This window comes from Rhinatrema bivittatum, chromosome 16, assembly GCF_901001135.1.
Source record: "Rhinatrema bivittatum chromosome 16, aRhiBiv1.1, whole genome shotgun sequence".
NCBI classification, from domain to species: Eukaryota; Metazoa; Chordata; class Amphibia; order Gymnophiona; family Rhinatrematidae; genus Rhinatrema; species Rhinatrema bivittatum.
The window spans coordinates 9,863,911-9,929,530 of record NC_042630.1 but is presented as its reverse complement, the minus strand read 5'-3'; the positions used below and the strand labels follow the sequence as shown (position 1 = coordinate 9,929,530).

At 51.9% G+C, this 65,620-nt stretch overlaps 5 protein-coding genes across 6 annotated transcripts; 2 read left to right on the top strand and 3 right to left on the bottom strand.

Annotated features, from left to right (window-relative positions):
• Nucleotides 1-4,728: 4,728 nt before the first annotated feature.
• KLHL33 (kelch like family member 33) lies at nucleotides 4,729-7,710 on the bottom strand. The gene is made up of 3 exons (XM_029581778.1): nucleotides 7,009-7,710; nucleotides 5,485-5,661; nucleotides 4,729-5,396 (listed from the first exon to the last, which is right to left on the bottom strand). The coding sequence occupies exons 1-3, from the start codon at nucleotides 7,701-7,703 to the stop codon at nucleotides 4,862-4,864; spliced, it is 1,407 nt and encodes a 468-aa protein (XP_029437638.1). The 5' UTR covers nucleotides 7,704-7,710; the 3' UTR covers nucleotides 4,729-4,861.
• A 21,186-nt stretch (nucleotides 7,711-28,896) lies between these two features.
• On the top strand, nucleotides 28,897-45,283 carry LOC115078581 (solute carrier family 12 member 3-like). The gene is made up of 26 exons (XM_029581508.1): nucleotides 28,897-29,251; nucleotides 29,746-29,898; nucleotides 30,318-30,393; nucleotides 30,979-31,074; nucleotides 31,309-31,448; nucleotides 31,579-31,689; nucleotides 33,077-33,188; nucleotides 34,652-34,782; nucleotides 35,173-35,257; nucleotides 35,614-35,771; nucleotides 36,001-36,108; nucleotides 36,671-36,794; nucleotides 37,271-37,372; nucleotides 38,599-38,754; nucleotides 39,222-39,321; nucleotides 39,577-39,688; nucleotides 39,775-39,897; nucleotides 40,079-40,185; nucleotides 40,566-40,648; nucleotides 41,126-41,209; nucleotides 41,453-41,545; nucleotides 41,983-42,094; nucleotides 43,611-43,697; nucleotides 44,622-44,757; nucleotides 44,906-44,973; nucleotides 45,074-45,283. Exons 1-26 carry the CDS (start codon nucleotides 28,985-28,987, stop codon nucleotides 45,213-45,215), a joined length of 3,066 nt encoding a protein of 1,021 aa, XP_029437368.1. The 5' UTR covers nucleotides 28,897-28,984; the 3' UTR covers nucleotides 45,216-45,283.
• A 2,538-nt stretch (nucleotides 45,284-47,821) lies between these two features.
• Nucleotides 47,822-51,829, bottom strand: LOC115077954 (DNA-(apurinic or apyrimidinic site) lyase-like). Of its 2 annotated transcripts, none has more exons than XM_029580414.1 (5): nucleotides 51,692-51,829; nucleotides 50,941-51,072; nucleotides 50,572-50,756; nucleotides 49,900-50,092; nucleotides 47,822-48,371 (listed from the first exon to the last, which is right to left on the bottom strand). In XM_029580414.1, the coding sequence occupies exons 2-5, from the start codon at nucleotides 51,011-51,013 to the stop codon at nucleotides 47,857-47,859; spliced, it is 966 nt and encodes a 321-aa protein (XP_029436274.1). In that variant the 5' UTR covers nucleotides 51,014-51,072; nucleotides 51,692-51,829; the 3' UTR covers nucleotides 47,822-47,856. The 2 variants fall into 2 exon arrangements, with proteins under 2 accessions (XP_029436274.1, XP_029436273.1); XM_029580413.1 differs by having other exon boundaries at nucleotides 51,656-51,810.
• Nucleotides 51,830-51,842: 13 nt separating this feature from the next.
• Nucleotides 51,843-56,115, top strand: OSGEP (O-sialoglycoprotein endopeptidase). The gene is made up of 11 exons (XM_029580412.1): nucleotides 51,843-52,049; nucleotides 52,124-52,243; nucleotides 52,698-52,873; nucleotides 52,964-53,059; nucleotides 53,179-53,228; nucleotides 53,404-53,482; nucleotides 53,692-53,757; nucleotides 54,174-54,264; nucleotides 54,693-54,768; nucleotides 55,263-55,361; nucleotides 55,891-56,115. Exons 1-11 carry the CDS (start codon nucleotides 51,935-51,937, stop codon nucleotides 55,928-55,930), a joined length of 1,008 nt encoding a protein of 335 aa, XP_029436272.1. The 5' UTR covers nucleotides 51,843-51,934; the 3' UTR covers nucleotides 55,931-56,115.
• A 554-nt stretch (nucleotides 56,116-56,669) lies between these two features.
• PIP4P1 (phosphatidylinositol-4,5-bisphosphate 4-phosphatase 1) lies at nucleotides 56,670-63,332 on the bottom strand. The gene is made up of 7 exons (XM_029580415.1): nucleotides 62,967-63,332; nucleotides 62,244-62,434; nucleotides 61,372-61,478; nucleotides 61,171-61,276; nucleotides 59,934-59,986; nucleotides 59,104-59,194; nucleotides 56,670-58,482 (listed from the first exon to the last, which is right to left on the bottom strand). The coding sequence occupies exons 1-7, from the start codon at nucleotides 63,133-63,135 to the stop codon at nucleotides 58,342-58,344; spliced, it is 858 nt and encodes a 285-aa protein (XP_029436275.1). The 5' UTR covers nucleotides 63,136-63,332; the 3' UTR covers nucleotides 56,670-58,341.
• Nucleotides 63,333-65,620: the final 2,288 nt, after the last annotated feature.

Here is a 65,620-nt window from a genome sequence, read left to right as displayed (position 1 = left end):
TAGTAATTGTTATTATCTACCATTACTTCCTCTGTATGATCTGATTGTATTTGTCCTATCCTCCTATTGCTCAAATAAACTTACTTTCCTAAGTACCTGGTGCCGTGATGTACTGAATCCAAGTTTGTGTGTGGCTATTTGTGTCAGGGATAAGCTTCTTGGTTCAAGCCCCCAGGTATAATCCCTGTAATTGTGAGTGGCCATTTGTGTAGGGGATAAGCTCCTGGGTTCAAGCCCCCAGGTATAAGCCCAGTAATTGTGCGTATTTACATTGGGTAAGCCCCCAAGGTAGCCTTGTGGGCATGCAGGCGACAAGCCCCTCAGGTAGCCCCCCAGTGTAGACCTCAGTGAGATTAGCTCCCCGGGTCAGAGCCAACAAGTTCCTAGCAGGATCCCAAACAGTAAGAAGATCCCATGCTGCTATCATGCAGTTATATGTAATGGTTATTCCTTACGTCTACTTGGTTAATAATAGTTTGTTGACGTCTCTTCCATCAGTTGCAGGCCATGAACGGATGTTTTTGTAGCCGGCATCCAATGAAGACTTGTTTGAGTGACGCTATGCATGATGAAGGCCCAAGAAACAGTGCCATATGGGCAAGGGGAACGAGACTCCCCAGAGCCTTTGACCCTGAAATAGCGGTTAAGTGCTTTACGGCATTGCATATGAGCATGCGGATCCAGCTGCTAGAGATATTTGCGCCCACATATTCCAGCTCTGTCCTCCTCCTTCTCACCGATTTCCCACTTCATCAACCAGACACTTGGATGAACAACAGCAGGGCCTTGGCTTTCGTAACCCGACTAGGGGTTGTCTTGTCCCAGTTTGCTCCGTATCCTCTTACTGGATTCCAAGACGAGGCTGTGCTAGCTCAAACGCAAGCAGCGGTATGTTTGCAGGGGTAAAAAAAAATTCTTTTTGTTTTTTGGTTCATTCTCGCGAGCTTTCCTCCCCCCCCCCCCCCCCCCCCCCCACAAATTTCGATTCGTTTGTTTGAATCAAAGGAAAAAAACCAAACAAACAAGCAAAAAAGAAACAGGGTCTCCCGACCCCCATCACCCGTCCCTCCCACCTGGAAAAATGCCAAAGCCAGGATCCCCCCCCCCCCCCCCACCGTCCCCCACTTAACCCGGTCCGGTGAAGATCTGCTGGAAAGGCCTAGGCCCAGGCCAAAGCAGGTTGGCTGCGACCTCGGCTTAGGCTCTACGCAAAGCCAAGGCTTGGGAGCCTGATCCCGATGCCTCGGCCTAGGCCCCATCAGAAATTTTAAATGAATTAAATGAATAAGACTTCATTCAGGGGCCCCCCTCAGTTTGTTTCCTGGCCCCTGAATGAAACAAATCGCCCTTTACTCGTTGCATTTTGCAAATTCGTTTAGAACGAATGCACATTCGTATCATAAGAACATAAGAACATGCCACACTGGGTCAGACCAAGGGTCCATCAAGTCCAGCATCCTGTGTCCAACAGTGGCCAATCCAAGTCACAAGTACCCAAACATTTAAAGGATCCCAAATTACTATTCCTTATTGATTAATAGTAGTTTTTGGACATCTTTAGGAACTTATCCAAACCTTTTTTAAACCCAGCTACACTAACTGCACTAACCACATCCTCTGGCAATGAATTCCAGAGCTTAATTATGCTTTGAGTGAAAAATAAATTTCTCCAATTTGTTTTGAATGAGCTACTTGCTAACTTCATGGAATGCCCCCTAGTCCTATTGTGTGAGAGAGTAAATAATTGATTTACATTTACCTGTTCAAGTCCTTTCATGATTTTGTAGACCGCTATCATATCCCACCTTAGCTGTCTCTTCTCCAAGCTGAACAGCCCTAACCTCTTTAGCCTTTCCTCATAGGGGAGCTGTTCCATCCCCTTTATCATTGTGGTCGCCCTTCTCTGTACTTTCTCCAGTGCAACTATATCTTTTTTGAGATGCAGCAACCAGAATTGCACACAGTATTCAAGGTACGTTCTCACCATGAAGTGATACAGAGGCATTATGACATCCACAGTTTTATTCACCATTCCCTTCCTAATAATTCCTAGTATTGTTTGCTTTGTTGAACACCACAGCACACTGAGCCGATGATTTTAATGTGTTATCCACTATGACACCTAGATCTCTTTCTTGGGTTGTAGCACCTAATATGGAACCCAACATTGTGTAATTATAGCATGGGTTATTTTTCCCTATATGCATCACCTTGCACTTATCCACATTAAATTTCATCTGCCATTTGGATGCCCAATTTTCCAGTCTCACAAGGTCTTCCTGCAATTTATCACAATCTGCTTCTGTTTTAACTACTCTGAACAATTTTGTGTCGTCTGCAAATTTGATTACCTCACTCGTCGTATTTCTTTCCAGATCATTTATAAATATATTGAAAAGTAAGGGTCCCAATACAGATCCCTGAGGCACTCCACTGTCCACTCCCTTCCACTGAGAAAATTGCCCATTTAATCCTACTCTCTGTTTCCTGTCTTTTAGCCAGTTTGCAATCCACGAAAGGACATCGCCACCTATCCCATGACTTTTTACTTTTCCTAGAAGCCTCTCATGAGGGACTTTGTCAAACGCCTTCTGAAAATCCAAGTATACTATATCTACCGGTTCACCTTTATCCACGTTTATTAACCCCTTCAAAAAAGTGAAGCAGATTTGTGAGGCAAGACTTGCCCTGGGTAAAGCCATGCTGACTTTGTTCCATTAAACCATGTCTTTCTATATGTTCTGTGATTTTGATGCTTAGAACACTTTCCACTATTTTTCCTGGCACTGAAGTCAGGCTCAATGGTCTGTAGTTTCCTGGATCACCCCTGGAGCCCTTTTTAAATATCGGGGTTACATTAGCTATCCTCCAGTCTTCAGGTACATCGGATGGCTTTAATGATAGGTTACAAATGAAGTGTAATAGGTCTGTTTCGTCCTGCCTAATTTGTGCTTCAAATATTTACCTATAACATAGGGGCTTACTGGAAGCTGATTTCCCTTCCTGCCATTTGAATCTGCTTGGTTGATGCTTGCTTGCAGTATCGTGTGCAAATTATATCAGAAAAAATAAGTTTAGGGGCGTCTGCCTGCCCTCCCTGAAACTCACCCTGTCCCTGTGTGCCCCCCCCCCCCCCCGTCCCACCCCCATACAAAAGCTGCTGCAGCCGCCGTTGCTTGGATGGGGTCCAAAACGGTACAGGTGCGGTGGTGGAAGCAGAGCAGCAGAGTGTCGGAAGGCCACTGCAGAGATTGGGCCGCTAAAAGCGCTGGCTGATGGGTTTTTTTTGTTTTTTTTTGGGATGGCTCCTGACGATTTCCCACCCAGTCCCAAAATGATACAAGATGCACACAATGAACAAACTCAAGTCTTTACTCAACAGAGGCTGTGCTCAGATGTATTAGCAGAGCACTCTGTGTGTGTGTCTGTGGGGGTGGGTGAGGGTGAGGGTGTGTGTGGTTGGGGGTATGTGTGTGTGTGTGTGTGGCTGAGGTGGGGATTGTCAGAGCTGGAATAGCAGGGGGCACTGCAGAGCAGGAGGGAGGTGCATTGGCAGAGCTGTGTGTGAGGGTCTCAGCACTGGAATAGCAGGGGGCACTGCAGAGCAGGAGTGAGGTGCATTAGCAGAGCTGTGTGTGAGGGTCTCAGTACTGGAATAGCAGGGGGTGCTGCAGGGCAGGAGGGAGGTGCATTGGCAGAGCTGTGTGTGAGGGTCTCAGTACTGGAATAGCAGGGGGCACTGCAGAGCAGGAGGGAGGTGCATTGGCAGAGCTCTGTGTGGTGGTCTCAGTACTGGAATAGCAGGAGGTGCTGCAGGGCAGGAGTGAGGTGCATTGGCAGAGCTGTGTGTGAGGGTCTCAGTACTGGAATAGCAGGGGGTGCTGCAGAGCAGGAGGGAGGTGCATTGGCAGAGCTCTGTGTGGTGGTCTCAGTACTGGAATAGCAGGAGGTGCTGCAGGGCAGGAGTGAGGTGCATTGGCAGAGCTGTGTGTGAGGGTCTCAGTACTGGAATAGCAGGGGGTGCTGCAGGGCAGGAGTGAGGTGCATTAGCAGAGCTGTGTGTGAGGGTCTCAGTACTGGAGTAGCAGGGGGTGCTGCAGGGCAGGAGTGAGGTGCATTGGCAGAGCTGTGTGTGAGGGTCTCAGTACTGGAATAGCAGGGGGTGCTGCAGGGCAGGAGTGAGGTGCATTGGCAGAGCTGTGTGTGAGGGTCTCAGTACTGGAATAGCAGGGGGCACTGCAGAGCAGGAGGGAGGTGCATTGGCAGAGCTGTGTGTGAGGGTCTCAGTACTGGAATAGCAGGGGGTGCTGCAGGGCAGGAGTGAGGTGCATTGGCAGAGCTGTGTGTGAGGGTCTCAGTACTGGAATAGCAGGGGGTGCTGCAGGGCAGGAGTAAGGTGCATTGGCAGAGCTGTGTGTGAGGGTCTCAGTACTGGAATAGCAGGGGGTGCTGCAGGGCAGGAGTGAGGTGCATTGGCAGAGCTGTGTGTGAGGGTCTCAGTACTGGAATAGCAGGGGGTGCTGCAGGGCAGGAGTGAGGTGCATTGGCAGAGCTGTGTGTGAGGGTCTCAGTACTGGAATAACAGGGGGTGCTGCAGGGCAGGAGTGAGGTGCATTGGCAGAGCTGTGTGTGAGGGTCTCAGTACTGGAATAGCAGGGGGTGCTGCAGGGCAGGAGTGAGGTGCATCCACAGAGCTGTGTGTGAGGGTCTCAGTACTGGAATAGCAGGGGGCACTGCAGAGCAGGAGTGAGGTGCATTGGCAGAGCTGTGTGTGAGGGTCTCAGCACTGGAATAGCAGGGGGTGCTGTGGGGCAGTAGGGCAGGAGGGAGGTGCACTGGCAGAGCTGTAGTGAGGCTCCTCTTACACCTCAGGTGTCCCCTCTCTCAGGTGTGCAGGCACAGAAAGCACGCAGGCCTTGGTGTCGGTGTACGCCTTGGGCATGGTGCCCAGATTAACCCAGCGGTCAGTCTTGGGGTTGTAGCAGTGCACCAGGTGGGTGTCCTTGTAGGTGTCGTAGGAGTAGCCCCCGAGCACGTACAGCTCCCCCTGAAAGGCGACAGAGGTGGCCACCACATGGGCGTGGCTGAGGGGTACAATATCAGTCCACGAGTCCTCGGTGGGACTGTACACTTCACAGGCGTTCTGGTCCATATAACCTCGCTCCCCATGGCCAAGGCCCCCGGCCACATACAGCCGGTCCCCCAGGGCCTCCATCACGTGGCCCCCCCGGACGTGAGTCATGGGAGCGAGTGCCGTGGAGCCAGCCACCGGATCGTAATAGAAGAAATCCCGGAGAACATGGTATATCCCTGTGCAGCCTCCGGAGACGTAGATCCCACCACTCCAGATGGCCACGGCGTGCCCGCAGAGGGGGACGGGCAAGGGGTGCACGAATCTAAAGAGAGAAGAGAAGAAGGAGCACTCAGTCCCTCAAGCGCAGTCCCTTCGGTTCCTTGCACTCTCTCCCCAGCCCCCTCTCTCACCTCCAGGTGTTCTTTGCAGGGTCGTAGCACTCCACGATGTCCAGGCACTGGGTGTTGCTGTTGTCCGCGTTTCCCCCCAGGACATAGATCAGCCCCCGCAAGCACACGGCCTGGAAGTAGTTGTGTCTCTCCTGCATATCTGCCAGCTTCTCCCAGGTGCCCCGCAGGGGGTCGTACCTGCGTGGGGGGGGGGGGGGGGGGAGAGAGAGATGGAAGCCGTCAGAGTGCAGAGGAAGGAGGGGAGGAGGGAGCAGGGACTTAGGGAGGGGAAGGGGAAACAAGGGAGATCCCTGAACAGCAAGTCCCTGAACTCCCCCCCCCCTCCCCCGCCTTGCGTTCACACTTACAATGTGTGGGGTGGGGGATGCTGTAACCACATGGATCAGATTTTTCTAATATTTTACTTCCAAAAATGCATAAAAAGTTCCAAAAACAAAAACGAGGGATACAATGTATCCAATCTCTAAAAGTTGTTCTATCTAATTAATTTAAAATCTGAATCGTTGTTAACGGTTTGACTTCCAAATACCTTGAGAATAAATAACTTCTGGATTCTGGTACATGGGGAGGTTTATGAATTCCAAAACTTATTTCTATTATTATTATTATTTTTACAGAGAACTTAAAAACAGAACTGAAGCTTCAGTTTGATCTCTATAACTTATGTGTAGGTACGGTAAAAGGCTGTAAAACTGGATGCAAGAGACTGGGCAACTCTAAAATGGTGTAAGCCTCTTTAAGATAGCATAAGCCTGGATAAAGTAGACTAGACCTGTGTATGGTAGTGTAGACCTATGTAAGGTAGACTAGGCCTGCCTAAGGTAGCATAAGCCTGTCTAAGGTAGTGTAGGCCTGTGTAAGGTAGACTAGATCTATCTAAAGTAGGTTGGGCCTGTGTAAGATAGACTAGGCCTGCCTAAAGTAGGCTGGGCATGTGTAAAGTAGACTAGGCCTGTCTAAGGTAGGTTGGGCCTGTGAAAGGTAGTCTAACCCTGTCTAAGGTAGTGTAGGCCTGTGAAAGGGAGACTAGGTCTATCTAAGGTAGGTTGTTGGGCTTTTGAAAGGGAGACTATGCCCCTCTAAGGTAGGTTGGGCATGTGTAAATAGACTAGGCCTGCCTAAGGTAGCATAAGCCTGTCTAAAGTAATGTATGCCTATCTAAGGTAATGTAGGCCTGTGTAAGGTAAACTAGGTCTATCTAAGGTAGGGTGAGCCAGTGAAAGGGAGACTAGGCCTGTCTAAGACTACATAGACCTGTGTAAGGTAGAGTAGGTCTGTCTAAGGAAGTAGGCCTCTGAAGGAGACTAGACTTGACATAGAGGGAATAGGCATATTCTGAACTTCAGTTTAGGATCTATTCTGCAAAATTCCATAATTTTCTACATAAATGCTTGAACCCCTGGACCTCAAGAGAGGTGGGGAAGGCAAAACATTTGGCTCTGTACCATGGAGATGTGTAAGCATACAAACCCCAGAAGGTGACATCAGCCAGTCTTGTCCCTCCCCCAACAAGCCTCTCCTCACCTCACCACACTCTTCAGTACATCCTCCTTCCCATAGAAATGGTTCCCACCAAAGACATAGAGCACATTGTCAAGTACGGCCACTGCATGACGGAAACGTGGCACATCCGGGAGGCTGCTCAGAGCCCTCCACTCTATGTGCTTGACCAGGCCGATGCCACTAATGAACCGGTGGGTAAACCACACATCCCTGCTAGGCACACGGCTGGAGAAGTTCCTGGTAAGGCTATCTCCTCCCACAATGACCAACGCCTGGCCTGGTGTGCGGACTCTGCAGGGAAGTTGGCTAAGGACAGATGGGCCCTTAGGCACGCTCAACAGGGAGGCCTCAAGAACCTTGTAACACTTCTCAGAAGGTGCCATGAGGTCCGCAGCGATGACCTGCCGAAGTTCTCGGTTGGTCATGAGGGGGAAGCGGACGCACTTCATGACTCTGGCGGCTTGGGGCAGCCGTGTCTCCCTGTCCTCGTCAACCCAGCGGAGGACAGCTTGGAAAACCTCCATCTCCATAGTGGTGTAGAGGGCATCATGGCTCAGGAGGGCCACCAACTGGTCCGCCCCGAGGTCCTGGAACTTGGGCACCTGGACCACCTCCTTGATGTTCCGGAGGATAAAGTCCTCGGCCTCCCGCCTTAGCTCGGGCAGGCTGTAGGCTTCGGCCAGCGCCAGGACATCCAAACAATGTTCCGGACTCATCTCCTCCCGGAAGAAACTGGTAGCAGAGCTGCAGGATGCCAGCAAGCTGGTACGGCAGGGCCGCCTGGGTGACCTCAAAAACGTTGTCCCAGCCAAGGAGAAGGGAACCCGAGTAGATGAAAGGGGTGAACAGGGGCAAGTCCACGGAGGAGAAGGTGCTGAGGGAGACCGTGTCCTGGTGGGCCTCCTTCATGCCGCTGGTGAACATCCCACGGAAGAAATCGCTGCCTGCGGCCAGAGCCACCCGATGCACTATAACGAAGACAGAGGTCAAGAGTTAACGAGAGGGTTTAAAGAACCTGCTCTCATCAGGTTCAGGTGCGACCTTAATCATAGTACTGATGCATTACTGCGAGATCTCACTGCACATTACGATTTAGTGTGCTATGCAGCCACCTCTGGGGTGGGAAATCTGGCTACGGCTTTTGGTGCCTTCCAATGGGATTAGCAGTATACGGGGCTGGGGGGTGGAGGCACGGGCTTTGCAGGCACTGACGTGCCAATGGCGAACCTTGAAGTTCGTAGAGGAGGACGAAGTTATTGTGCAGTGAGTTGGGTGTGCAGCAAACTTCCACTTTGGATCGAGACAGCTCAGCTGGAGAACATTAGATGACAGATTGTAACTCTGGTGAAATAGCCTGAATACTACTGGGAGGAGAGAGACCTACCACAACCCCACCCAGCCTCCTCCAGCATTTCCAGCCCCTAAATCAGGGATCCCCACCCTACCTACCTTTGAAGAATGCCCCAGCCGCCTGCAGTTCCACGTCCCATCCCACCCCACGTCTGTAGAGCTCCTGGATGCCCTTCAGGTTCTGGAGCCTCTCCTCCGACACCACCACCTCCTCCTTGTGGTATTCCTTGGGTGTGGGCTCGAGGCAGCGTTTGCAGAGAGCAGCCACTCTACAGGCCCCCAGGGCTTCTGCTGCCCGGAGGACCTCTTCTGCCGTCTCTGTCCTGACCTCAAACTGGCCCTCGTAGGCAAAGTCCAGGATGCATTCCCAGCCACTGCATGTGACCTTCCCCTCCAGATCCACCACACCAAGCTGCCCCTGCTCCAGGATCTTGGTAAAGAAGGTGCTAATGGCGGCCAGGGGGAGGCTGTGAGCCTGGTAGAGCCTCCCTTCTAGTGCCACGCACAGATCCAGCAGGAGACACTGCTCCCTCAGCTGGCACAGGGAGGAGAAGAAGCTCTCCACGTAGTCCGTGTTCAGGAGCAACTTGTGCTCTGGAGAGGACTCCTTCTCCTGATCAGGGGTCCCGGTGGGTTTCCTCTTGGGTGCAGCATCTCCTTCACTAGAGAAAACTCCGGATTCAGTGTAAGGAGGTTCCATACAAGACATCCTTCCAGGAGTGGCTCAGAGCTCTTGGGAACAGCTGGAAGATATAAAGTGTTCATGGTACTTAGGTATTAGCACACGACTGCAGGATCCTTTTCAAACTAATACACAACAAACGTGGAAACAAAGCTGTTCCCCTGAAAACAAGTGCCAGATTTTAGATTCATGCAGTCCTAGAGGTGACAGGCTCTGTATCCCTGCTCCCATCCCCTGATCCCTCCAGTCCTAGAGGTGACAGGCTCTGTATCCCTGCTCCCATCCCCTGATCCCTCCAGTCCTAGAGGTGACAGGCTCTGTATCCCTGCTCCCATCCCCTGATCCCTCCAGTCCTAGAGGTGACAGGCTCTGTATCCCTGCGCCCATCCCCTGATCCCTCCAGTCCTAGAGGTGACAGGCTCTGTATCCCTGCTCCCATCCCCTGATCCCTCCAGTCCTAGAGGTGACAGGCTCTGTATCCCTGCTCCCATCCCCTGATCCCTCCAGTCCTAGAGGTGACAGGCTCTGTATCCCTGCTCCCATCCCTGATCCCTCCAGTCCTAGAGGTGACAGGCTCTGTATCCCTGCGCTCATCCCCTGAGCCCTCCAGTCCTAGAGGTGACAGGCTCTGTATCCCTGCACCCATCCCTGATCCCTCCAGTCCTAGAGGTGACAGGCTCTGTATCCCTGCTCCCATCCCCTGATCCCTCCAGTCCTAGAGGTGACAGGCTCTGTATCCATGCACCATCCCCTGATCCCTCCAGTCCTAGAGGTGACAGGCTCTGTATCCCTGCTCCCATCCCCTGATCCCTCCAGTCCTAGAGGTGACAGGCTCTGTATCCCTGCTCCCATCCCCTGATCCCTCCAGTCCTAGAGGTGACAGGCTCTGTATCCCTGCTCCCATCCCCTGATCCCTCCAGTCCTAGAGGTGACAGGCTCTGTATCCCTGCTCCCCTTCCCCTGATCCCTCCAGTCCTAGAGGGTGACAGGCTCTGTATCCCTGCACCCATCCCCTGATCCCTCCAGTCCTAGAGGTGACAGGCTCTGTATCCCTGCACCCATCCCCTGATCCCTCCAGTCCTAGAGGTGACAGGCTCTGTATCCCTGCTCCCATCCCTGATCCCTCCAGTCCTAAGAGGTGACAGGCTCTGTATCCCTGCTCCCATCCCCTGAGCCCTCCAGTCCTAGAGGTGACAGGCTCTGTATCCCTACTCCCATCCCCTGATCCCTCCAGTCCTAGAGGTGACAGGCTCTGTATCCCTGCTCCCATCCCAGATCCCTCCAGTCCTAGAGGTGACAGGCACTGTATCCCTGCTCCCATCCCCTGATCCCTCCAGTCCTAGAGGTGACGGGCTCTGTATCCCTGCACCCATCCCCTGATCCCTCCAGTCCTAGAGTGTGACAGGCTCTGTATCCTGCACCCATCCCCTGATCCCTCCAGTCCTAGAGGTGACAGGCTCTGTATCCCTGCTTCCCATCCCCTGCTCCCTCCAGTCCTAGAGGTGACAGGTTCTGTATCCCTGCTCCCATCCCCTGCTCCCTCCAGTCCTAGAGGTGCCAGGCTCTGTATCCCTGCACCCGTCCCCTGATCCCTCCAGTCCTAGAGGTGACAGGCTCTGTATCCCTGCACCCATCCCCTGATCCCTCCAGTCCTAGAGGTGACAGGCTCTGTATCCCTGCCCCCATCCCATGATCCCTCCAGTCCTAGAGGTGACGGGCTCTGTATCCCTGCTCCCATCCCCTGATCCCTCCAGTCCTAGAGGTGACAGGCTCTGTATCCCCTACTCCCATCCCCTGATCCCTCCAGTCCTAGAGGTGACAGGCTCTGGTATCCCTGCTCACATCCCAGATCCCTCCAGTCCTAGAGGTGACAGGCCACTGTATCCCTGCTCCATCCCCTGATCCCTCCAGTCCTAGAGGTGACGGGCTCTGTATCCCTGCTCCCATCCCCTGATCCCTCCAGCCCTAGAGGTGACAGGCTCTGTATCCCTGCACCCATCCCCTGATCCCTCCAGTCCTAGAGGTGACAGGCTCTGTATCCCTGCACCCATCCCCTGATCCCTCCAGTCCTAGAGGTGACAGGCTCTGTATCCCTGCTCCCCATCCCCTGCTCCCTCCAGTCCTAGAGGTGACAGGTTCTGTATCCCTGAAACCATCCCCTGAGCCCTCCAGTCCTAGAGGTGAGAGGCTCTGTATCCCTGCACCCATTCCCTGATCCCTCCGGTCCTAGAGGTGACAGGCTCTGTTTCCCTGCTCCCATCCCCTGCTCCCTCCAGTCCTAGAGGTGCCAGGCTCTGTATCCCTGCACCCGTCCCCTGATCCCTCCAGTCCTAGAGGTGACAGGCTCTGTTTCCCTGCTCCCATCCCCTGCTCCCTCCAGTCCTAGAGGTGACAGGCTCTGTATCCCTGCTCCCATCCCCTGCTCCCTCCAGTCCTAGAGGTGACAGGCTCTGTATCCCTGCACCCGTCCCCTGATCCCTCCAGTCCTAGAGGTGACAGGCTCTGTATCCCTGCACCCGTCCCCTGATCCCTCCAGTCCTAGAGGTGACAGGCTCTGTATCCCTGCACCCGTCCCCTGATCCCCCCAGTCCTAGAGGTGACAGGCTCTGTATCCCTGCTCCCGTCCCCTGATCCCCCCAGTCGTAGAGGTGACAGGCTCTGTATCCCTGCTCCCGTCCCCTGATCCCTCCAGTCCTAGAGGTGACAGGCTCTGTATCCCTGCTCCCATCCCCTGATCCCTCCAGTCCTAGAGGTGACAGGCTCTGTATCCCTGCTCCCATCCCCTGATCCCTCCAGTCCTAGAGGTGACAGGCTCTGTATCCCTGCTCCCATCCCCTGATCCCTCCAGTCCTAGAGGTGACAGGCTCTGTATTCTTGTGCCACCAGGGAGAAAGAAGACATGGAGCACGAAGGAGATGGCAAGGCCTCTCTTTCTCTGGTCTTGCTCTTTTCCCACCTGTCACTGTCCTCCTTTGAGCCCACCTGGACATAGAGCGTGCCTCAGAGAGCTTTGAACGCCGCCTCCCATACACTGGGGCCGTGGTGTGCGTGGGTCTGCATCCCTGGGAGTGTGTCCGCAGCTCCCTTCTTCTCCTGGCTGAGCTGTGTCCTTGCAGAGGAGACCTCGCTCTGTCCTCCGGAACGTCCCTGGCTCCTGGCCGAAGAGTGGAGTTAATTATAGCCAAGGAGAGCCTGCCCGGGTCACACTCCGGGCGCGTGTGTTGGTGGGATGTTTTCAGATCTCCGGGTGTGCGTCTCTTCTCCTTGATTCCCAGTTCGCACCTGCTCGGGGTTACTGGTTGCACGCGTTCCTTCTGGCATCCCTCCCGCACGGGCTCTCCGGGGGTTCCCTCTCCCAGGGGGAAATAATTACCTGCTGGTGGGCCACCCCCCCCCCCCCAGCCCCTTCCTGCGGGGCGTGAGACCGCAGCGTCATCTCTCTATGCCACGGTGCTGTCCACAGGTGCAGGCCTGCCAGGAGGGGTAATTTTAGCTCCCCTCCGCCCCCCCCCTCCACCCCGTCAACACCTGCTGGCAAGAGCGAGAGATGGCTGGAGGCAGCTGAAGACCTGACTGCGGCATCGTCTGAGGGAGGAGAGGCCGGCGGACATCACTTACTTCACTCCCGTTAGTTTCCAGGAAAGGTTAACTGCGACATCCGTCACTAGGCCCTAGCACCGCACACACACACATACACACCGCTCCCCGGTTAATCAAACAGACTGATCCAGGCCCTGGTTTTGCCCCATTGCATGCTGGGAGTGGTAGTTCTGATTGTATTTGGTGGTGGTGGTGTGGGGGGGAGGGGGAGGGGGGAGGAGGGCATCAGTGGGACAAAGAGAACTACAATTCCCTGCATGCAACGGAGCAAAACCAGGCCTGGATCAGCCTGTTTGGTGAACCTGGCTACCCTATCCATCTCTCATCAGGGAGTCAATGCACAGGGCCACTCTCCGCTCAGTCCAGCTGGCCAGCTGGCATGCACAGCCTTCATTACGGGGACAAAAGAGAAATCTTGCTGGACCTAACGTCAAAGACAGAAATCTCAGCTCTCCTCTCAAGCCCCAAAACTTCTTTCTGTTACTGGAGTAGAGGTGGACAGAGAAAGTTTTCTGTTAGCTTCGCAACCATGGAGCAGCATCGCCATCTGGTGGTGCAGTTAAGCATTGCCTGCAGGAGTCAGAGAGCTGTCCTGGGCCGACCTTCAGCTGCTAAGGAACATAACATAAACACAGAAACGGAGAACATGGCGGCAGAAGGAGATCCTACAGCCTATCTACTTCCGCTTGTCCACACCAACTGGCCAGTGCTATCATCCCTACCCTCACAAGAACATAAGAAATGCCGCGTTGGGTCAAAGGGAAGGTCCATGGAGCCCGGCATCCTGTCTCCGACGGTGGCCAGTACCCGGCAGATCCCATAAAGCAGATCTAAACCCTGTTACTCACTCCCGGGGACAGCGATGGCTTTCTCTAGTCCTCCTGGCTCAGAGATCCCCTGTGCTTCTCCCAGACTTTCCTGAATGCAGATCCTCTCGTCGTCTCCACCACTGGCAGGGCCTCTCCACGCATCCGTGAAGAGAGATTTCCTCAGATTAGGGCAAAAGTCATCATTCCCTCCCCCAGGCTTTAATGACTAATTGCATTTTTTGTAACTGTTCCTGTCATTTTGTTTTTATGCATCCCTCGTGTTTTTCTGATTTGCCAAATACCCCCGATCCTTCTCCCGTGTGAACTCCCATGTGAACTCAGCTCCACAGGTTAAACTAGCTCTGCCTTTAGTTAACCTTGTTTTCATATTTTTCGGTTTTCTGGTTAAGATTGCCACAGGGATCCAGTAAACCATCTTGATTACCTTGAGAAAGGTATTTACGTATTTATTTATTTAGACGTTTTATACACCGTCGTTCCAAAAGATCCCAGTGGTTTACAGTAACAGCATTCGTATACATGGTCTTCCTGTGTCCACATTCCACCTCTCATTCCGCACCTTAGCAAGTATATATTCTAGTTCATAGTTACACATATTCTAGGATATCAAACTAGCTAGTATATAAATTTAGTTCATATTTCTAGTTCGACACAACAGTAAATACAAAATGTATTTATTTATTTATTTAAAATACTTTTACTCCGCAACCTCCATAAAATGTTCAGCACTGAGTACACAACAATCATAAAACAACTAAAATCAAACATATACAAACAATATAAAACATTACAAACATATATTATGTTATTACAACGATTTTAAAAGAAAACAGCACACTTCAGCCAAAAATACTGCTTTCAACACCTTTCTAACAATTGTAAAATCCTGTAACGGTCTGACTTCTGCTGGGAGTTTATTCCATTCATTAGGTGCAACAGCGGAGAAAACCCGCCCTCTGGTTTTAATCCATGTAAAAGTTTTAACTGGCGGAACATCTAACAGTTGTTACGTTTTTAGATTTCAGGTTATAACATCTCGTGAGATCCCGTAGTATACAACAAGGGGGAAAGATTATGCATGAGTTTAAATAGAATGGTTACCAACCTAAATTTATTGTTTTTGAAATCCCGGTTAAAACTCTCGCAGCCGAATCTTGTATCAACTGCATCGCACGCAGCCACCTATCTGGAAGCCCAATACAAAGTATCAAATTCTAATTCATATTGATACTTTTCTAGTTCAATGTAACAGCGAATACAAATTCTCATTCTGTCCGCAGTGCCCTTTCTATCATGCATTGCCCTTGCAAATATCAGCATTATTGGCATTTTACGTTGAATCGGATGCCCTTCTGAAGAGCTATGTTTTCAGTTCTCTTTCTGTTATCTGAGGTAAAGACTCTGGAAGAGCGTTATACACCTTGGGACCCGCTGTGGAGAACATTCGGTCTCTTATTTGCGTTAGGTGAGTGTTCCGAGTGGACGGCACCGTTAGAAATCCTTTGCTTTGTGATCTCGGGGCTCTCTGTGGTGTGTAATGTTGTAATGTTGAGGTGTCACTCCTAATAAGCATGGATCGATATTGTCGATGAAATTGAAATTTAGGGATAAGGCTTTATATAATGAATTCTGGATTGTACAGGAAGCCAGTCCAGAGCCATCAGCGAGGGGGGTGATGTTTTCGAATTTCCTGGTCCCTGGTAAGAGTCTAGCAGAGGCATTTTGGAGTAACTGAGGTGGTTTCAGTAGACTTGAGGGGAGGTGTAGTAAAAGTGATTTGCAGTAGTCTGGGAATATTAAGGGTTTGTAATACAGTGTGGAAGTCTTGTGTTGTTAACAGAGGTTTAGTAAATGTAATATTCTCAGTTTGGAGTATCCTGTTTTAATTTATTTATTTATATGCTGTTTCATAGTGAAGTTCCCGTCTATCTGAATTCCTAGGTCTCGTACTTCATCAGATGGAGTAATATTAGTAATTCCTAGGTTTAGGGTTGGCAGTTTAATTATCTTGTAGTAGTTTATTAAGCCTATTAAACTATTATTATTGAAAGTGTTTTTTGCAGTATTTGCCTATATAATATATATGTTGTTGTAAGTGATATTTTTACTTCAGAAGATTGTACTTTGAATGTCTGTTTTCCATATGCAATCTGCATTGGCAGAGCTGTGTGTGAGGGTCTCAGTACTGGAATAGCAGGGGGTGCTGCAGGGCAGGAGTGAGGTGCATTGGCAGAGCTGTGTGTGAGGGTCTCAGTACTGGAATAGCAGGGGGTGCTGCAGGGCAGGAGTGAGGTGCATTGGCAGAGCTGTGTGTGAGGGTCTCAGTACTGGAATAGCAGGGGGTGCTGCAGGGCAGGAGGGAGGTGCATTGGCAGAGCTGTGTGTGAGGGTCTCAGTACTGGAATAGCAGGGGGTGCTGCAGGGCAGGAGTGAAGTGCATTGGCAGAGCTGTGTGTGAGGGTCTCAGTACTGGAATAGCAGGGGGTGCTGCAGGGCAGGAGTGAGGTGCATTGGCAGAGCTGTGTGTGAGGGTCTCAGTACTGGAATAGCAGGGGGTGCTGCAGGGCAGGAGGGAGGTGCATTGGCAGAGCTGTGTGTGAGGGTCTCAGTACTGGAATAGCAGGGGGTGCTGCAGGGCAGGAGTGAAGTGCATTGGCAGAGCTGTGTGTGAGGGTCTCAGTACTGGAATAGCAGGGGGGTGCTGCAGGGCAGGAGTGAGGTGCATTGGCAGAGCTGTGTGTGAGGGTCTCAGTACTGGAATAGCAGGGGGTGCTGCAGGGCAGGAGTGAGGTGCATTGGCAGAGCTGTGTGTGAGGGCCTCAGTTCTGGAATAGCAGGGGGTGCTGCAGGGCAGGAGTGAGGTGCATTGGCAGAGCTGTGTGTGAGGGTCTCAGTACTGGAGTAGCAGGGGTGCTGCAGGGCAGGAGTGAGGTGCATTGGCAGAGCTGTGTGTGAGGGCCTCAGTTCTGGAATAGCAGGGGGTGCTGCAGGGCAGGAGTGAGGTGCATTGGCAGAGCTGTGTGTGAGGGTCTCAGTACTGGAATAGCAGGGGGTGCTGCAGGGCAGGAGTGAGATGCATTGGCAGAGCTGTGTGTGAGGGTCTCAGTACTGGAATAGCAGGGGGTGCTGCAGGGCAGGAGTGAGGTGCATTGGCAGAGCTGTGTGTGAGGGTCTCAGTACTGGAGTAGCAGGGGTGCTGCAGGGCAGGAGTGAGGTGCATTGGCAGAGCTGTATGTGAGGGTCTCAGTACTGGAATAGCAGGGGGTGCTGCAGGGCAGGAGTGAGGTGCATTGGCAGAGCTGTGTGTGAGGGTCTCAGTACTGGAATAGCAGGGGGTGCTGCAGGGCAGGAGTGAGGTGCATTGGCAGAGCTGTGTGTTAGGGCCTCAGTACTGGAATAGCAGGGGGTGCTGCAGGGCAGGAGTGAGGGGCATTGGCAGAGCTGTGTGTGAGGGTCTCAGTAGTGGAATAGCAGGGGGTGTTGCAGGGCAGGAGTGAGGTGCATTGGCAGAGCTGTGTGTGAGGGTCTCAGTACTGGAGTAGCAGGGGGTGCTGCAGGGCAGGAGTGAGGGGCATTGGCAGAGCTGTGTGTGAGGGTCTCAGTACTGGAATAGCAGGGGGTGCTGCAGGGCAGGAGTGAGGTGCATTGGCAGAGCTGTGTGTGAGGGTCTCAGTACTGGAATAGCAGGGGGTGCTGCAGGGCAGGAGTGAGGTGCATGGGCAGAGCTGTGTGTGAGGGTCTCAGTACTGGAATAGCAGGGGGTGCTGCAGGGCAGGAGTGAGGTGCATTGGCAGAGCTGTGTGTGAGGGTCTCAGTACTGGAATAGCAGGGGGTGCTGCAGGGCAGGAGTGAGGTGCATGGGCAGAGCTGTGTGTGAGGGTCTCAGTACTGGAATAGCAGGGGGTGTTGTAGGCAGGACTGAAATCTGTTTGGGGTGGGTCTCTGTTCTGGCAAGGCAGTCCTGCTGTTACCCAGTTAAATGTTTGTTGTTTTTTCCCCTGTGGAAAGTTCCTGCCTTTATGTAACACTTTGCAAATAGCAACCACCCAGGCAGTGCCCAGGGAGCAGGAAATACTTACAATGGGACACCTGATAAGATCAACCTGAGCCAAACCTGTTCATTCCAGCTGTGGGCTCCCACCTGTAATGGCATTTTCAAGTCTTCCCCTTAATCCATCCAGAGTTTTCCAGGATTTCTGCTTTGATACAAAACTCATCAGATATTTTCTCCTTTTATTTTTTTCTGTTTTCCAAAAACTCGAACATAAGAAGTGCCCTGCTGGGTCAGACCACTGAGCCCCATTATCCTGTCTCCGACAGTGGCCAGTCCAGGTCGCAGGTACTCGGCATATCCCATAAAATCAGTCTAATTCCTGTCACTCCCAGGAGTAGCAAAGGCTTTCTTTAGTCTACCTGGCTAATAATGTGTTCTGGGCTTTACCTCCCGGAACTTATCCAAAACCTCTTTTAAACCCCACTATGCGCGTCACCTTCACCACGTCCTCGGACAGCAGATTCCACAGCTTTGATTGTGCGCTGAGTATAAAAGTACTTTTGACGATTCGTTTCAAACCTCCTGGTTATTCGTTTCATGGAGTGTCCTCTTGTTTTAGAATTATCTGAAAGGGTAAATAACCGTCCTTTATTTACCCGTTCCACTCTACTCAAGATTTTATAAACTTCTACCCTGTCCCCTCTCAGCCACCTCTTCGTTCCATCCCCTTTATCATGCGCATAAATTACACTTTTCCCGATGGAAAGGAAGCTGAAGAACTAGGGGGTCAGGATATGAAATTCTGGGAGGGGGGTAGACTCAGGAAGTATTTCTTCATAGAAGGTGGGGGGACACCTGCAATGCCCTCCAGGAAGAGTTGGTGAAGCCAGGAATGGTAATGGAGTTCATGTAAGGATGGGATAGACACAGAGGATGGAAATGAAGAAACGGGGTAACCCATAATAACTTTAGATGTAACATTACTGCATGGGGATGACCTGCACTGAGCGGCACTGGATGCAGCCCTTGACTCTTTATCTGCCATTGTTTGCTACCAATCTTTGTCACCCTCCACTGCCTCCTTTTTTGTGAGATGTGGTGTCCCAGTGAAGAAATGCCCTGCTCTCCCCAGTACTAGAGTCACCCTACAAATGCAAAAAGCCCTCTATCAGGGGTCTCCATCATAAAGGGAGATGGAAGACACCCCCTGCATTCATGGTGCCCTCCATCAGTTTTCCCACCAGCAGCTGAGGGACTCTCCCCCCTCTCGCCCCCTCCTGCTGCTCCCAGGAGAAGATTGTTTGAACAGGAGGGGGGGGGGGTGCCAAGAAGCTGAAACCCCCTACCCTGTCCTCCCCCTCAGTGACACAAACCTTCCACCAGATTTAGCTGGAATTTACTGGATACCTTACAGGAGTCGGAGGAACGTGATGGGGGAGGGGCAGTCAGGATCCTCAGGACACTTTACCTGAGCACTGAGCCCTTCTGCACAGTCCCTGCCATCTCACGGCAGGATGCATTACAGGAACACTCAGCCCTTCTGCACAGTCCCTGCCATCTCATGGCAGGATGCATTACAGGAACACTCAGCCCTTCTGCACAGTCCCTGCCATCTCACGGCAGGATGCATTACAGGAACACTCAGCCCTTCTGCACAGTCCCTGCCATCTCACGGCAGGATGCATTACAGGAACACTCAGCCCTTCTGCACAGTCCCTGCCATCTCACGGCAGGATGCATTACAGGAACACTCAGCCCTTCTGCACAGTCCCTGCCATCTCACGGCAGGATGCATTACAGGAACACTCAGCCCTTCTGCACAGTCCCTGCCATCTCACGGCAGGATGCATTACAGGAACATTCAGCCCTTCTGCACAGTCCCTGCCATCTCACGGCAGGATGCATTACAGGAACACTCAGCCCTTCTGCACAGTCCCTGCCATCTCACGGCAGGATGCATTACAGGAACACTCAGCCCTTCTGCACAGTCCCTGCCATCTCACGGCAGGATGCATTACAGGTACACTCAGCCCTTCTGCACAGTCCCTGCCATCTCACGGCAGGATGCATTACAGGAACACTCAGCCCTTCTGCACAGTCCCTGCCATCTCAGGGCAGGATGCATTACAGGAACACTCAGCCCTTCTGCACAGTCCCTGCCATCTCACGGCAGGATGCATTACAGGAACACTCAGCCCTTCTGCACAGTCCCTGCCATCTCACGGCAGGATGCATTATAGGAACACTCAGCCCTTCTGCACAGGCCCTGCCATCTCACAGCAGGATGCATTACAGGAACACTCAGCCCTTCTGCACAGTCCTTCATCCTGCAGATGTCAGGGGGAGGGGGGACGACATAGTAGAGATTTTGCCCTTGCTAAGGAGACACACAAGCAGGCTGATGCAATATCGGCGCGTGTTAAATGGGTGCTCATGACTGAGTGCCCTCTTCTTTAATGCACGATGATCCACTTCTCCCAGGCGCCCGATTTAATATTTAAATTGGGTGCCACGGTAACATGGAGGCGCTAGGGGAAATCGTGCACCCCTAGTGCCTCCTTGGCAGTGGGTGCCCAGCAGAGGTGGCTGTCAATGGGATAGGAAAAGGGACGCTCAGTTTTACGAGCGTCCGTTTTCCTAACCTGCCCGCCAGCCCATTTGCTTTTTGTTAAATTATTTTTTTGGGGGGGACATTTCTAATATTTTAGTTCCTCCAACTTAATATCACCACAATATTTTGGCAAGTAAAAATGTGGGCGTCAGGTGCACATTTGGTTTTTGTATCGGTGGGGAATAGATAATAGCCTCATCGACATGCATTTACACGTGATGAGCGCTATTACCTACACGTGTGATTGGACGGGCATTTTGGATACGCTAACCTCCCATTTTGGACACGCGACCAATCACGCATTGAGCAACGCGCTGCGGCCAGCGCACGGTATTGCATCGGCCCAAAGGTTGGAATAAGGACCTGTTCCTCTGTCCCTGGGACCTTCTCTTCGCCCCCCCCCCCTTTCCTGCTCGATGTGTTCTCTGGCAGGAAACAATATCAGGGGACAGGCGAGATTAAGGGGGCATTGTTCTCTGTGGTATTAAGATGCTGCCCCGGCATGAAAGATTCTGTCCTGCTTGGCTTGTCTTCGATCCCCAGCTGGCAGAGCCATGAGAGGAACATTTCGGGCTCCCCGCACCAGGGCCTGTGCTCACCGGTGTCTGTATTAAAGGTGCTGGTCGCAGGGCACACGTCAGACAACGGTGTGAATAATGTACGGACATCTGACAATGGTGGGGGCCCTCGCCTGTTATCTGCAGAGCCGCAGGGGCCCAGATAATCCCTTCCCCCTCCCCCCCCTCCAGCAGAGCCTAAGGGTGCTTCCTGGCTGTTCATCATTGGAAACACAAGTTCCACCTGAGAAGACAGAGCCCGCCCAGCCCGTTCTCCCCTCCTTCCCCTAGGAGTGTGGCTACAGAGGGGGGCTGGGGAAGAAAGGATATTTTTTTTTTAAGTGCGTGTGGCCAGAATAAAAGGTGCACACCCCTTATCTCCTTTACTCACCAGAAAAATTTGTTAAAAAAGCAAAGACATAAAATATAAGGGAGGGGGAAAAAAAAGATAGTAAGAAAGAAGAACAAAGAATAAGACCCAATGGAGATGCTAAAGCATCCAGGAATAGGCCAGGATGATATTTTGGAGGGATCCAGAGGAGCCACTGTTGGCTTTATGGAATAAGTCTAAGTCTCAACAATACCACCCCCCTTCCCTTTTCTAGAAGGAAGGGTCTTACCCCTCGCCCCCTCCCCCTGCTGCTGAGCTTTCCTGTAATTAAGGCTCTGGCTGCTTTCATGGGCTGGGGCTGTGGATTCACCCAGGAGGTGGCTGTGCCTGGGGGGGACACCACCCCACTGATGTGTGTATTCCAGCCTCCCCCTCCCCTCTCTGATACCTGTCTGTCTGTCTGTCTCTTCCTTTCTCTGATGGTTTAGGATTGCTGTACTTGATGTATTGCTTTATAAGGACAAACCAAGCAGTTTGCAATCAAATAAAAACATCCAAAATGCTACAATTAAAGGAGAGCAATTCACAAACTCCTCCCCACCCCCATTAACACACAACACAAGGAGCAGAGCAAACAGCCCTAAGCAGAGGCAGCAATGCATAAAAACACCAACGATTAGCCTACAACAAAGCCAGCAAAACAAATGGTTTAGAATGCGGTTCTGAGCCACAGAATTATTTCCGATAAAGTCCAGGAGAGCTGGGATTATATAAACTAAAAGTGTCCCTGACCCAGACACCTGCCGGCCAGCAAAGCTGCATCCAGGAGCCAAATCCCTCCTGCACCTGGAATCTGATTTTAGCAGGAGAAAAGGCCTCCGCTTACGTTACCCCCACAGCCAGGCTCGGCCCGTTCCTTCCCAGCGGAGGCGCAGTGGGAGAGGAGCAGCTTGTGGGCCCATGGATGGTTTAGGGCCAAGCTGGATGCCTCCTTCTCCCCCCCCCCCCTCTCTCTGGGGCAGTGAAGGACAGCGCTGGGTTTGTGGGACTGCCCCCCAGGGCAGATGCTGCAGGGCCCTGGTTAGGTGGGCTCCTCACCCCTCCCCGCATGCACCACTTCGGGTAGGGGTTTCTGGACCATGGGGAGGCTGCAGGGAGGGAAGGTCCTAATCCCGCTTTCCCCACCATCTCTCTCACCTCACCTACACTCCTCCTCCCCCACCACCCCCCATCCTGCCTAAAATATTTATTTAGTCTACTCGGGGGGGGGGGAAGCCCGGTCAGGTAATGAAGCCAGGGCTGAGTGTGTGGGCGGAGGGGGCTGGGGATGACCCCCTCACTCATTTCCTGATGTCATTAAGAGCTCTGGGAAGGGCCAGTGGCTTTGCAAGGGGGCTGAGGGCTTATTGTCTTGTGCTTGGCCCACCCAGCGTATATAAGGAGGGCGCCAGGCTATACCCACAGCCCTGAGAGCTTCTACCCGGAGGCAGGAGGCCGGGAGCAGGAAGGGGGGGAGAGAGGCAAGGAAAGGCGGGAGAGATGGATATATAGAAACAGAAAGTGAGACAAGGCAGGACAGAAAGAGAGGCAGAAAGGAAAAGGCAAGAGAAGGGGGAGAGAAAAGGTGAGAGGAGAGAGGGAGATAAAAGAGGGGAGAGACAAGAGAGGGAAGAGAGGGAAAGGGGAGATAGGAGAGAAGAAACAAGGAGGATAGCGGGAAGGAGAGCGAAACAGAGGAGCAGAGAGACGAGAAAGGGGAGAGAGAAAAGAGAGGAGAGGAAAGACAGAAAAAGAGGGCAGGTGATTGACCTGACTCCCTTGGCCCTTGTCCAGCCCAGGATTTACAGGTAAGTGACTGTGAGGGGGGGGGGGGGGGTGCGGGATGACCCAGACAGGCTGCGCTGGGGGTACCCAACACTCAGAGCATCAGCGCTGCAGCGTCCCCGGCACCTCCCAGTCTCTGCCTCTCGCCAGGGGGAGCTGGTGCTGGGTTTGCCCCTGCCTCGCTTAAAGGGACTTCTTGTGTTTATTTAACATTTTCCTACTTTGCAAGCCCTCAATTGCGTCCAGACTGAGACCACAAGACTAGAAAGGCATTGGGGGTAAAAGCAGGGCTGCCTTCCTCGTGGCCTGAGGTCTGTGCGACCTCATTCCTGCAGGGCAAGCCTTTACCCTGTTCCTGCCTTTTCTGCATTCCGGGCACTGTGATGGGAGGAGCAGGGACCACAGGCACCAGACCTGGCCTGAAGTCACAGGGGGTCACTGGGGTTTCTCTTCCTGCCCTTCGCAGGTGGCTGCAATCCTCTGGGGGCAATTATTGCCAGGAAGAGAAAGCAGAATTAAAGCAGGAAAGAGGAATTGTTTTTACCTTCCAGCTTCCTGTGGGTCCTCACTTTCTGAGTTTCCCTAGTCTCTGTTTTCTTCTACAAAGAGCTTTCCCTGATTATTGCCCCTGCTTTTCCTCCCTCTCTCTCCCCTCAGCAGATGCTGTATCTCTGGTCATTGCCCCTGCTTTTCCTTCCTGCCCCTCTCTCTCTCTTCTCAGCAGTTCCTGTATCTCTGGTTATTGCCCCTGCTTTTCCTTCCTGCTCCTCTCTCTCTCCTCTCAGCAGTTCCTGTATCTCTGGTTATTGCCCCTGCTTTCCCTCTCCCTGCCCCTCTCTCCCTCCCCTCAGTAGTTCCTGTATCTCTGGTTATTGTCCCTGTTTACCCTCTCCCTGCCCCCCCTCTCTCTCTCCCCCCCCTCAGTAGTTCCTGTAACTCTGGATATTGCCCCTCTTTTCCCTCTCCCTGCCCCTCTCTCTCTCCCCTCAGTACCTGTATCTCTGGTTATTACCCCTCCTCACCTCTCTCCCTTTCTTCAGTAGTTTCTGTATCTCTGGTTATTGCCCCTCCATATTTTATTTTATATTTATTTTTATTTATTTAAGGTTTTTATATACCGGCAATCATGAGAACATATCTTGCTGGTTTACATGAAACGGGAGTGCATTAAATACATCAAACTAGAACTCAGGTGGCCGAAAGTACAGTTACAATTAACAAGGGTGGCAGAACTTGGTGAAGAGGAAGAAAAAGGAAAGAATAAATGGTTAAACGATATATTCCCCTCCTGCCCCTCTCTCCCTCTCTTCAGTAGTTTCTGTATCTTGGGTTATTGCCCGTCCTGCCCCTCTCCTTCCTCTAAGTAGTTCCTGAATCTCTGGTTATTGCCCCTCCTTTTCCCCTCCTGCCCTTATGTCTCTCCCCTCAGCAGTTCTTGTATCTCTGGTTATTGCCCCTGCTTTCTCTCTCCCTGCTCCTCTCTCTCTCCTCAGCAGTTCCTGTATCTCTGGTTATTGCCCCTGCTTTTCCCCTCCCTGCCCCTCTCTCTCCCCTCAGCAGTTCCCGTATCTCTGGTTATTGCCCCTGCTTTCCACTCCCTGCCTCTCTCTCTCCCCTCAACAGTTCTTGTATCTCTGCTTATTGCCCCTGTTTTTCCCCTCCCTGCCTCTCTCTCTCTCTCTCTCCTCTCAGTAGTTCCTGTATCTCTGCTTATTGCCCCCTGCTTTCTCTCTCCCTGCCCCTCTCTCTCCCCTCAGCAGTTCCCGTATCTCTGCTTATTGCCCCTGTTTTTCCCCTCCCTGCCTCTCTCTCTCTCTCTCTCCTCTCAGTAGTTCCTGTATCTCTGCTTATTGCCCCCTGCTTTCCCCTCCCTGCCCCTCTCTCTCCCCTCAGCAGTTCCCGTATCTCTGGTTATTGCCACTGCTTTCCCTCTCCTTGCCCCCCCTCTCTCTCTCCCCTCGGTAGTTCCTGTATCTCTGGTTATTATTTATTTGTTTGTTTGTTTGTTTTTCTATACCGACATTCGATTGTGTATATCACATAAAACAAGATGTCTAAGGCTAGCCTTGCTGGCATGATACAATATAACAGCTCAATTGAGTAACTAGCTAAATACAAGTAACAGTTTTAACAGATGGTGTTACCATATAACATGCTTATTAACTTAACTTATTACAGAATATATACAAGTTTAAATTAATGTACAGTGGTTGGACTGAGAACTGGGAGGAGGGCGGGGGAGGGATTGCCTTATTGCCCCTCCATTTCCCCTCCTGCCCCCCTCTCTCTCCCCTCAGTAGTTCCTGAATTTCTGGTTATTGCCCCTCCTTTTCCCCTTCTGCCCCCCTCTCTCTCATAAGAAATTGCCATACTGGATGAGACCAAGGGTCCATCAAGCCCAGCATCCTGTTTCCAACAGTGGCCAATTCAGGCTACAAGTACCTGGCAATTACCCAAACACTAAGAAGATCCCATGCTACTGATGCCAGTAATAGCAGTGGCCATTCCTTAAGTCAACTTGATTAATAGCAATTAATGGACTTCTCCTCCAAGAACTTATCCAAACCTTTTTTATACCCATCTACACTAACTGCACTAACCACATCCTCTGGCAACTAATTACAGAGCTTAATTGTGCGTTGAGTGAAAAAGAATTTTCTCTGATTTGTTTTAAATGTGCTAGTTGCTAACTTCATGGAGTGCCCCCTAGTCCTTCTATTATCCGAAAGTGTAAATAACTGATTCACATCTACATGGCTCAAGACCTCTCATTATCTTAAAGATCTCTATCATATCCCCCCTCAGCCGTCTCTTCTCCAAGCTGAACAGCCCTAACCTCTTTAGTCTTTCCTCATAGGGGAGCTGTTCCATTCCCCTTATCATTTTGGTTGCCCTTCTCTGTACCTTCTCCATCGCAACTATATCTTTTTTGAGATGCGATGACCAGAATTGTACACAGTATTCAAGGTGCGGTCTCACCATGGAGCGATACAGAGGCATTATGACATTTTCCGTTCTATTAACCATTCCCTTCCTAATAATTCCTAACATTCTGTTTGCTTTTTTGACTGCTGCAGCACACTGAGCCGACGATTTTAAAGTATTATCCTCTATGATGCCTAGATCTCTTTCCTGGGTGGTAGCTCCTAATATGGAACCTAACATCGTGTAACTACAGCAAGGGTTATTTTTCCCTATATGCAACACCTTGCACTTGTCCACATTAAATTTCATCTGCCATTTGGCTGCCCAATCTTCCAGTTTTGCAAGGTCCTCCTGCAATGTATCACAATCTGCATGTGATTTAACTACTCTGAATAATTTTGTATCATCCGCAAATTTGATAACCTCACTTGTTGTATTCCTTTCCAGATCATTTATACATATATTGAAAAGCCCCTGTCCAAGTACAGATCCCTGAGGCACTCCACTGTTTACCCATTTCCACTGAGAAAATTGACCATTTAATCCTACTCTCTGTTTCCTGTCTTTTAACCAGTTTGTAATCCACGAAAGGACATCGCCTCCTATCCCATGACTTTTTAGTTTTCTTAGAAGCCTCTCATGAGGCTTCTAAAATACCTTCTAAGATACCTTCAAAAAAGGTATCAAGACATGGTTGTTCAGGCAGACTTACCCAGACCCCAATCAAACCTAGACCTCCTCCCCCAGCCGCTCAGAGTTCATCCGCCTCCCTGTATTTTTGTTCTACGATTAGGATGCAATCTTAATAGTTTCACTGGTCTAACACCTTTGTCCTTGTACTCCACCTCCACTGATGTATTTTAATGAAATGATGTAAATATGTTACCTATTTTTTATTATGGTTTCTCTTCTCTCTATGTTTACTTCTCTGCTTTTCCCCCCTCTGTCTCTATCTTCCCCCTTTTCCTGCCTGCTCCCACTCCCTGTTCCTCGTTCATTGTAATTCCTCCTTCTTGAGTTAATTGTAAACTGGTGTGATGTGTCTCACGAACGTCGGTATATTAAAAGTTCTTAAATAAAATAAATAAATAAAATGAGGGACTTTGTCAAACGCCTTCTGAAAATCCAAATACACCACATCTACCGGTTCACCTTTATCCACGTTTATTAACCCCTTCAAAAAAGTGAAGCAGATTTCTGACGCAAGACTCTTCACTCAGTAGTTCCTGAATCTCTGGTTTTGCCCCTCCTGCCCTCCCCTTTCTCCCCTTAGTAATTCCTGAATCTCTGGTTATTCCCCCTCCTGCCCCCTCTCTCTCCCCTCAGTAGTTCCTGAATCTCTGGTTATTGCCCCTTCTGCCCCTCTCTCTCTCCCCTCATTAGTTCCTGAATCTCTGGTTATTGCCCCTCTCTCAGTAGTTCCTGAATCTCTGGTTATTGCCCCTCCTTTTCCCCTCCCTCTCTCCCCTCAGTAGTTCCTGAATCTCTGGTTATTGCCCCTTCTGCCCCTCTCTCTCTCCTCTCAGTAGTTCCTGAATCTCTGGTTATTGCCCCTCCTGCCCCTCTCTCTCCTCTCAGTAGTTCCTGAATCTCTGGTTATTGCCCCTCTCTCTCTCTCTCCTCTCAGTAGTTCCTGAATCTCTGGTTATTGCCCCTCCTTTTTACCTCCCTGGACTTTTCTATCCTCCAAAGTCTCAGCTCTTGACGCTGTTCTGTTTTTGTATCTTTTTCCCAGCACTTAGGCTTCTTCTCTCACAGTATCTGCCATGGATTCCTCTGGTACTGAGGAGGTTTCTGTGGGCAGATTTACCGTCAGACGGAGCGGCAGAGGGGACAGCTGGGCCAGTGACCTTTCTGCACCCGGGAGCACCTGTAATAGTCCTGTACCCGGGCATCACCCAGAAATGATGAAGTGTGCACCCAGCTATATTGTCCTGAACTGTGCTTCCCCTCCTGGCCCCATCCAGAGGGATCAGGCTGCACTCAAGATTGACTCATATAAGGAAGAGAAAACCAAAACAACAGAAGCCATCAATATCAATCTGAATCCATCAAGCAAAACTTCTCCAGCCTACACACTTAACTGCCATAGCCTGGCTCCTTTCTATGGACCCCATTGCTCTAGTCATACGTTCTCTTGTAAGTCCAACTGCAATCCATCGTCCTTGGGCTCCACAGTCAATTGCAGTTGCCTAGCTCCAGGCTACTCCTCTACCAGTGATGGCCTAGCTCTAGCTTATGCCTCCACCAGTACTGGCCTGGCTCCGGCCTGCTCTTCCACCAGTGATGGCCTGGCTCCAGCTAATGCCTCCACCTATACTGGCCTGGCTCCAGCCTCCTCTTCCACCAGTAATGGCCTGGCTCCAGCTTATGCCTCCACCAGTACTGGCCTGGCTCCGGTCTGCTCCTCCACTAGTGATCGCCTAGCTCCAACTTATGCCTCCACCAGTGAAGGCCTGTCTCCGGCCTATACCTCCACCATTGTTGGCCTATCTCCAGCTTATGCCTCTGCCAGTGAAGACCTGGCTCCAGCCTGCTACTCCACCAGTGAAGATCTGGCTCCGGCCTATACTTCCACTAGTGAAGATCTGGCTCCGGCCTATACCTCCACCAATGTTGGCCTATCTCCAGCTTATGTCTCCACCAGTGAAGGCCTGGCTCCAGCCTGCTACTCCACCAGTGAAGATCTGGCTCCGGCCTATAATTCCACCAGTGAAGATCTGGCTCCGGCCTATACCTCCACCATTGTTGGCCTATCTCCAGCTTATGCCTCTGCCAGTGAAGGCCTGGCTCCAGCCTGCTACTCCACCAGTGAAGGTCTGGCTCCGGCCTATACTTCCACCAGTGAAGATCTGGCTCCGGCCTATACCTCCACCATTGTTGGCCTATCTCCAGCTTATGTCTCCACCAATGAAGACCTAGCTCCAGCCTGCTACTCAAGTGAAGATCTGTCTCCGGCCTATGCCTCTGCCACCATTGAAGTGGCTCCGGCCTATGCTTCCACCATAGTTGAACTCACGCCAGTCTGCTCCTTCATCAGTGATGGCCTGGCTCTGGCTGTTTGTGATGAGCTTCCTCCAGCCTTTGCCTCCATCAATGATGGACTGGCTCCGGCCTGCACTTCCAACACTAGTGATGGGCTGGCTTCCACCCACACATCCACCAGTGACGGCCCTGCTCCAGCCTATCTATCTGCCTGTGATTGCCCAGTAGTGGAGGTCCCAGCAGAAGAGGTTCATGCAGCCTTGGAGCACCTGAATGAGGCAATCTATGCCTTTAGTGATGGGCTCTGCATGCTTTCCAGCATGCCCACCAGGGAAGGGGGACCCAACATCTGCAACGGGGAGCTGGCAGGAGAGGACACAGCAGGGAGAGATTTGGCTTCACTCAGCAACAGGACATGCACCAGTGCTCTCACCCTTGTCTCCATGAGAGGGACGGCATGTCACTATGACACCCTGGACACTGCGCCACGCTACGAATTTTATGCCAACACCATGGTGCCAGGCAGGCTGAGGCGCAACAGACCCTCGCTGGACGTCCTTCGTAATGCATTGGTGGTGAGTTCCAGTAGATGAGAGCACTCAGTAGCTGAATTATCAGGTCAATAAAGAAACTATGTAAATGAAAAATTATATATTTACACTTCCTACTTCTAAGAAAAGATAATGCAAAGTCTCCTAGTGTAAACATGTTGTCAAATCATAACCTCTAAGGTTGACATAAAATCATTCTCCTGTCCCGTTTTTTTTCTCTCCCATATTTCACCTCCCTCTTCTGTCCCCCTGTGGCAGAGCTCTAGTAGCTGTTTTGGCCTTGGAGAAACTGGACCAGTATGAGAATTATCCAAAAATGCTATTACATGAGCTTTTCAGATGAGATGGTGTCTTAAGAATGTGGATTCAAAAGATCATGTACCAGCATCAGCCTTGGATAATTTACCACCTCGCCTCCCAAGATAGTTCCACCCCCGAAGCTTGTGAGGGCTTCCCCTATTTCACCACCACCTCAGTTTCCTTCCTGGTCCATTGATGCCTGCATTCCATCTTCACAGGATGAGGAGCAGACGGTCCTTGCTCTTCCACATCCCAACACAGGGTCTGGCGGCAAGGAGACCGCCACCGTCACAGAAGAAACCAACCAGGAAGGCCAAAATCTCAAAGCTAAAGGGCAACCGGTCCGTTTTGGCTGGGTCAAGGGCGTGATGGTAGGTTGCTTCCGTCTCACATAGCTCCATGTTATTGCTTCCAAAAGATGGTTCCTTTTTTTCTCCACATATTTAGGCCAAAACCGTAGGAAAAGTTGGAAGAGGTATCAAAGGCCAATTTGGAAGAAGCGTTGGGAGTAGGAAAGAGCAAATAGTTTTATTAAATTCCACTTCAGCTGGGTGAAGAAGGTATCCGTTGTAGGTGATGTCACTGGTGACTTCTGCCAACTTGGCTGCTTCCTAAGAGTTTGGTGGGAGACTGCAGCCAGGACTTATCGAACGAAGGCTTCGCAGTGAAAAACTGGGCTTCATGCAGGTTGTACAGCCACAGCCAGGGAGTGGCTTATATGTTTTAATCCTGGAGGAGGCTTGGGGAAACCTGAGGGTCTCAGGGTGTGTGTCTTCTCCTCTCCACCCAGATTCGCTGCATGCTAAATATCTGGGGGGTGATCCTGTATCTGAGGCTGCCTTGGATCACCGCACAGGCTGGAATAGGTACGAAGACACAGGGCGCTATGCGTAGGGCCAGCATATGCGGAAAGGGAGTGAATGCTGACATGGGTCAATTATGGAGGAGGGAGAGAGGTCATGGGTACTTGGGTCAGACTTGAAATTCATGGGATGAGTGAAGAATAGAGATAACAAAACAGGAGCAGAGTGAGCTGAGAATGTTTTGATGTAAACTGACAGGTCATGGGGAGGTGAGGATGTTCAGGTTTTGGGCTTATTTGGAGCAGGGCTGGGCGGAGTTTTAGGGGGTTGGGATGTAGTTTGTTGGGTTTGGGGTGAAAAGGCATGGTTGACTGAGGTTAGCTAGGCTTGAATTAATCTTTGGTAAGGTAGGGTGACATGCTTGGGTTTGAGGCAGGATGTAATGAAATTGGTTGGGTTTGTGGTTTTAGTCAGGTTGACATGAAATTAGTTGGGTGTAGGGCAAGAGTGTGGAGTAGGGAAGGGAAGAGAAACTAGTTGGGTTTATGGGATGGTGAAAGCTGACAACGAGGGGGGGGGGGTTCCAAGTGGTTGGGATGAGAGCAGGTCACCATGGTGACCATGACCAATGGTGCTCTTTTCCTGCAGGTCTCACTTGGCTGATCATTCTCCTCTCTGTGGTTGTGACCTCCATCACTGGACTCTCCATCTCTGCCATCTCCACCAATGGCAAAGTTAAGTCAGGTGAGTGGGAGCCTAATAAAGAAAAAGGGGGCACTCTGAGGCATTAAAAGATCTGGGCTACTTTAATCAGCAAGATTTCCGGTAAAGATTCAACCTATGGTTCTCTGTAGGTACTGAAGGTCCCATAGCAGTTACTATAGTACACCAGTGATGCTTAAACTTGTGTTTAAGGGAGCCCCTGTCCCATTCTGTTCTGCACCTTCTAAGATATGAAAGTATTGTTGTATCTTTCAGGGGGTACCTATTTTCTGATCTCTCGTAGCCTGGGCCCAGAGCTTGGTGGCTCCATCGGACTCATATTCGCTTTTGCCAATGCAGTGGCGGTGGCCATGCACACAGTGGGTTTCTCGGAGACCGTGCGGGACATGCTGATAGTAGGTCTCCATCTTCTCTTCCCAACCCACCTAAGCTCATTCCTCCAAAGAAATTTTCCTTTTTGCCCATGTCCACCTTCCTAACCTGTAATCTAACACCCTCCTCTCTTCACCCCCCCCCCCCATACAGGAGTACAATGCCGTCATGACAGACCCCGTCAACGACATCAGGATCATTGGTGTCCTTACGGTCACCCTTCTATTGGCAATTTCTCTGGCGGGGATGGAGTGGGAAGCTAAGGTATTGTAGGATTTTCCTCATCTTCTACACATCCCATATCACATCCTTGTCATCACTTTGTTGTGACAACACTCATAGGGGCGGATTTTAAAACGAGCGCGAATAGCCTACTTTTGTTTGCGCTCCAGGCGCAAACAAAAGTACGCTGGATTTTAGTAGATACGTGCGGAGCCGCGCGTATCTGCTAAAACCTGGATCGGCGTGCGCAAGGCTATGGATTTTGTATAGCCGGCGCACGCCGAGCCGCGCAGCCTACCCCCGTTCCCTCCAAGGCCGCTCCGAAATCAGAGCGGCCTTGGAGGGAACTTTCCTTTGCCCTCCCCTCACCTTCCCCTCCCTTCCCCTACCTAACCCACCCGCCCGGCCCTGTCTAAACCCCCCCCTTACCTTTGTCGGGGGATTTACGCCTTCCAGAGGGAGGCGTAAATCCACGCGCGCCAGCGGGCCTCCTGCGCGCCGGGCCGCGACCTGGGGGCAGGTACGGAGGGCGCGGCCATGCCCCCGGACCGCCCCGGGCCATGGCCACGCCCTGTACCCGCCCCCAAAACGCTGCCGACACGCCCCCGAAACGCAGCGACGACCGGGCCCGTCCCCCCGACATGCCCCCGACACGCCCCCCTCGGAGAACCCCGGGACTTACGCGAGTCCCGGGGCTCTGCGCGCGCCGGTAGGCCTATGTAAAATAGGCTTCCCGGCGCGCAGGGCCCTGCTCGCCTAAATCCGCCCGGTTTTGGGCGGATTTAGGCGAGCAGGGCTCTGAAAATCCGCCCCTTAGTGAGCAAGGACAGGCAGAAGGTACAAGTCCTCAGGTTTGTTCAGGAGCTTATGGATGGCATGTTTTGTTTACGCAGACAGAGGCAGGGCTGGTGCAAGCATGTTTGGTGCCCTAGGTGAACCTTTGGACACGTTCCAACTTTCCTACTGGTGGCAGCTCCAACAGACGCACTCCCTCCTACAAGCAGCAGTGGCTCCAGTACTGCGCTCTGTTTTCTTGTTAGAGGCCCTGGCATGGCACCCTCTGGTCATCTTACTGGTGGACGTCTGCCACTCTAGGTGACTGCCTAGTTTGCCTAATGGAAGCAGTGGTCCTGAACAGAGGAAGTAGAGAGATCTTCGGCAGCAGACCCAGAGACATCCACTTAGTGTCACTTACCACTAGCACGTGCTTGGCAGCCCTCTAGTGATTTAAGTGTTAGACTGAGTTCATTCCACTTTTTACCCAATGGTGGCCTGTTTTACATCCCATTCTATGACATGACTACCTCCACTGTTCTCTCGTTTCACATTCTGCTATCTGATCGCCCTTCCCCACAGACCCTTCACCACCCTTAACTCCCAACTGCCACTCTATGGTCTTGTTGAGATTTTGTTTCCCATCATCCTCCAGGCTCAGATTGCCTTCTTTTTCGTGATCATGGTGTCCTTTGTGAACTATCTGGTGGGAACCCTCCTTCCTCCCAATGAGAACAAGCAGTCCAAAGGGTTCTTTGGCTACCAAGGTGAGTGAGCAGCTCCAACCAAGAGATCCACTGATACCAGGAATGCCCCATCACCAACTGACATCCCATATTGCGTACACAATGTTCAAATGGGGATTAGAGAGCCTATCTTGGAATGTTGTGTAGGGTAGGGTTGTCAACTGGCTCCAGAATGTCTGGACAGGCAAAGCCAGTCCTGATTTTGCTCCCGTTGAATATAGACTGGGAGTTCTGTTTTTTTCTATGAAAAACCTTAACTTTGTGTCCCAGCATGCAACAGGAGTAAAAACAGACTTAACTCAGCCTGTGGCATCCCTTCGCTTGTGGTGGGAATGAAGGTGGCTCATGCAATCGAATCAGTTTTTCTTATGCCACCATATTAGTGTCCAAAGAGACTGCTCAGTGACACTGCTGTGCATTTGCACATGCTCTATGATGATCAAGTATATGAGCCAACCATAAAAGGCACTACTCATACTCGCAGAGTCTACTGAGCATCTACCAAACACTCGGCATGAAAGAGTCATCTCGTATAATCATAAAAGTATCATTTGCACCAGCTGGTGCAAGATGCCATCTTTAATACCCCAGGGCAACATTCCCAGCATATTCAATTAGGATAAAGCACTTATGAACCAACCAAGATGAGCTCTTACCACAGGGGTAATCACTATGGGCCGGATTTTAAAAGGTTACGCACGCTGGGCCTATTCTAAAAAGGCCCGGCGACGCACGTAAAGCCCCGGGACGCGTGTAAGTCCCGGGACTTTGCTAAAGGGGCGGTCTGGGGGTGGGGTGGTCTGGGGGTGGGCCAGGGCCAGAGGCCTCCCACAGAGCAGCCATTGCTGCTCTGTCGGAGGATCGCGTGCCGGCAAGCTGCCGGCGCACGCAACTTGCACCTGCCCGGAGGCAGGCACAAAAGGTAAGATAATTTGGGGGGGGGGGGGTTAGAGTAGGGCTGGGGGGGTGGGGAAAGTTAGGGGAAGGGGTGGGAAGGTCAGGTTAGGGGGAAGGGAACGGGGGAAGCAGCGCGGCTCGGTGCGCGCAAGGTACATAATTGTGTACCCCCTTGCACGCGTCGACCCCTGATTTTATAACATGCGCGCGCAAGTTTTAAAATCAGGTGTACATGAGCGCGTGCCGGGTAGCGAGCGCACATGTAGGCTGCGCGTGTTTCTTTTAAAATCTACCCCTATAGTCCTGCAGAGGCAGCAAACACATCTGGTCTTCAGGGCCTGCTTTTTGGATCCCCTGTAGACCAATCTATCTGATGATTATTTTTTATGAATATCCTGAAATCCAACCTGGAAGTGAGCATTCCCCGTCTTCTGCCATAAGAGAGATCCCTTGAAGCACTCAATACACAATACTGCCCTAAGCAGGGCGTACAGATCACAAGGAGGAGATAAAGTGAGGCACATCAGCAAAGAACTCGACTTTCTGCGACTTGCTTGCCACCCTGAATCACCTCTTCTTGCCTGCAGGATCCATCTTCCTGGAGAACATAGTTCCTGACTGGCGGGGGGAAACCGGAAACTTTTTCGGCATGTTCTCCATTTTCTTCCCATCAACCACTGGGATTCTGGCTGGTGCCAACATCTCTGGAGACCTGAAGGTATAAGGGTAGGGAGCCTGGTGGACCAAAAGACTATGTATTCTTTCCTGTATGGTGCCCTCACAGGCATGGAAGGATCAACGTTTTCCATGGTCTTTCCTTGACCATGCTTGCTCTTTCAACCCAAAGGATTCTGGGATTTTGTCATTTTTTTTCCCATTTGTTGGAAAAATGGGAGTGCAGATTACCACACCCTGGTGATTTGTTCTTTCACTGCACATGGTGGTTGGTGAGATGTCTCCATTAGATATATTGACGTACAAGGTTGCTTCTCGCCTTGCTATTTCCCTGTGGGCTCTGAGAGGGAGGGGGTGCAGAAGGTGGGAGCTATGTCTTTGTTGTGCTCATAGACCTTGGGGTTTCCTTCCTCACTCTGCTGTTGCCATGCAGGATCCAGCTGTGGCCATCCCCAAAGGCACCCTGCTAGCCATCTTCTGGACAACCATCTCTTACCTGGCCATCTCTGCAACCATCGGTGAGATTACACAGCCAGCACTAACAGGGGATTATTTGGGAGGGAGGTTGGTAGACCGATTAAAGATCCAGAGGGGGTACCCCATAAATTTGATTGTCATCCTGGGCTCGGAGCATAATCTGAAGGGAATCGTGTCTCTGTGACTGGGAATGGAACGAGTAGCCTTTCTGGTGGTGGCAGCACGGGTGGCTCCATGGGCGTGTATTCACCAGTAGGCTGGTGCATCTGTGACTGTGTGTAGGTCTGTGATACAACCATTGCTCTTCCTACCTTTGGACTGTGGTTCTGTGCATATGTGTAGAAAGCCTGGCAGGGCTGGCCTATAGCATCACTGCTGCCTGGTTCTCCTTCCTTAGGATCCTGTGTAGTGCGCGATGCCTCTGGGAGCCTGAATGATTCGGTGCTGTTGAACGTGACGGGAGGCTGCGAGGGATCATCCTGCTCCTACCAGTGGAATTTCACAGAATGCCGAGAGACTGAAACTTGTTCCTTCGGGCTGGCTAATCTCTATCAGGTGAGGACCTCCTGCCCCTCTGGACGGAGCAGTCACCGTGAAATAAAGATTCTCAGGACTGGCAGATGGACAGTCAGTTAGCTGCTCTAGCTGAGGCAATTGGAAACCCTGATGCTGGCTCCTGACTGCTTCATCACCGTCCCTTTGATTGGTCACCATTTCTTGCTGCTATTTTGTGCAAATGTATCTTATGTGCCTTGCGCTGTCTCCCCGTCTCTCTCTCTCTCAGACCATGAGCATGGTGTCTGCTTTCAGCCCTCTGATCACTGCTGGGATCTTCGCTGCCACCCTCTCCTCCGCTCTGGCGTGCCTCGTCTCTGCACCCAAAGTCTTCCAGGTTAGTCACCTGCAGCACTGGCATAAACAGGTTTAAGAGAGGAGGCACGTAGCCTTCCTTAAACATACTTCCCTTCCAAAGTGTCCTACCCTGTGAAACCCCCTTCCAGATTTTCCTGAGTTGGACTACTGTTTGTAGCAGAAGGGATTTCCTGCCATTATATCACAGCCCCCTGTCTGCACACTTCTGGTAATTTCAAGTGCTCGTTTAGGGACAAAATCATTGCGTAAAATATTATTCTTCGAGGTGATGCCTAAGTGCATTTCTGCTCTGGGACTCCCTGCTCATGTCTGCTCAGTTTTATGGTTTCCCTACATTATTGCAGAGAGAAAATATGTTTATATATATAAACAGTGTCACTAAGTATATGATCAGTCATTGCCCAGTGATGTCGCCAGCCTTTATCAGCATCATCTGTCCTTGGACGACTCATCCGTCATCAATGGCGAGATTCTCCATTTATGGTGTCAATCTCATTGCCCGATGGGTGTGAGCTCACTGTTTTGCTGTAAACCCCATCTCCCCTTCCTCCCCCCAGTTACTTGCCATCTTTTCCCCACAGTGCCTGTGTGAAGACAACCTGTACCCCCTCATTGGATTCTTTGCCAAGGGTTATGGGAAGAACCACGAGCCACTGCGGGGCTACGCCCTGGCCTTCATCATTGCCGTGGCCTTCATCCTCATCGGTGAGTCTCCCCTCCCACCCCACAGCGCGTCTATATTTGGGGTAGTAGTGGGGGAAAAGACTGAGAGAGGCGAGAGAGAGAGCAGCAGCAGACAGCAGGAGGGATCGAGGTGACAGAAAGCCCTTGTCTTATTAAAAATAGTTTTTTTGGGGAGGCTGAATTTTACTCCATTAACCCCCAAACAGGTATCTTTGTAGGTGCTCTGAGGTATCAGCTAATGTGAATTAGTCTTAGCATTGTATGCAATTAGATAACACAAAAATTGCAACACTGCTTAGGTAGGGAGAAGACTAGAAGTCTGCCGAGCGCAATCTTCTCCTGAGAGCCAAGGTGTTTAGTGTTGTAGGCCATCACCATGTGAAACCTTACTGAATTACTCTGCTCTCTGAGTTGGGGGGAAGTCGCGCCTGTACTGCTGGCGAGTGACGGGACCTTCCCTTCTTGCCCTTGACCTGACCTTGCTTGTGTGTTTGCAGCCGAGTTGAACACCATTGCTCCGATCATCTCCAACTTCTTTCTCTGCTCCTATGCCCTGGTCAACTTCAGCTGTTTCCATGCATCCATCACCAGCTCCCCAGGTGGGTATAGAAGCACTGGATGATTACAACATTTTCAAAGGAAAATGTTAGAAAACTATAGGTCTGGATGAAATGAGTTCCTAGCAGGTGGGGACCCCCTGAGGAACAGCAGTAAGAGACTTTGCTAGACTGTGGAACTGGACAGATGAGATTTAATGTGAACAAACAGATTAGGGCTCTTCAGGAGAAGAGACTAAGAGGACATATGCTAGAGGTTTATAAAATCATAAATGGCATTCAACAGATAAATAGGGGATGGTTATTTACTCCATGAAACTAACAGGTAGCAGATTAAAAAAAAAAATTGGAAAAAGTCTTTTTTTTCACTCAGTGTTGCCAGAGGATGTGGTCAATAGCTGAGTTTGAAAACAGCTTGGAGAAAGAATTGGAGAAAAACCATTATTAGTCAAGTAGACTTGATCTGGAAGTGAGCAACAAGGAATGGATCTGCCAGATTCGTCTTAATGACCTGGACTGGCCACTGATAGACGCAGGATGCTGGGCTCGATGGACCATTGGTCTGACCCAGCAAGGTCTATCTTATAATCTTATTTCCTTAAGATGTCATCTAGATATCAAAATGATAGGGCTGGGAGGAACCTTGAAGGGTTATCTAGAATCTCAGAATGACAGAGGTGGGAGGGACTTCAAGAGGATCCTTAGCCCATCCTCCTTCCATAGGATCTACTGTGTCCTATCCCAAACCTCTTTAAAACCTCCAGTGGCAGATATCTCACCCCCTCCCTGGATAAGCATTTCCCTCACTGCTATCATGTCACCCCCTGTTCATCTTTCTTAGGTTAAATAAACCCAAAGTCCTTTATCTTGTTCTCCAAGATCACACTAGATTAGACATCTTGTTATTTGTATTGCTGTTCTCTGCACGAGGGATGCACCGATGATTCCAAGTCAAATCTGAACCAAATGAATGCCAGGAGGGTTCGAATTCAAAGCGTTAGGACTTTCCATAGGGGAAATCCATTGGATTTTCAACAGCGTATCTGGGAGGAGGGAATTTGAGTGGGAATTTCAAATCCCCCCCCCAAGCAAACCCAACAACACGGCAAAATCCAAAGCGAATGGTTTGGAAAGCCAAGCGACTTTCTAAAAAGCTGCTGTGATTTTCACCAAAAAGGTTGCGCAGAGGAGGGAAGGGGCTAACATTGCTCGTCTTTCATGGGGTATTCCTGTCCCGTTAACGTTGCATGCTTCCGCCTCTCCCGCAGGCTGGAGGCCCTCCTTCCGCTATTACAACAAGTGGGTCTCGCTCTTCGGAGCCCTGGTGTCTGTGGTGATCATGTTCCTGCTCACCTGGTGGGCGGCCATTATCGCTGTGGGAATCATCGTCTTCTTGCTCGGATACGTCACTTATAAGAAGCCTGGTAAGAGAGAACTCAGCAGGGGCCCTTTCCCACCCCCCGTCTCTTACGTTTGCTCTGCATTGGTTTGCCTCTTATGCCTTGGATTTGTATGTGATTGTATTTGTTAGGCAGACTTTGGGACTAGTGGTTTGTAAACTGCATTGGATTATACATGAAGGGACGCCGTTTGACCACCGTGGCTATAAAATGAATGAAGGTGGGTACGGGATCGCATAATAATGCAGCCACATCTGGGGTGAAGGTTTTTGGCAGCACATTTCTAGCCCCTGGATGCATAAGACCCTTTTAAAAGAGTTACAGTGACAAAGCCTGGGATTAGAACTGAGGCACAGGGAGACAGCGGAGTTTGTGCAAGGTCTTCTTGCCTGTTGGGTTCATGGAACTGAGCTCCCTCTCTTACAGAGGTGCATGGGGAGATGGCAGATAATGGTAGATCATTTTAAGTCCCTCTCTCCGTCTCTCCTCAGATGTGAACTGGGGCTCCTCCGTGCAAGCCAGCTCTTACCACATGGCCCTGGCCTACTCCATGAATCTCACCAGGGTGGAGGACCACGTCAAGAACTTCCGGTAACAGCCGCTGAGCTTTTATGTGACTGCAGAGCACCACACAAGACACGATAAAATTAGGACACGTGACAACACAACTCACGCCGCAAACATCGCTACTCTTAACCTGGTACTCGACACAGCATTGCCTATTCTCTCCCTCTTGGTGGCTTTTTCCACCACATATCGCCTTCCATTTCGCACGTGTCCCACTCCCCCACATGCTGCCCTCCATCTCAAGGGTCTTCCTCTTATCCCCCCTTCCTTTTTCCCCAGCCCTCAGTGCCTGGTTCTCAGTGGACCCCCGAATTTCCGGCCCGCCCTGATCGATTTCTTTGGGACGGTCACCAAAAACATCAGCCTGATGATCTGTGGGAACGTGGTGACGGTGAGTGGCAGGTGGGGTGCAGAGTCCGAGTGCTCTGGACTTTTTGGATTGCACAGATTTATCCTGAGTGCTTCTCCTTCCATCAGGACCCCGAGAAGGGCTTGGAATCTGAAGGGCACATGAAGTGGCTGAAGAAGAGGAAAGTGAGGGCCTTCTACACCACCATTGTAGCCGAGGACCTGAGGTCAGGGGCCAGGAACCTGATGCAGGTAAGGGAGAAGGGAGCCCCCTTGGTCCAAGGTCAAATTCACAAATACACGGGCGGAGCGGAGGCACAGGGAGATAACGTGACTCCTCTAAGGTCACACATAAGAGTCAGTGAGGCACAGAAAAGCCACTCGGAGCAGAATTATGTGGGATGCATTAGTTACAGCTCGCTTTCCTCCTCAGGTCGCTGGGCTGGGCAGACTCAGGCCCAACACGTTGGTTCTGGGTTACAAAAAGAACTGGCGGCAGGACACTTCGGACAACCTGGAGAATTACGTCGGCATCATCCAGTGAGTGGCTTAGGGTCCTGGTTCGGGCACCACTTTCCCACCGCGTCACACGAGTACCCCAGCATGTGCGCCAAAGGACCCCTTACTCATCAGGGGCTGCGTGGGGTGCCAGGGCTCTGCCCCACCATCAGTACTGGTCCAACCTTCAGTACTTACCTGACAGGTCCTTCTGAGAGTCTTCAGAACATCTTCCAGCCCATTGGTTCCTGCTGTGGGTGATGGCATTACGATGTCATAGTTAGGCGAGGGGTTACAGGAATGGCGTGTGATGTAGTCATCTCTTCCCTCTCCCCCTCCAACCCCGAAACACACACACACACACACAATAGCCATCCCAGGAGTAAACGCTAAAATGTCCATGGCTATCTGTCCTCCTGCAGTGACGCTTTCGACATGAATTTCGGGGTCTGCCTGCTAAAGATGAAGGAAGGGCTGGATGCGTCGCAGACCATGCAGGCACACGGTGAGTCTCAAACGTTGGGCTGGGAGGCACGTAACCACAGCTGCCATGTTCTCAGCGCCCCCTACTGGGAGGGAACAGCAAAGCGTTCTGAAAGGAGTTCCGGAGGGAGCTGCAGCCCCATCAACTCATCCACCAGAGGCGCTGCCTGCGTTCAGTCTTAAAAACAGCCGGGGCTGCCTGACCCACCAGCTCCAAAGACTCGGGCAATATTTGGGGGCCAAGTCCCACACCTTTTGCCTGTTTTGCCACATTCTAGCACGTTCCACCATCACCCTATGTATTTCCTTGTCCAGCAGCACCCCCCCCCCCCCTCCCTGAAAAGCTAACAGAAATAACATCAAACCCCGTCCCCATTTGGGATCACAGTTCTAACTGAACCCCAATGAAAGGTTAAATAATTTAAAAACATCTGCATCCTTCGGCTCCTGGAATGGTTTCAAGCTTCAAACCTCTGCTCGTTGTGTTTGGTCTTCACAGTGAACCCAACCTTTGAGGGAGAGGAGGACGACGCGGCGGCTTCGGAGCAAGAGGAGGAGCAGGAGGAGGATACTCCGGGAAAAAGTAAAGAGAGAGAGCATCAGTGTCATTCCCATTGCCCAGCACCAGTCCTAATCCATGGCTGGGGTGTCCCCCCCTTCTCCCCCGCATGTCCTGTCAGGGAGAGGGCGCAGGGGGGTTAATTTCACAGTGGCTGCTTTGCAGGAAAATATTATTCCCGCTGCATTTTGCCTCTCTCTTTTCTCTCTTCACCCCCACCCCCCCTTGATCTGACTTCTGATCCCTGCCCCCCCACCTCCTTTCCAGAGCACACGGGCGTGGAGAAGCCAGCCAGCACCGTCTTCCAGTCCAAGCAGGGCAGGAGGAGCATCGACGTGTACTGGCTGTCTGACGACGGAGGTGAGTGAATGCCCGTCCTCTCCTCCAGGCACTGCCTGCCTCCACCCCAGCCCGGGGTCTTCCGGCTCCCGTCCTCCCAGGCTGGCCCCGGAGGGATTAGCACAGCACAGTGGCAGGGAGCTGATGCTGGTTCTAAGCTAGACCCCCGCTGGCTCCCTTTTACAGATGTCCAACTACCGCTGGATGCCCAAGTCTCAGGCTGGGGCATGGGTCAGGTATCTGACTGCAGCCTTTGCACGTCTCCATCCCACGCTGCCACACGGTACTGGTTTCAGCAGAGCACCCAGGCTGACGTTCCTCTTCCACTGAAGCTTTGCTGATGCAGTGTGGGGAAAAAAAAAAAAAAAAAGCAAACACCTGTGGGAACCAGTTTACCCACAATGCACTTCATTCTGCTTTGCACAAGAGCCACAGCGACTCCTGTTGTATCCTCCCAGGTCTGACGCTGCTGATCCCCTACCTGCTGACCCGCAGGAAGAGGTGGAGCCAGTGCAAGGTTCGACTCTTCATCAGCGGCCACCTTGACACCGTGCAAGAGGAGAAGAAGGAGTGAGTGTCCTGCTGGGTACTTAGTGGGGTACCAAGAGGCAAGGCCACGTAAGGGGAGGGCAACAGTGGGAAATGGGAGCGGGGACTGCCCAGGTAACAGGGGGCTTCCTGTTAGCTGGGCAGGGTGAGGTTATGCAGCTCCTCTCAAGGAGAGGAGGAGATTGGTGCACGTAGTGGGGCTGGACTCCATGGCCCTGGCTGTCACGGCTCTGCACCATCTCATGGGGGAAAACCACACCAGGAGCATGAGGTTGCAGGTTTTGGACTCCATCCTTCAGAGGTGCTGCAGAGGGCGTGTATCAGTGCATCAGGAGATGCATTAGAGAGCGGTGCAGGAGTGGTGCTGCAGAGGGCGTTTATCAGTGCATCAGGAGATGCATTAGAGAGCGGTGCAGGAGTGGTGCTGCAGAGGGCGTGTATCAGTGCATCAGGAGATGCATTAGAGAGCGGTGCAGGAGTGGTGCTGCAGAGGGCGTTTATCAGTGCATCAGGAGATGCATTAGAGAGCGGTGCAGGAGTGGTGCTGCAGAGGGCGTTTATCAGTGCATCAGGAGATGCATTAGAGAGCGGTGCAGGAGTGGTGCTGCAGAGGGCGTTTATCAGTGGATCAGGAGATGCATTAGAGAGCGGTGCAGGAGTGGTGCTGCAGAGGGTGTGTATCAGTGCATCAGGAGATGCATTAGAGAGCGGTGCAGGAGTGGTGCTGCAGAGGGCGTGTATCAGTGGATCAGGAGATGCATTAGAGAGCGGTGCAGGAGTGGTGCTGCAGAGGGCGTGTATCAGTGGATCAGGAGATGCATTAGAGAGCGGTGCAGGAGTGGTGCTGCAGAGGGCGTGGATCAGTGGATGCATTAGAGAGCGGTGCAGGAGTGGTGCTGCAGAGGGCATGTATCAGTGCATCAGGAGATGCATTAGATAGCGGTGCAGGAGTGGTGCTGCAGAGGGCGTGTATCAGTGGATCAGGAGATGCATTAGAGGGCGGTGCAGGAGTGGTGCTGCAGAGGGCGTTTATCAGTGCATCAGGAGATGCATTAGAGAGCGGTGCAGGAGTGGTGCTGCAGAGGGCATTTGTCAGTGCATCAGGAGATGCATTAGAGAGCGGTGCAGGAGTGGTGCTGCAGAGGGCGTGTATCAGTGCATCAGGAGATGCATTAGAGAGCGGTGCAGGAGTGGTGCTGCAGAGGGCGTGTATCAGTGCATCAGGAGATGCATTAGAGAACGGTGCAGGAGTGGTGCTGCAGAGGGCGTGTATCAGTGGATCAGGAGATGCATTAGAGGGCGGTGCAGGAGTGGTGCTGCAGAGGGCGTTTATCAGTGCATCAGGAGATGCATTAGAGAGCGGTGCAGGAGTAGTGCTGCAGAGGGCGTGGATCAGTGGATGCATTAGAGAGCGGTGCAGGAGTGGTGCTGCAGAGGGCGTTTATCAGTGCATCAGGAGATGCATTAGAGAGCGGTGCAGGAGTGGTTTCTCTCTCTCTCTCTGCCATGGCTGAGGTCTCTTCCCGTCCCTCTGCAGGATGCTCGCTCTGCTGAAGAGGTTCCGCCTGGGCTTCCAGGAGGTCCTGGTGCTGCCGGACATCGCTCTGAAACCAGAGGCAAAGAGGTAAGAGGCTCTCCCCTTTCCTTCTCCCACCATCAGCAGAGCGCTCCCGGCGAGAGGGAAGATAACCCCTAGGTCTGAACGTGGAAAGCCGTCGCCATGGAACGCGTCCCAGAGGGGGGCTGCACGGCTCCCAAAAGCTGCCGACTCCGCTCCGGGATGGTCCCCGCCTCCATCTTCTCTCTGTTCTGCTGGGACCCGGAAGGCCGAGAGACAGGAAACCCAGGAGGCCCTCGGAGTTAAGTAAACCACAAAAGCATAGACGCCTTGATCTTTTTCAAATATTCATTGAAGCAGAGACGTATTCATAAAACCGCCCGACCCGGGCCGGGTTTCGCAGCTCAACAGCTGCTGCCTCAGGGGCTCAGACAATCCAGGGTCTTTGAATGAAATACAACGGTGCAGCATCATCGAGGAACGAGTAACTGTAGGTCAGCAATGCAAAAACATCTTGAACACGTCTCTACTTTAATAAATATTTGAAAAAGATCAAGGCATCTATCCTTTTGTGTTCACCTGGCGGCCATTATACATCGCCTACCTCTTTGCTTTCTGGGCCCTTGGAGTTAAGGCATCTCTTACGCTGCGGGAGGAGGGTCAGATGTCCTTGGGTGGGGGGCGGGGGGGTTCTCACTTTGCGTCCACGTGATGCCTGCCCCAGCTGCTACAGGAGCACAGATCCCACCATCCCGGGGGCTTGTATTGCTCGTTCTTCTTAAGAGACAAGAGCCGGGAGGGGGGAATGAAATGAGGGCGGGGGTCCGGAGCTGGCATCGTCCGCTCCCCCTTGCTAACACGCCTTCGGGTTAAGGCCGGACTTCTCTGCGGGCGCCTCCCCGAGCCCGTGTTATTAACCTGCAGTCTCAGCCGGCCCGCTCGCCCCCGACCTCTTAACCGTTATCCATCGCCCTCGGACCTCTTCCGCAGCCTGAAAGTCTTCGAGGACATGGTGACGCCGCACCGGCTCAACGACGGGCTGATGGACCGAGAGAGCAGCCAGGAGCTGAGAAGGAGCAACCCCTGGAGGATCTCCGACCAGGACCTCCGGGCCCACAGCAAGAAGGTAAAAAGGGTCAGCTTGAGACAGGGCAGGCTGCCTCTCCCCCTCTCCCCAGCCCACCCACGCTCTCGCCTCTTCTAGTTCCTCCGGCCAGGGCTGCCCCAGGGTCGCCCTTCTCTAATCTCCTCTCCCCGATCCATTTCCATTGCAGTCCGAACGCCAGGTGAGGCTGAACGAAATCCTCCAGGAGAATTCGCAGGACGCCGCCGTCATCGTCATGTAAGGACCGTGGCCCTACCTCCTCCTCTTCCTGCACCCCCCCGGGAGGCGGTTTTCTCTCTCTCACCTTTCCCTCCTCCTGTTTCTCCACCCCCCGCAGGAGCCTGCCAGTCATGAAGAAGGACGCCTGCCCCAGCGCCCTCTACATGGCCTGGCTGGAAATGCTGTCCCATGACCTGAGCCCGCCCCTGGTCTTCATCCGTGGGAACCAGCAGGACGCGCTGACCGTCTACTGTCAATAGCCGCACTGGGAAGGGGGCACAGCGGGGGCTGCCGGGACGAGGACGTGCGGCTGTGACCCTGGGATCACATCGTAGACGAGCCCCCCATGGTGGTGGGGGGAGGTGGAGAAAAACTGCACCCAACGGCCTAACGCCGAAGGGTCGCGCCGGTCACTGTCTGCCCTCACAGACCATGGGATGCACAGGGGGGGGGGGGAGGGGGGTCTCAACGCCTCACAATCCCACACCCAGGGCGCCTTTTGATTTGCCGGGCGGCTCCGCAGGCTGAGCTCCCGCAGAGAGGAAACGGAGCGCGGCGCACGGGAGGTCTTCGCGTCACAAACCAAGGTCGGCAGGGGCCAACGACGGCCCGGACCCGAAGGGGCAACGCACGCCGAGCCGCCTTTGACCGCTACCTTGCAGGAAAGCGAGGGACCGGGCGCCATCTCGGCAGTAAAAGCGAGCAGGGGCGGAGCCGGGAAGCGCGCGCCCCCCCCCCCCCCCCACGGGATCTTCCTGCGTCTGGTGGTGGTGATTTGTTCACCCCCCCTCATTTATTTAGGGGCAAGAGGGCTGCTTTGCCCCCATCTTTCCTGTTAGAAGAGCAGCGGCAGCCGCTCCAGCGCTCCCTCCATCCTGCCGTCTTTGTACTATACCAGTGTAAATAACTAAGTTTGCAAATAAAAGCGGAGAAAGAATAAAATATTGCGCTAAGATGGCTGCCTCTGTTTGATGAGGGGAGGGGAGGGCGGTAAAAAAATCAATGGGACCTTCGGTAGTGTGAGGGAGTCGGGAGGCCACGTCCAGAACCGGCAAGGACCCAAGATCCAAGACTGCAGCAAGGGGAGGGTTCTGGACCTTTTGGTTTCACACGGACGAGCAGCTGGGCTCCTCGGGGGTGGGGATTTTAGCCGCTTCAGGCCGGCAACACCAAGGCCCCGCCCCTTCCTGGGCGTCGGACGTCTAGGGCTTTATTTAGGATCCGATGTGGCCACCTAAAGAGGGCTGGAGGCGCCGAGTTAAGAGGGCACCACATCAAGGGAACTAGGAAAGGGGAGGATCAGCCAACGTGGAGTGGAGACCGTGGCCAGCACGGGCAGCGGAGGGGGCGCTGGTTCTCTCGCCAGCCTTTCCACCTCCGCACCCGGCGCAGTCAGGGCGCCCGGATCTCCCAAGAGCGAGGAGCGCCCCTGGTTCCTGCCGAAATTTAGGGATCAATGGGGAACAAAACTGGGCCTTTTCAGTTTGATCCTGAGGTGGACAGGAGGAGTCTGGAAACGTAAAAAAACCCCAGGGATATCAAAAAATAAACGTCTGCACTGTTTCTTGGGGTTTTTTTTTTTTTTTAAAGACGCCTTGAATTGAAGGCAAGGAAGGAGTAGGCAGGGGGCCAGGCCAGCTCGGGTCCTCTTGGGTCGGGCTCCGGAGAATCCTCAGGGGGGGGGGGGGGGGGGGGGATCGGGTACGGTATGGGACGTCGGAGCCCGCTGGCGGAAGTGGGGGATGCAGGCGGGCGAAGGTCCGCGCCGCGCTCCCGGTGGCTCCCCGAGCCGTTATCAGCGAGGGAAGGTCGTCGAGGGATTTAATTTTATTCGTTATTTCACGCCGGAAAGGTCCTCATCCGCGCTCTTCCATTTGCTCGCCGCGTGGGGTATCAGAGGGGGGCGAGAGCGGCCACGAGCACCAACACCGCTCTGATTGGAGGGGGGCGAGGTGCAGCCTATAGTGAGATGGGGGGAAATCGTTCGATGTTGTACAAGTTTAAGATTTGGTAAAGTTATCAGAGAGGCTTCGCTGGTCTTGAGAAGATCCTGCGTTCATGGAGGCAGCACAACCCGACCGGGAGAGAAAAGCTCTCCAAGCCTTTTTTTTTTCTTCTTCTTTAGGGAAGGAGGGGGTTGGTTCCAGCCAAATGAAAGCGGGTGCTAGTACGGGGGGGGGGGGGGAATTTGTGCTTTAAAAGTAAAACATGAAAAACCGCCAAACACACATCTCAAAGCAGGGAAGCAAGGTTAGCGGAGAACAGCGTCAGCAAGGCCTCGTCCCGGCTACCAAAACAGAGGTCACACTCACAGCTGGGTTTTGTTGAAAACATCTGGTTTATTGGTTAATGGTGTTGGCCACACACAGCAGGGGAATCTCCTTTGCCCCAGCCCCGAGCGCCCCTGGCTCCCTTAGGGACCCCCCCATCCCCCAGGAGAAGGGAACAGGCCAACCCCAAAGCCCCCCCCCCCCCCCCCCCCCCGGGCACAGTAGTCGGGTGGCATTCAGCAGCTTATAAAACAGATTTATCCACACTTCCCATCCGAGGACAGGAGAACGGCGGCACAGCGACGGGAGACGGCACGGAAACGAGGAGACAAGGGGGAGAGGTAATCGCTGATGGCACCCAGTGACCCCTGCCCTTTGACCCTGCCACTGACCTTCACATGGCTGTGAAGGGGGCAGTAGTCACCGTCCGAAAAGCGCGCTGCCCCTCGCTCTTTCACGCCTCACAGGGCCACGCAGTACGGCGGAGGGTAGGGGACAGCTCGGTGACCTCTGCCCTTCGGCTACTCACACGACTTATGTCAAGGGTGAAGCCCGCACCATCCCACGCCTCCTTCCCCCCCCCCCCCCCCCCCCCCATGCACAGGTCCGCGTACACTGCCTCCTGCCCTCCTCACATGGCCATGCAGAGCGTGATGGGGCAGTGGTCACTCCCCATGATGGTGGAACGGATCTTACTGTCACAGAGCTGGGGCAGCAGGGCCCGGGACAGCAGGAAGTAGTCCAGCCTCCAGCCCACGTTCTTGCCCCGGGCGTTCATCATGTAAGTCCAGAAGGTGTAGGCGTACGGGACGTCCGGGTAGAGGTGGCGGAAGCTGTCCACGAAGCCCTCCCCCAGCAGGCTGCCGAAGCCCTCCCGCTCCTGGGGGGTGAACCCGGCCGTCTTCTTGTTGGTCTTGGGGTTTTTCAAGTCAATCTCCTGGTGGGCCACGTTGAGGTCTCCGCAGAGGACCAGGGGCTTCTGCTTATCCAGGCCCTTCAGGTAGGCCCGGAAGTCCCCGTCCCACTTCTGGCGGTAATCCAGGCGCACCAGGCCGCGGCCGGAGTTCGGCACGTAGGCTGCCACCAGGAAGTAGTCCTTGAACTCGGCCGTGATGATGCGCCCTTCCTTGTCGTGTTCCTCCACCCCTACAGAACGGGGAGGGGGACAAGAAACAGCAGCAGGGCGTCAGCAGGGACTTGTGCACAGTGCAAGCTCCCCTCCCCCCTTCGCTCCGCCTGCTGCGCTGCACAGGTCAAAGGCGCCGCAGAATTAAACAGTGCAAGGCAGAAGGGAAAGCAGGGGGTTTCTCACAAGCTCTCCCCCACAGGAATGTGAGTTCCTCCTCCCCGGCTCACAAACGGGGGGACAGGAGGTGGGTTTCCAAGGTTAAAATCTGCCTCCCCTTTGGCAGCAGCATGAAGTGACTTAAGGGGGCAAGAGCAGCCAGGAATGGGCATCAGGGATCCGTTACTTCCTCCGGGAGTAGCAACCGCAAACTTAACAGGGTCAGTCATCAAAATGCGCTATTTTTCGCATCTCGCGATGCGTATGCAAATTTTTAATAACGTAGTCAACGGGGAGGAGTTTGGGCAGGGTGGTTAACGTTGCGTGCAATAGCGTAACGCCAGTCATAACACGGGAAAGAAGCACCTTTTGTTCTGGGGTTAGGCTGTGCAAAATGCCCAAACCGAGATTTCCCGTTTCCAGCAGGAGGGAGAGTACGAGCGAGAGCCTCTGGGGTGGCCGCCGTGTTTGTCATCTATTTGTACCACTGTAGGAGGATCAGCTCGTAGTGCGAGGTGAGGTCTGGGGGCAGTTTTACATGCGCAGTCAGAGGTACGAGCAGCACAGTGCACCCCAGTGAAGATCTGACGTGATATGGAAGGAGGAAAGGTAAGCAGAGATGAGATTTGTACAAGGTACTCTCTCCCCAGTCTGACAGCACCCAGGTAAGGAGAGAGAAGAAAATCTCATCTGTGTCTGCCTTTTCTCATTCCAAATCTCATCCAATCCTCACTGAGGGGTACTGGGCGTGGGAAACTGCCCCCAGACCTCACTGGTTGACCCTCCTACAGTAGTATAAATAGAGGACTAATGAGAGAGACTCTTTATAAGGCTCTCTCACGCTCCACGAGCAGCCCAAAACGTGAAAATGCCTGTTTGGGCATTTCTCATCTCGCAAAACGAAAATTTATTGCGCCCGCAACATTTAACTCGTGGTGTGGTAAATACGTATGCGAAGCGCTAAAAACAGCGCACGCTGCGGTAATTCCAAGATCACCCTAACCATGCCCCACCCCCACCCCCTTTTTTTTTTTTTTTTTTTAATCGCAGGCACTATTCATGCAAAAATGACAGCAGAATGAGGAATCTAAGCCTAAGTTTGTTAAATATTGTCTAGGGTGACTGAACGGGGGCTGGAATATATATATATATTTTTTTTTATATATTTTTCAGAGGAATAAATTCTCGCTCAAAGTGGATGATAACATGGCAGATGAACTCTAGATCCCTTCCACCCTATGATTCTCGATGATCTTCTGAGATCCGTCCCACTGCCCCCTAAGCTCTGTCTTTTTATGATTTTTAGATGACTTCCTGGGGTCTCCCTCCCAGCCCTGATTCTAGGTGAGCTCCTGAGAAAGGCGTAGTAGACGAAGGATCGTTTCTCACCAATGCCGTAGGAAACATGGAGCGGCATGTCCTTGCAAAGCATGGCCACGCCACTGTAGCCCTCTTTGTCATCCGAGCAGGCCCAGTACTTGTGGGGGTACTCTGGCATGTCCTTGATCTCGCTGGGCAGGACCTTCTCGGCACACTTGGTCTCCTGCAGGCACAGGATGTCCGGATCCTCCTGCCGCACCCACTGGAGGAGAGAAACAGGAGCCATTACTCACGGAGCACAGCCTCGGGAGACACAGTCTGGGCAACCTAGGCCTCACCAGACCACAGAATAGCCAGGATCCCCGTGGTATTTACAGCACAAATTTATCTCCCTGGTATGGGGATTCAAGGGGGAAAGCAGTAAACTATCAATTTGCCCCCTCCTTCCTTATCCGCGCAGGCGGGTGGCAAGCTGATCACGTTACAAAGCCAGCGGCCCTCCCCCAGACAAGACGCAGAGAATGAGTGCAGTCACCAGGGCTCTGCTGTCAGTGCTGTGACAAATCTCGTACCACGAGTGAGAAGGCACGGGCATGAGACTGGGCGGGCTAGGAGGCTGAGCAACAGTTGGAGTGGGCAGGATGGTGCAATCTCTCGCTTTGTTGTTGGGGGTGGGGGAGAAGAGGGGGAGCAAGGCACGTGCAGACAAGAGAGGAGTCTTCCTGCTGGGGGGACACTCACATCCAGGCCATTCTTCTTCACCCAGGCCCGGAGCCCATCCACGTTCCAGGAGGTGATCTTGAGGTTGCATTTCTTCCCTGAGGCAGAGGTCAGCTTATCAGGGGGATCCTCATATGTGGGCGGGTCCTCTGGCTCCTTCGTGGCTTTGGCCCCTCCTCCCTTCTTGCTCTTCTTTGCTACTTGCTCTGGAGAGGAGGTTAAAACATTTAAACATCAGCTTAAATATCTCTGGCATCTCCACTCCACCTTCTCCTCGCCACACAAGGATCTCATCGGGGAGCTATCGTGCACAAACTAAGTGCTGCATTGGCCTCTGGCACTGTCCACTACCTTCCATCTTCCTGCAGAGGTGCCATACAGGGCACTTACCATTTCCATCCTGCTCTGGGCACTCGACGCTCACAGTCTCCTCCTCCAGCTGTTTCTTAGCACGCTTCGGCATCCTCCAAGCACAGCCCAGATGGAGCCAGCCACGAAACACAGAGACACGCAGAATCTCTCCTGAGGGGAAAGGAAGCCAAGATAATGCTCTTATAACAAAAGGGAGGCTTTGGCCCTCAGGACATGATACTGGGGGAAAGGCAAGAGCAGCAGTCCCAGCATGCTCTGGGGCAATATCTTAAGGTATGAGGGTCTGGTCTCCCCCCATCTTAAAAGAGATCTAACAACTAAAAAAAAACAAAAAAGTACAGAGGACGACAACAAAAAAGCTGAAAGAGATGGAACGGCTCCTGTATGATGAGAGGCTAGGACTCTTCAGTTTGACAGAGATGTATAAAATGAGTGAGTGGGGGGCATGCAAGTTTACCCTTTCAAACTGTACTAGGACACCATAAAACTAGTACGCAGCCGTTTTAAAACAAACTGGAGAACGTTTTATTTTCACTCCAGCTACAATCAAGCCATGGAATTCTCGTAGGACAGGTCCGTCAATAATCATTAGCCAGGCGGCCTTGGGGATCGCCTGCGCTGAGCGAGCAACGAGGGATGCATCTCCCCCGCCGGGCGCTTCCAAATGCAGAAGGAGCCTGGCTGGGCTGGGGGAGGAGGGGATAACGTGCCGGGTCCGTAGGCCCGGACTCACCGGCTAAGGCCTTCGCGCACCGCTGTCTGCACGCACCCAATGCCTCGCGCCGGTCCTCCGAACGTTCCCGGGGAACCCTCGCGCCAGTCTGTCTCCCAGCCCCGCCCACCCTCGCGCTCAGACTCGCACACACGCGCGCCCAGCTAAACAAAAGAGGCCAAGGCGGAAGGGGCGGGACCGGAAGTGCGCGGCGCCTGCGTAGGCAGGAAGAGGAAGCGCCGGCTGCGCAGCGGGGGAGCCGGGAGCGTGCGGACGGAGCTTGTTCGGTTCCTCCCAGCCATGACCGTCATTATTGGCTTCGAGGGCAGCGCGAACAAGATCGGGGTCGGCATCGTCCGAGACGGCGCTGTCCTGGCCAACCCCCGCCGGACCTACATCACCCCGCCCGGGCAAGGTATGGGACGAGCCGCGGGGAGAACCCCTTACCCTCCCGCTGCCCCTGACGCCTCTCGCGTTTCCCCTCTGCAGGCTTCCAGCCCAGCGACACCGCCCGGCACCACCGCGCCTGTGTCCTGGATGTGCTGCAGGAGGCGCTGCAGGAAGCCCGGCTCACCCCGCAGGAGATCGACTGCGTCTGCTACACCAAAGGTGCCGTCCCGCCGCTTCCCTCCACCCGGTTACCCCCTCCTGTTTTTTTCTGATCGTTCCCTTAGCAATGCGGCCGAGAGACTGTCCCTGCCCCGAGGAGCCTACTGTCTAGTCAAGTCATATAGACCAGATAATGAGAGACTTCAGGAAAAGTGCCTATGGTAAACACCGATGAAATACGCTGCAGGGCAGTGATAGGGGAGATCCAGGATGTAAGATTTAAATGCAGCCTCAGAAAGGGATTTTAATCCGGGTAGAGAGAGAGAGAGGCTGTGACAAAGTGGAAAGCGGGGAGTTAAGGCTGACTCGATGATCTGGTGACTGGAAAATGCCTTCCATATAAGGGAGTTTGTCTTTATCAGGCTTATTTTTCTCCTTTTCCAACCCCCCCTCCTTCCCACTTCATTGTTCTCTGCTTGTCTCTCCATCTCTTATGTTGTCTTGTGCAACACAGGGCCGGGCATGGGTGCCCCTCTGCTCACTGTGGCCATCGTGGCCCGCACTGTGGCCCAGCTGTGGAAGAAGCCCCTCCTGGGAGTGAATCACTGTATTGGGCATATCGAGATGGGACGGCTGATCACGGGAGCCGAGAACCCCACAGTCCTGTATGTGAGTGGAGGGAACACCCAGGTATGTGCTCTGTATCCCAAGGCAAGCACATGGGGGTGGAGTGTTATGCTTTGGGTTTCCATTAATGCTCCTGCTGCTCTGCTTCCACAGGTCATTGCATATTCTGAGCACAGATACAGGATATTCGGAGAGACCATCGACATTGCTGTGGGGAACTGCCTGGACCGCTTTGCCCGTGTGCTGAAGGTGAGTGGAAGGGAACTCCGCACCTCAATTCTGTAGTCTCTCGTACATTCACTTTGTTGCATATTGTGGATCTCTGGCCAACGCTAATCATAGCTTTCAATTCTGGTTGGTTACTTTAGATCTCGAATGACCCCAGTCCTGGCTACAATATTGAACAGATGGCTAAAAAGTGAGTGATTGACCCTCTTGCCCCCCCCCCCAGGGATGAAGGAAAGGGATTCAAATTTGTTTTGGACATGGTCATTCCCTGTTTTCAAATCAGGGTCTGTCTCGAGTCTTTCAAGCTTTCTCTCACTATGTAACTGGAGTGATTGCACCTCAGGATGTTTTCTCCCTGTCCACAGAGGAAAGAAATTTGTGGAGTTGCCCTACACAGTGAAAGGAATGGATGTCTCCTTCTCAGGGATCCTCTCCTATATTGAGGTAATGTTATAATCAGATACAGATGTGGACGTCCTGTCTTTATCCGAGTCTCTGTTATTGAAGAGGCAACAGGCTGTTCCTCCCCAGACTATAAAGCTTGCAAGTAGAACTTGCCCATTTTTGGTTAGAAACATGACTTGGCAAAGGAAGGCAGCTGGATGGATACTGAGTGGTCGCTGACTTCCCTCACCACTCACTCTCTTCTGCAGGAGGCTGCTCATAAGATGCTGCTGTCAGGGGACTGTACCGCAGAAGATCTCTGCTTTTCACTCCAGGTAATCGCACTTGGTGGAAGTTTAAGAATGGGGGGGGGGGGGGGGGGGGGGGTGCATATTGTGAAGAAAGGGTCATTTTGCTTCTCTGGCACCAACCTGCAGAAAGAGATCCATTGAAATAGTACTGTTTTCACTGCAGTCTGTCAACTGCAGGATACCAGGGCTGGGTTCTGATTGCGGCAGGGACAGACAGGATGCAATTCCCAGCATTTATTGCGGTGGGAGTGGAAGCCAGGATGGCCTGCATAACTTGTGATGTGGAACCATCTGAAGACCTGGCCTAAAAGACTGTCGCTTATAAGGAGGACAATCTGCCTTTGTCTGTTTTGCTCCAACCTGGCTCACAGTTGTTGCAAGTCCTGAATCCAGTGCTGTCTCTTACTCCCCTCTTTTTTTTTGTCTCTCCCTTTCCCCAGGAGACACTTTTCTCCATGCTGGTAGAAATCACGGAGCGGGCAATGGCGCACTGTGGCTCTCAGGAGGTGCTGATCGTCGGAGGGGTAGGATGTACGAACTTCCAGCCTGATGTTAGTACCTTCCCATATGATGCAGCATTGCTAGCCACACCCTCCTCGTTGGGTCTTAGTCCTATCTAGCTTTTCTTTTCTATCTTAATGTTTCAAAATTCAAGGTGTGCACCTTTTTATTACAGCCACATCCCCTTGTTTTTAAATTCTAAACTAAGCAAGTTTTGGAGCCAGCACCCTTCAAGGTGCTGCCCAAATGTTTGTCTACTCTGGTACTCCTAGTTCAGATCTGCTCAGGTTACTGGTTAACAATTTCCTCCCCTCCCCCCCCCCCCCAAATAAGTTATTAGAGTTAAAATGGAATGCAAAGCATAGGCTGTGTTCTGTAAGCAGAAATCCTCAGACAATGGGAGAATCCCATCACCACTCATCTTGAGTTTCAGAAAATAAGCCTCCGTGTCTCCTCAGGTAATGTGCGGCTGCAGGAGATGATGGAGGTCATGTGCAAAGAGCGAGGGGCCCGGCTGTTTGCTACAGATGAAAGGTACTTTGGGTGGGGATGAGAGGCTTGCCACATGGCAGTGTAGACTGGAAAGTCTGCATGGATTCCAGACTTAGATCTGCTCTGTTTTGTCGTTTTTACTGCAAAGTGGCATTGGAAGAGGAAGCTGAGAATGTGCTGTGTGCTAGTGAGCCACATAAAAGAGTAACATGGATACTTTAAAGGTCTAGAGAGACAAGTTAAGCATCTGATCAGAAATGAGGCACCTACAGTCTGTGAGTGGCAGGGTTAGAGGCACAACCTCACAAAAGATGCATTAACTTCCTCCTAAACACATGCTGGATGTGATCCTGTCCCAAGGACTTGAGCATCTGATCTAATGCTCGGATGCCCAATGTCAAGCTGGAGTCTGTTTGTTTCAGCTTCTGTCCTGCACGGCTTTGGGAACTTGCCGCTGGTGAGAGAGTTTATCAGCTGGGAGTTTTGGCTTCCGTTCTAATTGGCCTGTTTCTTTCTGCCTGCGTCCATCCTCCCAGATTCTGTATTGACAACGGGGCGATGATTGCACAGGCCGGCTGGGAGATGTTCCGTTCGGGGCAGATCACCTCGCTGGACCAGTCCTGGATCACACAGAGGTACCCCTCCCCCCCACCCCGTGCTCCAATCCAAGATCACACCTCCGTCTTTCTCGAAAGAGAATCGAAACTGCAAAGGCAAAATTGTATTGCAGGGAAGTGGAAGAAAGCAAGGGTTTAATAATCTGGACTCAAGCACAATTTTACTGGGGGAGGGGAGGCAGTAGTCTTAAGTGATTTGTTTCCGTTTTTAATATAAAAGTAATTTACAGCTGTGCACAGAAAGTGGGAAGAATTGTCCTGTCTCGGGCGACACGTGTTACTGCCTCTGTTTATTGAAAGTCAGTCAGCAGGGTCCTGTTCGGACGCGCTAGAGATGGTGTCGCACGTAGGTTTGGCTACAAGTGAACCAGCCGGATGTGTGTGCACGCGTGCGATGCCATCGGTGACAGAGTGTTTGAGCTGTTTTGAGGAGGCTGGGCATGACTGCTCTGAACTCCGACCTCTGAACTAGTGTGGGATCTTTAGCACAGGAAATGATCCGAGACAATACAGTGTTAGCAGCTCTGCCCCCATCTCTCCTCCACAGGTACCGAACAGATGAAGTAGAGGTGACGTGGCGCGATTAATGGAGAAGCCCTCATCCAGCTGGCCAGACCTCAGCTTTTTGTCACGGCAAAGAAAAGCATGGCACCAAGGGCTGAATGTGGTGCCCGGAAACTGGCAACTGGAATCGATGGGGAAGGACCCAGGGATCCTTAGTCCTAATAAAATATTGCATTGGTTTTCTATAAAGAGTGCCTTGAATTTTTTTAATTAATTTTTTTTTCTCTGGGTACCACAGGCTCTTTGGCTGCCTCAGCTTAGGGTTTATGGGTAGAGTTTATTAATAATCTTTGTGTCCAGAGAGGGCTTTGGCGCATTGTATATAATCCGGTGCTTTTTCCTCGCTGTACTCATGCTTTGTATACCAGTCTGCCATGTGCATGGGCCTCTGATGATGATCAGCACTGCAGCACCTTTTTCAGAATTTCTCACAAGTCAAGACATTGGCAACAGCTAATCAGAAGCTTCCAACATCTTGATAAACACTTAAGGTACCTCCTCCTGGCAAAGTATGACTTTTAATTATTTTTTCCAGTTGCTGCAGCCCACCGAACTATAAAAATAAAGGTACAGTAGGTGCTGCTGCTGTTGCTTTAACTGGGAAATGAGTTCTGTGGGTTGTTTTTTATATTAGATCAGCCCGAATCATAGTCTGGTAATTCTCACAGGAGGCTGGGAGCGACTGCTCTGACCTCTGTCTCTGAAGGAATGGGTGGAGTCTTTAGCAAAAGGGGAAAAAAAGCACAAGAGATCAGAAAAAAGTCCTTTTTACAATTCAGTTTTATTTCCAGCTTTATGATGGCTACCAGGACAGATGGGGGTAAAATATACCAGCAAATATACATACACATTAAAAAAAATCATGTAATCACAAGGACATTAAAAAAAAACAAACAAATCGCAACTGGTGCTTTAAAAAAAAAAAATCAAAACAGAAGAAAATCAATCGCCCCTTTCCCTGCAATCCTGAGAGGGTCGGGGAAGAGCTATAAATTAAAAAGATATTATTTACATGTCAGTTTCTCGATCGGTGGCACACAGCTGTTATGTACAGGGCAAGCGTTTTGATCCTTCAGTGAAGAGTTCCAGTTAGTTAATTGGGTTAGATTGTGCGGTTAGGATAGCGCAGAAGTTTGCATAAAGGAGGGGAAAGGTCTGGGATACTGTGGGGGGTGTACAGAGGTGGAAAGCGAGCTGGGGACTGCAGGAGAAGAGGCTTGATGGGCTCGGGGGCAATCGCAAGAAGATGATCTGCCTGCGGATGTGAGCACTACTCCCGCTGCTGTCAGAAGAAGGGGGGTGGAGCCCTTCCTCAGGGGGACTCTGAATTCGAGGAAGCTTGGGCCGATGCAGAATCTGGGGCAGTGCTGCCCAGACCCGGCTGAAAGGAGGCTTTCGGAGGCAGCAGATTAAACGATTAATCGGGACCTTTTTCTGAAGGCAGGAGAAGGGTCTGCTTTCAAAAGCCGGTGTTGTGTGCTCCAGGCCCCAGCCGTAAAAACATCAAAGAGCCTGACGTGCACCCAGAAGTGGGGAGGGAAAAGTGCTTTTGCTTCAGGTTAACAGTCGCATTTTAAACCGCAGCCTTCTGCAGGACCTCAGGCCCACGGATGCAATCGGGCTGCGTTCGCCGAGGACATTGCTTCAAACACTCGCTGAGGTAAAAGCCTGGCTGTCTTTTTCCTACATGCATGGGTTCAGCTCTTGGGCATAAGACCCACTCTTTCCAAAGTGACTTGTGGGCATTTTTACATCCGGCCCTACAACCTCGGGGGAAGGGGTGGCACTAACAGCAGGGGCCGTCCTACAGGCAAACATTCCTTCCACTGATGGTGTCCCCCGCTTGCATTGGGAAGGACTTCATTACCCAACCCAACCTTGCACATCCTGCCCTCTTGTCACACATCTAGGGAGGGGGCTGCTGAGTGACACAAAAAAAAAAGTCAATTAATGCCCTGAACCGGCCAGCTGGGCGACTCCATATACTATAACCATTCAGCAACCTAACAGCCCGAGTCGCTTCCAGCCAGAAGATGCACTGGAAGATGAGGCTCCCCTCCACCCTTCGCTCACTGAGCAGCACTGGACCGGAGTTGGAGGCCGAGTTCCTTGCCGTGGTGGGCGCAGGAGGCTGCCGCTCTCGCTCACGCTCCTCGGCGTGGGGCTCGGGGGAAAGCTCTGGATGGAGAGACGATGGCAAGGTTCTCTTTCATGATCCTCAGCGTGGGGCGCGGGAGAAGCTGTGAGGTGCAAAGCTGAGGTTCTCTCTGTCACGTTCGGAAGAAGCTCTGGACAGAAGGCGATTGCTGAGGTTCTCGTTCCTTGCTGAGGGTTGGGGGTGGGTGGGCTCTGGAGAAGCTCTGGATCTGAAAAGTGCTGAGATTCTTTCAGTCTGGTTCCTCGTTGCGATGTGCAGGAGGAGAGGGGGAAGGGCTCAGAAGCACCGGACAGGGTGACTGACCCTCATGCATGCCCAGTAGATGGCCCGGATCATGGCGACGACGGCCACCACGATGACCAGCGCCCACGAGGCGTAGATTCCTCTGTACTTCTGCGCGTGTTTCCATGTGCCAACCTGCAATGGGAGGCAGCATGATCCCATCATGGGCAGCCAACAGCGGCCCGAGACATCCCAATGCACCATCGTCACCCCCCACGCGGTCATGGACACAGCATCTCAAAGTGACAGTTCCCTGTGCGATGATGGCCCTTACGATGTCACCCACAGCCATCATCGCACAGCGACACGATATTCAGTAGCGGTGATGCTCACAATATCACTCGTCACACCCATCGCATGCAGCCGCCCTCATCCCACGCTGAAGGAAGACTGGGGCCCGGTGACCCTCCACGTGTCGCCCGCAGCTACAAGGCACCATCCTCACCCTGTGACTAATTGTGATGCAAGAAATGACACCCTACACGGGAGCCCAGCCCGAATGCAGACTAGATTCACGGTACCAACGCAAACCCATTTCCTACTTCCCCAGAGCACGCAACACACCGGGCAGTGCTGGAACCAAGCTGTTAAAAGCACTGAGCAAAGCAGCCCCAGGGAGACAAAACATGCCCCCCACTCCTGCGTCTGATTAATGTCACCCCTGCCCCCTCCCCGGTGCTGGGACATGGGGTTATCTGTCCAGCTGCTTCCTTCGTGGTTCTCCCTGCGGTAAGGAAGGAGGGGAATGGTACTCACCGCCAGTCCAGCCGCGGCAACCACAAACAATAAACCTAAGAAAAAGTAACAGAGGCACTTCGTCCGGGGGTACCGCCGTCCGATGGAGGAGCTGAAAGCAAAAAAGCGGCAGTCAGACCTAGAATCCTTCACCCTTTCGGGGCGGGTTCTGTTGTCCACAGGAGCCTCCCCATCACATAAGGGCACTGGTGCTAAAATCCTGCTCTCCCCCCCCCCCCCCCCCAGTCCAAGGAGTTAGGTGCTAGAGATGAGGGAGGAAAGCCAAGGCTCTCGGTATCACTTCCAGCCACTGTTCCCTCGAAGCTGAGCACGTGTGCAACGCCAATGCATTTGTGCGCGTTGCTCCTAGCTTTGACGTGGTTGCTCACAGAAATGTTTTTTCTTTGGTGCCGTATATACAGAAATGCAAGGCTATAATACTGGTGCTCAGAAACAGTTGGTTTAAAAAAATTGTTGCTCACATGAAAAATACATTTGCACACAGGTACTCGCTGCTTGGAGAGAACACTGCTTCCAGCCCAAGCCAAGAATGGAGCCCAGCTCCTCGAACCTCTGCAGCGGGACCCGGGATTAGAACCCAGGTCTTAAATCACCGCTCAGAAAAATTCGGGGGTGGGGAGAGGGTGCAAATGTTACGGACTTGTTAATTAGATTTCACATAAGGTGGGATATTACATTTAAATAAATTCATTCTCCCAGTAGGAGCGGGCTAGGCGGTTGGGCCTCTGCTAGCCATGTCTCCTACCTCACACCTGAAATGGTAGTAGAGGGAAGGATCCCCTCCAACCTACACTCAACACATGACAAAATGAGTAAACAGCATCACTTACACCTTCCTGCAGTGAGGGCATCGGGCCAGGGTCCGAGCTGTGAACTCCGTCCACTGAGCGGGTGCAAGGGGGAAAAGACATGAGAGAGACAAAAAAGAGTGAAAACCCTTCCACCATGCCTCTCAGCCCACAGAGCATAGAAAGAGGGATTTGCAAGCCCTTAAATCTTTTAGCTGCTGAGCGCAAGCCTATCTTGAATTGTCAGCAAAGTGTCCAGGGCTTAGCATGCAGCAGAGGAGACGTGTGGGTAGTCAAACCTGGCAGGAGCTCTGTCACTGGAGGGTTTTAAGAGTAGGTCCCAAAAAACAAAGAGGGAGGCGATCTATAATAGCTGTCAGGTAAAACAAAGGAAAAGATGCCTTGGTCCTTTATCAATTGTTTATTAGAGACGTAATCTTTTAAAACCATGCCCGACTCAGGCCGAGTTTCGCAGCTCAACAGCCGCTGTCTCGGGGGCTATAAAAAGATCATACAATAAATGTAATCAGTAAATAAAAAAAACATTTTTTAAAAAGCTTTTAGCTATCATGCAGATAACTTGTAAAACTAAATTCAATTTAAAAAACTGTGACATCTGTCATTTTAAAAAACGTGCAACAGAAATCTATTATTGATATGTTGCTCATACAGACACAGAATTTCTTGTCAGTATATAATGACCAATCTTAATATCCATCTTTACCTTAAGCAATCATGAGTCTCAAATTTTGAATGAGATGAAATCGTCAAAAGATTACGTCTCTACTTTAATAAACAACTGATAAAGGACCAAGGCATCTATTCCTTTGTTTTACCTGACTGGTTTTAAGAGTAGGTCAGACACACGGCTGTATGGGATGGTTTCTGGGTGAGGGATCATCCCTGGAACTGGGATGGACCGAATGACCTTTTAAGGTTCTTATCTGTGACTTCTGTGATGCGAGATCACTGTACCAAAGATGTTGCTATTTCTGGCCCATATTTTGATTCCTATTTGTTTAATAGGAATCTTTGATCTTTTTTCTATCATGGTTCTGTAGTGTATTTAATTGGTAATATATTTATTCTGGCTTAGTTGTGGTCTGTGCTGTTTTTTTCTTTTAACATAATGAATATTTTCTTTTGTAAAGCACTGGGACTGGTTGATACCTGTAGTATATCAAATGTAATAAACCATACTCTTTCAAACAACATCGGAAGCAGCAAACATTTAGAAAGCAGTAGGACAGACTCTAATGGGTCGTTTCTGTGCACGTACCAGGAAAGTGTTTGTGCAGTGTCCGCAGATAACTCGGACTCCATACGGCTGTGGCTCGGCTCTCTGAGGGCTGGCTTGCACTGGCCCCAGATTAATGATCCGTTTACTGGAGGGGGGGGGGGGGAGAACAGGAAGAGAATGGTTAGAGTCCCTGACCGTGTGCTGGGTTCAGGTAGCTTCCAGTTCATCCCAGTCACTCACCAGTAAGGCCGCGGGCAAGCTATCCTCTGAGACGTCACTTTACAGATTAGCAGGCAGTTGCAGGGACAGCGCACATATTTCTTCCCTGGAGGGGCATTCTTGATGGGCTGTAGCGGGGAGAGAAGCGAGGTATTACCAGAAAGTAAATACCACCTCCCTCCACCGTATAATCCAGGATTGGGATGTTCCTAACCCAGCGCTGGGTCTCTGGGAGAACCCACTTGGCAATCTTGGTACCGGATGGGAGGAATCATAGAGACAAAATGGGTCATTGATCAGCTCTTGATCCTTTAATGCCAATGGGCCTGCCAGCAATATCTGTCTAGGCCCTGCTGGGGACTGGGCCAGAGGGGTTACCCGCTAATGTTGCAGGGAGCTCGCGGAAGAGCCCTCTACCAAAATTGAAAGAAGTAGCTTAGTAGGAATTTTGTCATGCCGATAAATTAATCTAAATCTGAATATGACTGAGATCAAGGAGTGTGCATGAGGCCAGCTGGCAGAAGAACTGTCTCAGTCATGGAATACTGAGATTCAAACTTCGCTCTGAAAGAGGAGTCATGCCTGATGAGGGAGGAAGGGAGCAAGGAGAAAGACCATGCACAATAGCTCTTTGCTAAAAGCAGGGTAAGGAAGTGAATTGAAAGGCCATTCCTGATGTCCTGACAAGAGCCAGAGAGGAACCCCCATACCTGGTACCCCCCAACAAGAGCTGCAGGAGAGCCCCTGGGTGACCTATGCTGGATTAAAAGCCAAAGGGGTGCCCCTGCCTGTGACATCTCCGGGGCAAGAGTCAAAGGCGGCACCTCTGCGTACCATGGGGGACGGAAGGGAGTCCCCTGCACGGGGCATCCAGGGCTGCGAGAGCTGCTCACCGTGGCCTCGTTGCACACCCCGCACTTCACCACGTGCTGGTGCATCTTCCCCTCCACGTTGATGAGCGACTGGCAGACGCGGCAGGTGATCATGGGGGTGCTGCCGCTGTCGGGACTGGCCATGGGCGAGTACAGAGGGGGGTCCTCTCCCGGCAGCACCGAGGGCGGGCCATCGGGGAACGGGGGGAACCCTGAAAGAGAGAAACAGTAACCCCCTCCTTTATGTAAGCTGATGGTAGAGGGATGGATGGTGAGGCAGGCAGCTCATTTTCCCCCCATCATGGTTTGACGCCATCCTTCCTCCCGGCACTAAAATCCCTCCCCTCTAAAATACGAGATTATGTCGTACATCATCCAGAATCGATTTGGACACACGGGCGTGATTACAAAAATAAATACCAAGCAAACCTGAACATCTTACATAACTGTGATACTCTGCACCCAGACAGAGTAACTTAGCATGCAACAAGCTGACAAGACAGAATATTATATCAGAACTATAGCACATATGTGATAAATATTATGGTAAAATGCCACGCCCCCACTCATACGCTCTGATTGGCCGCCGCGCCTGCTCCCATCGTCTCCAGCTTCCCCCATTGGCTGCGAAGCGTCGTAAACAATGGCTCGGGGTTCGAGGCCCGCCTCCTCATCAGCGTAGCCTCTGCGGGTGGGCGTGGTCGCCTCGTGAATAATTAGAGCTGACGTCACAGCGCGACTCACCCTGCACTTGGCTCGCGGCTCCCAAGCCCGTGGGGGCGGCGGAGGAAGGCAGGGGTGGCGGCGGTAGCAGCAATCCGGGCCCCGGCGTGGCGGGGCCTGCAGCGTCACAGCCGCAGCCGCTGCCGCCGGCGAGCTCCGAGAGCAGCGGGGAGCGCTCTCCGTCCGCCATAGCCGCCACCGCCGGCCGTCGGCCCTGTTCCTGGCTCAGTGCGCCTGCGCTCCCCTCCCTGCGCTCCTCCCCCTCCGACGAGGGCGAGGTGATTGGTGAAAAAGCCGGTTTTCCTGCGCACGTGATACCGGAAGATGTGTAGGGAGGCCTCTATGATTGGCTAATGGAGGTGGGGGTGGCACCCTTCTGTGCCTGACAGGGAAAACATTCACTCTGATTTGCTGAGTGGAAATGGGTAACCTCTTCAGGAGTGCTGAATATTAAGGTTCTGTAAATAAATAAATAAACGTCCTTTATCAGGTGACGGGTAGGGAGGAATCCTGACAGTTTCCTGGGTATCGTCTCTGATGCAATCTGGGAGTTGTAGTTCTGGAACCTAAAGTGGTGGTTGTGAGCTGAACATTTTTCTTTAACAGCAAAACACCAGGAAGTCATAATGTGCAAGAAAGATTAAAAAAAAAAATTTGAGATAAATCAAGTACGAAGAGCTGGGCATAAAAAGAACTGAAGTGCTTTGCTATGCAGGGTCAGAGCACTGAGCAGCAGCATCCTGTTTGACAATGGCCAGTCTGGGTCACTTGGAAGTGACTGTCAGATCTTAATGGCGAGATCCTGTTTACCTTGCTCACTTCCAGGCCAGAAGTAGGAGGTGGTGATCCCCAAGTCTAGCCGGCTTATAAATGTTAATGGATCTGTTCCGCCCCCACGAACTTAAGGAACAGAAAGAAGGGCCATTCCTTGTGTAACAGAAGGGATGCCACTTCACCCCAGCCAGCAGCATCTTGCTAAAATGAACATTTGTATTGGGTTAGGATGTACGTTGTGATGGGATCAAGTCAAAGAGAAAATTTTACTCATGTGGAAACGGGCGGATTGCAGGAACATATAGCCCCGGGGGATTTTTTCAAAACTGACCCATGAGGTATCCAACGCCCTCATGCACTTTCCCTGTAGCACGTGTATCTTCCGGCCATGGCCTCCAGGGCTGGTGCAAGCTTTTTTTGCTGCCCTGCGCGAACAATTATTGCGCTGCCCCCGCACCTCCCCCTCCCCGGCATCATTCACTCTCTGTCCCGCACCCATCAAAAAAAGCCCAGCTCCCTCCAGCAATCTATATTTTTTTAAACTTGACCCCCCCCCCCAAAAAAAAAAAAATGGAAACCATGGGAGTGACCGGCCCACTGGGGAAAGCCCAATCCGTTGATAGGGCAATCCGCCCTTGAGTAGAAATATTGATCATGTCGGTCAGGAGCCCAAGTGATTTGAATAAAAAGGGCGGTGCATAATGGGATTTAGATTAGGCAACCTCAGTGGCTGCCTGTGCTGAACTGGTAATCCAAAGATTAGGAAATAATTAGACTTCTCAGCATAAGAATGAGTTTAAGAGGGAGCATCTTGTGACAACACAGCCAAGCCCTTTGGACTAGATTGCCCTCTGCCCTCCTATTCCACCTTCTGACACACGCTTGCACACAATTCTGGCACAAGTCACTGTTTTTAACCTTGCGATGCACTTTACCTACACTTTTATAAGTCCCTTGTATATAAGTTACTACCAATCCTCTTGCTGCACCAGGTTCTTGTGGCCTGGATTGGCCACTGTTGGAGACAGGATGCTGAGCTTGATGGACCCTTGGTCTGACCCAGTATGGCATGTTCTTACCATAGCAAGAGATTAGATAGTTGCCATTTGCGCTTTATCTTTCCTCTCTGCAAGTTTCCTGTTGCAATTACCTGTTTCCCCCACCCCTCCCTGTTCATTGTATTTCCCATCTTTTAGTTACCGGTATGATGTTTGCACACTAATGTCGGTATATAAAAATCTCAAATAAATAAATAAATAGATTGCATACAGACAGATTATCAGTGGATGGTCTGTTAAAATAAAAAGATAAGATTGCAGTAGTTATGGCAAAGTAATGGAAAAATCATGAACATAGCACATGAACTGGATAACAAATTGGTTCTCTTTATGGCTGATCTTCAAGGCAGGGATAAAACATTAGTAGCCATCCATTTTACAGCAGATACTTGTATAGGCCAATGTGCACTTTGATAAGATTGTTGCTTATTATTTTCAATTTATTACTCGCCTTTCTACCAGAGTGCTCATGGTGAGAATATTTAAACTGTCACAACAGTAAGTGAGCAGGTTATAAATCTTTTAAATAAATAATGTAAAGGAAGCTTAGTGGCTGCGATGAATGTGTTACTAATATGTGGGATCTGCTGGATACTGGTGACCCGGACTGGCCACTGAGGGAGACAGGATGCTGAGCTTGATGGAACTTATTTTGACCCAGCATGGCAACTTCTTATGTTCTTATGCAGAAGGGCAGAAAGCAATGTGTCCTCCGCCCACAAAGGTATTCAAATTCTAGGAGCAGGGCCAGCGCTTCCATTAGGCAAACTAGGCGGTCACCTAGAGCACGGAAGTTTTTGGGGGTGGCAAAATCCAGCTAGCGCAAAGCCCAAAAGGACGCTA

Coding starts and splice junctions, on each gene's coding strand:
- KLHL33 (XM_029581778.1), bottom strand. CDS start 7,703: ATGAGTCCGGAACATTGTTTGGATGTCCTGGCGCTGGCCGAAGCCTAC. Junction 5,662..7,008: donor GTACTGAAGAGTGTGGTGAG/GTGAGGAGAGGC, acceptor CCCCCCACGCAG/GTACGACCCCCTGCGGGGCA. Junction 5,397..5,484: donor CCTGCAAAGAACACCTGGAG/GTGAGAGAGGGG, acceptor TTCTCTCTTTAG/ATTCGTGCACCCCTTGCCCG.
- LOC115078581 (XM_029581508.1), top strand. CDS start 28,985: ATGCTTTCCAGCATGCCCACCAGGGAAGGGGGACCCAACATCTGCAAC. Junction 36,109..36,670: donor CTGCACCCAAAGTCTTCCAG/GTTAGTCACCTG, acceptor TTTTCCCCACAG/TGCCTGTGTGAAGACAACCT. Junction 38,755..39,221: donor CGTCACTTATAAGAAGCCTG/GTAAGAGAGAAC, acceptor GTCTCTCCTCAG/ATGTGAACTGGGGCTCCTCC.
- LOC115077954 (XM_029580414.1), bottom strand. CDS start 51,013: ATGCCGAAGCGTGCTAAGAAACAGCTGGAGGAGGAGACTGTGAGCGTC. Junction 50,093..50,571: donor TGAAGAAGAATGGCCTGGAT/GTGAGTGTCCCC, acceptor TCTCTCCTCCAG/TGGGTGCGGCAGGAGGATCC. Junction 48,372..49,899: donor CCATGTTTCCTACGGCATTG/GTGAGAAACGAT, acceptor CCCGTTCTGTAG/GGGTGGAGGAACACGACAAG.
- OSGEP (XM_029580412.1), top strand. CDS start 51,935: ATGACCGTCATTATTGGCTTCGAGGGCAGCGCGAACAAGATCGGGGTC. Junction 53,758..54,173: donor ATCTCTGCTTTTCACTCCAG/GTAATCGCACTT, acceptor CCCTTTCCCCAG/GAGACACTTTTCTCCATGCT. Junction 55,362..55,890: donor CAGTCCTGGATCACACAGAG/GTACCCCTCCCC, acceptor TCTCCTCCACAG/GTACCGAACAGATGAAGTAG.
- PIP4P1 (XM_029580415.1), bottom strand. CDS start 63,135: ATGGCGGACGGAGAGCGCTCCCCGCTGCTCTCGGAGCTCGCCGGCGGC. Junction 61,277..61,371: donor GCTTGCCCGCGGCCTTACTG/GTGAGTGACTGG, acceptor CCCCCCCTCCAG/TAAACGGATCATTAATCTGG. Junction 59,987..61,170: donor ACTGCACAAACACTTTCCTG/GTACGTGCACAG, acceptor GCACCCGCTCAG/TGGACGGAGTTCACAGCTCG.